Below are 71,323 nucleotides of genomic sequence, written 5' to 3' on the forward strand. Positions count from 1 at the left end.
TGTCTCTCATGAATAAATAAATGAACTCTTAAAAAAAAAAATTCAAAGTGATCCTCTAGCAGCATTTGCTTAATTGAAAGCAAGAAATCTGAACGACCGTCCATTCTCCACTAGATGGCAATCATTACGTAAACTTGAGTTAGGCTCCCACACTAGCAGCAAACAAACGGATGGAGGCAGAGTCGTCGTGTTGATTATAAGCAACTGGGGCAGCTGGGAGGGGGCCAGAGGTACAGGACACTGGTTTGGCGTGAGGCTGTTTTGACAGCATTATTCTTGCGCTCACTGGCCTGTGGCAGAGACTGTGGTCCCCAAATCTACTAGCTAGCCTGAGCTTGGTTATGTTGCAGACGCAAGCTAACAAATCCCAATGATTTGACCCATTTCATGTTGCCTGCAGACTGGGAGAGCTCTCTTCCACACGGTCTTGTTGGGATCCAGGTTGATGGACATTCCATATCTTGGAGCTGCAGCCTCTGGCACCTGTGGCCTTTGTGGTCGCTGTGGCAGGAAAGAGCTGCTGGAGAATCATGCATGGTGCTTTCGCCATGTGTCACTTCCCATAACCAACTGGCTGGGAGTAGTTGCAAGGCCTCACTAGGAGGTACAGTCGTTCTGTGCCTAGATGGGAGGACGGTCAGCTCTCCCCAGACACCATAGTGCCTACGACACCTTCCCTTCTTCCATCCTTCCCTTCTTCCAGAGCTACAGAGCTCCAGGGTGCCCCCCAGTAATGATGACATTTTCTAAATCTAAATGGCTAAGTTGGGGCGCCTGGGTGGCTCAGTCAGTTAAGCGTCTGCCTTCGGTTCGGGTCATGATCCCAGGGTCCTGGGATGGGGCCCCGTGTTGGGGGTCCCTGCTCAGTAGGGAGCCTGCTTCTCTCTCCCTCTGCCTGCCATTCCGTCTGCTTGTGCTCTCTCTCATGAATGAATGAATGAATGAATGAATGAATGAATGGATGGCTAAGTTGTCAAGCACAAAGGAATCTACCTGGAAGGAGTCTTCGTCCCTGAGCCCCTGGAGAGCCATACCAACTCTGAACCATCTACAGACCTCCCATATGTGAGAAATAAACTTGTATCTTTTTAAAGCCACTGTTATTTGGGGCTTTTTCTGTTACAGCAGCTGCATCTGTTCCCCCTGCGGTACTCCAGGGCACAGTCTGTTACAGGTGCTTTTCCCAGTAAGTAACATCCCTCTTTCCCTCCACTTTTGGAATGAACTGACACAGACCTGAGAGGTGCAGGTCAGAAGGTCTCTAGTGAGTGGAGACATGGTTCTAGATCGGTGGACAAGGGGCTTGTTAACACTTCACCCGTGAGTCGGACGATGGGCTGCCTGTTACTGGCAGGACTTGGGTTCACAGCACTGCTCTCTCCCGACGTCTGGACCAGGTAAGTCGGTCGCGTGGGGCCGTCTTGCGTGCGATGTTCAGGAGCTTCCTGGTTTCCACCACCAGATGCTCTCCGGTCATGAAAACATTTCCGATTCCAGTACAAGGTGGTGACACCGGGGAGACCCTGAACTCCTCTCCTCCATGGACACACCAGCTTTACACCTGATTATAAAGTGATTCTTCTGGAAGAAGAACCGAGGCTGTGCACAACAGAAGGTGAGAGACCCCACAGAGAACGGCAGGAGAGTCGGAGGCATGGCAATGGTCGGAATCCCCACCCCTGACCGTGAGCTTCGGGGGGGGGGGGCGGGAGGGACAGGACTGAGGGACCAAGGGCAGATGTATCTGAAACAAAACAAACAAAAGTTTTTTTATTTTTATTTTTTAAAAGATTTTATTTATGAAAAACAGAGAGAGAGAGAGAGAGAGAGAGAGGCAGAGACACAGGCAGAGGGAGAAGCAGGCTCCACGCAAGGAGCCCGATGCGGGACTCGATCTTGGGTCCCCAGGATCAGGCCCCGGGGTGAAGGCAGCACTAAACTGCTGGGCCACCCGGGCTGCCCAACAGCTGAGGTTTAAAAGAATATAAATAGGGGGATCCCTGGGTGGCTCAGCAGTCTAGCCCCTGCCTTTGGCCCAGGGCATGGTCCTGGAGTCCTGGGATCTAGTCCCACGTCGGGCTCCCTGTGTAGAGCCTGCTTCTCTGCCTCTCTCTCTCTCTCTCTCTGTGTGTGTGTCTCTCATGAATAAATAAATAAAATCTTTAAAAAAATAAAAGAATATAAATATATTCTGGAATATAAAGGATCCAGCCCCCGAACTGCACCAAACAGCCGAGTTGCTGCTGGAACTCTCTCTGGGCCGGAGGGGCTGGTGAGTGCCACAGCTCACATTCCCTCCTCCACCTTGATAGCGTGGACAGGAGCAGGGTCCAGATGCCCTCACTGGCCCGTCACCTCAGCCAGCCCCGGAGAGCCCACACCAGCCCCAGCCACTCCCCCAAGGTGGCCCCAGTGTGGTGCACACGGAGACCCCCCTGCTTAGCGTTCACCACAGCTCCAACCATCTCAAACAGGTGACACAGGCACAAAGCACCCCGGAGCTCTCCAGGCCCACAATACTTTGGCTCCAGATGACTTGCCAGGGCACCCACAGAGCAGAGCACCCAAGGTAGCCTGGCCTGTGCACACCTCAGCTTCAACCACCCAACCAGGGCACGCCTGCATAGAGCACCCTGGAGCCACCACCCCAGCACTGCCCGCCTCGGCTCCAGCTGCCCCAGGAGGATGCCCACTACACAGAGTGTCCCCAGACACCCCAGCTTGCACCCACATCTGCTCCTGCCCTCCCACCGCGGCAGCCCCAGCACGAAGCACCCCAGGACCCCAACCCACACCAGCCCCAGCTCCAGCCAGCCAGCCAAGGTCACCAGGCATAGTCCACGTGGGCGATGACCATACACAAGATCATTCCTTAGAGTCTGGGAGAAGTAGCTGTTTTGCCTAATTCACGGAAGCAAACACGGGAAGTCAAGCAAAATGGGGTGGAATATGTTCCAAACCGAAGAACAAGGCAAAACATCAGAAAAAAAAGAACTAAATGAGATGGAGATAAGCAATCTACCCAACAGAGTTCAATGCTATGGTCCTAAAGATGCCCACAGGGCTGGAGGGAGGAGTGGACGAAGTCAGCGAGAATGTCAACGAGGATAGAAAATATATATAAAGAGGAACCAATCGGGGTTGAAGATACAATGACTGAAAGGAAAACTACACTAGAGGGGCGCCTGGCTGGCTCAGTCAGTGGAGCATGGGACTCTTGATGTCGGGGTGGTGAGTTCGAGCCCCGTGTTGGGCACAGAGCTTCCTTAAAATGCACCAGAGGACGTCAACAGATTAGTGGGTGCAGAACAGATCGGTGTTCTGGAAGACCGGGTAACGGAAAGCACCGAGCAGAAGAGCAGAAAGGAAGAAGAACTTGTAAAAATGAGGATGGGTTAAGGGATGCCTTAGACAACATCAAGCCAACAAACATCCCCATCACAGGGGGCCCAGAAGAAAAGGGGCAGAGAACGTATTTGAAGGAAGAATAAATGAAAACTTCCCTAATAGGGGGGAAGAAACAGACACCCAGGTCCAGAAGATCCAGAAAGTTCCAAACAAGAAACCAAGGACTGTCCACGCCACAGTCCCCATCAGTTAAAATGTCAGAGATAAAAGGTAAACATGCTGGGCAGCCCAGGTGGCTCAGCGGTTTAGCGCCGCCTGCAGCCCAGGGCGCGATCCTGGAGACCCGGGATCGAGTCCCACGTCCGGCTCCCTGCATGGAGCCTGCTTCTCCCTCTGCCCTGGTCTCTGCCTCTCTCTCTCTGTGTCTCTCATGAATAAATAAATAAAAATAAAATCTTAAAAAAAAGGTAAACATGCTGATTCCTCACCTTGAACTATAAAATTGAAAGCTCCGCGAGTAGGCGTGCACATCTGCATTAAGCAGCGAGCCCTCCGTGGGACGTCGTGCTTTCCTAAAGTTCTGAAAGTGCTACTTGATGCTAGAACGACAGATTCTAAGTTCCTTAAGGTTGCTTCATGCAAGTGCTAACTTATCGTGTGTGTGTGTGTGTGTGTGTGTGGTTGGGAGGGGGCAGGAGCGATGGACGGGGAGGGAAGAGCGCTCAAGTTGGATGGGCCCAGTAGTCTGGGGACTGGTTAGGAAAATGAGAATTTTCTGGAGGTCATCAGGTAGGTGACAGGGAGGAGGTAGGTGACCCGTCTTATGCTTACAGGGCTTGCTGGCTGTGGTTCACTATGTAAGTCCCTCCGTGCGACGAAGCCTGTCATAGTGACAGTTTGCAAAAACTACTATAAGAAATAGACTAGGTAGGGGCGCCAGGGTGGCTCAGTCGGTTGGGCGTCTGCCTTGGCTCATGGTCACGATCTCAGGGTCCTGGGATCGAGTCCTACGACAGACTCCCTGTCTGTCTGCTTCTCCCTTTCCCTCCCTCTGCTTGTGCTCTCTCTCTCAGCTCACTCTCTCAAGTAAATAAATAAAATATTTGGGGCACCTGGGTGGCTCAGCGGTTTAGCCCCTGCCTTCAGCCCAGGGTGTGATCCTGGGGTCCTGAGATCGAGTCCTGCATCGGGCTCCCTGCAGGGAGCCTGTTTCTCCCTCTGCCCGTGTCTCTGCCTCTCTCTCTCTCTCTCTCTGTGTGTCTCTCATGAATAAATACATAAAATCTTTTTAAAAAAATAAAATCTTAAAAAAAGACTGATGAATCTCTGAACTCTACCTCTGAAATTACTAATACATTATATGTTAATTGAATTTAAATAAAATTTAAAAAATAAGGATACCCCCCCATGCCAGGGCAGTTCTCCTGAAAAGCCTTCCTTCCCTCCTTCATCTTCACCCCTCTCTCCCCCTTCTCTCCGCTTACCTCCTACCTCCTGAGCCCCCACCTCCTGAGGACCGTGGGGCCCAGGCAGACAGGCTGCCAGGTCGTCCCAGGGGGCAGGGAGGTGGTCAGGGCAGGGCACGAGGCACGGAGCCACCGCCTAACCCTCTGCCACGCAGCCTGCGTAGACAAGCCAACAGGTGGCGCCATCCAACAGCCAACTGGGACCCTGTGATGGAGGACTTGCTTTCCATGACCTAAAGTGGCTTTATTCTGATTTCCATTTTTAATTTTGGTAGATAATCAAGTAGCAGATTTCCGAGATTTTGAGACATCCACATTCCCAAGAGAAACGCTGGGTCTGGCCGAAGGTCCTCCAGCCTTTAGCAGCGCCACCACTCACCTGTGCCACCTCCAGCATCCACCTCGACACCAGCCCATACAAGCGTCCCTGGGACCAGACCCCAGGTCAAAGGGGGGGCAACGGGGCTCCTCTGTCTCACGTTTCAAGCTCCCCTCCTGAAAACAGTGCCTCACTCCACAAGGATGTTCACCTCCCGAGGCGAGGGACAGGGAGCCAGATGTGCTTAACCTTGAGCAAAAGGCAAAATTGGAACAATCGTAATTTTTTTTTTCAAGTGAAAATTCAGTTTGTTGGTCTGTGTTTTTGCAAAATCGGGGTTTGTTTTTAGGTTCTTGGGAGCTGGGTGAACGAAATCAGGTCAGTTTTCTTACTGCACAGTTTTCTAACGCCACAGAACTGCACCTAACGCCTTAGGTACCACGGTCCCTGCAGCCGGGGAGCATGCGGCGCTCGGGAAACCCGCCGCAGTCGAGGGACGGCCACCGGACCGGCCACCGCACCGCCGCAGGCACAGTGGGCACGGGCAGGAGCCGAAGGAAGGCGGAATTCTGCAAACAGACGAGGGGCCGACCATTCCAGGGCAAAGGGGAGAGCAAAGACCCGGAGATAAGTGCGGCGTGGCTTCGGGCACAGCCACCAGGCCCCTTACGTCAGCCAAGGGACAAGCCTGGGAGGCAGGGGAGGGCGGGCCGAGGCCTTCTACATTGTTCGACTGCAGCCTGAAGGGAACAGGGGACACTCGGCTTTCCACCAGGGCTAAGCGACACGAAAGCAAGCAGCAGCGTGAGCAGAGACGGCAGCGGTGCTGAGCGCGGCGGGGAGGAAGAGCCTAGAAGCCGACCAAGGACGCCTGCTTTAGCGGCTGCAAACACTAGAGACCAACACCCGAAGACGGTGCGTTTATAGAACGCGTCTCCAGCTGCCAAAGGTCCTTCGCCTACCTCATCTCATTTTACCCTCCGAACAGTTTGTAAAGCGGGACAGTTGTCACATTTCGCAGTAAGGACCTACCTGGTGGCCGGGAAGGACGAGGTCACTCTGGGCAGCGCTACCGCCCCCCGCCCCCGCCCGTTATTCCTGCTCGGGGAAGGCTTTTATTCCGTATGACGGTCACAGGCCTCTGGTCTCCAGCCTACCCCCCGCTAGCTGCCACTTCCCAGTGGACATCTGCCCAAGTCCCCCGCGAACGCGGAGCTAAGTGAACCCTAGACACTCAGCAGTATTTTTCAAGTATTTTCATTTGATTCCTTTTTTTGAAATCTTTTTTTACACGGTCTTAACGTCAAGTTGCTTCGAATCTCTCTCGGAATGAAAGGTAAGTTTAAAACATGAATCTGAATGCTGCTGACGAGAATCCCGGACGGTAGACAAGCCATGGTTACTGGTCCTACTTTACAATCCACTCACTCACTCGCTGATTTGTTTAAAGATTTATTGAGCACTTCTGATGTGCCAGGCATGGTGCAAGGCGCTGGGTGTAACAATGATTAAGACAAAGTCCCTCAAGGAGCTCACAGTCTAATGGTAAACTACGGAGTAAACTGAGGCACAGAGTGGTAAGTGACTTACCCAATGAGGTAGAGAGCTAGGTACTTGGAAATGTGGGAGTAGAGCTGGAGAGAGGGCAGGGTACAGCCCACTCATTAAAAGCAAACCCTTCTGATTGAAAAGCAAGGCTGCGTACAGAAATGTACTACAAAATCTGCTTGCAAAAAAGGTTAAAACAGTTTCCAATTGTCACCATGATTAAATCCATGTCTTGCAACGAATGAAGCCATTACCTGATAGCATTTCTACACTTGCCCCTAAGGCTTCAGGGCACGCCACCAGTCTGCTTGGACACAATAACCCTGCAGGGAGCTTGAAATCACGAAGTATCAGATTTCAATTTCAGCACTGGGAACCATATTGAAATACTTTAATTAAATCCATGAGCTTTCAATGTATAGCGTTATTTATGATACTTCTACATGTAGAAGTTTGGAAAAAAACTTTCCTCTAACCCCCACTGAGAGGATTCTAATAAGTTATAGATACCACAGAAATTAGAGAATTTGTCTGTTATTTTCCATATATACATTATTTTGGCTGTACAAGGGTGAAAAGTTTTACTTAGACATATTACATAAGTAATCTAAACATTATACAGATATATACAAAGACGTCACATTCGGATGCCTGCGTACACCCATCCAACGTACGACAGCTAACTGCAGACGTGAACCCGTGTAAGGCAATTTCTTTTGTTATAATGACACATGATCCTTGAAGAAAAGCGCAGAGTCCGCGAAGCACTCACTGTCCACCTCAGGCCTGACCGTCTGCCTCCGTGGTACTCTGTGAAGTTATTTCAGTAGGCAAGGGTCCATTTCACTGACAAAAAGCAGTGAATAATTATAAAAAGAGTCGTTTTCAAATGCTGAAACCATAATTCTCCAGTAATCGCAGTAGTGAACTACTCAAAGCCACTACTGGCCTTGATGCTGCTGACAGAAGCAGAGAATTTCATGGACGATTTATTGCTCTGAGAATCAAATGTGATGCATAATTCATCCCACACAGGAAGCTCCCCAAGAACTCGGTGCACGAATTCTCAAATGCTATCAGTTGCTTACTTCAAGCAATTCTTCACTTTGCTGTGGAGGATTTTCTTCTGAAAAATAAGAAACATGAAAGAAATTCTCCTGAGTTAAAAGCCAGACAGGTAACAGCACACATCATTCAAGTGCTTACAAACCCCCCAAGACCTCTGGTCAGGAACCGTACTGTTGTGCTAAGGGCCTGAGGCCAACGCCGTAAAGCTCACAGGGGAAACGGGGCTGAGCTGCACACCTGGAAGCCCCGGAGAGTGCACACGGTCTGCTCTGCTCCGACACTGCCAGCTGGCACCGCCATGGGGTCCACTACCACCCTAAGTGTCCAAGGAGATCAAAACGACATGGAATGTAACGATAGAGTTGTTAGAAATCGTCTAAACTGTAGTGAAGAATGACACTGTAATTCTGTAACTCCCGTTTTTATGATCAGAAAGTGTAAAAAAATCAACCACAATAAGACTGCGTATGTGTGTGTATAATCAAATACCATCAGAATCTTAAATTTTCCTAATCACAAACTTGGTATATTTACCTTTATTGGGGGGTTCTGGATGTTTGTTTTTAGATGAAGAGGTGCCTGCACCTTCCGACGATTTATTACTAGAGTGGCCCTGCTCCACCTCACATAAATAAACATCGATGGGGCCTCTGGTGCTCCTTATGTGTACTGTGATAGAGTCCTGGCAAAAGACACATTAGCATGAATGCGAGAATTCATTAATTATACTGTTTCACTTACTAAAACTACCAAAGTTTCAATTCAAGTGGTATTCTGAAAATTTAAATTGGTTTTCTATCATGTATTCGAGAGAATCATGTACTTGGCTTTAATCACTCCAGCAGACTGAGCTGCTGGCCAATTCATGCTGCCGCGACAGCCACTGGATTATCAGTCATGACTTTGGGGCCGTGATGTCATCATCTCTGTACTAAAGAGCCCGTTTTTTGATACTCAAGGAGTCGACCCCTTCTAGGAATCTGTACTTAAGAGTCCAAAATCAGTACTTGGATGACATAGAAATCTAAAACAACCCATAGTCTCAAATGGCAAGGCTGTGTTTAGATCTGATGGCTGCAAAGGTACCGAGTTCACTCAACAGGCCGTCCTCTGCGTGAAAGTCAGAGGATGGGATCCAGACAAAATAGACCTCAGTAGCTTAAATATTCAAAAAAACTGCATATAAAGGACTATTAGTTATTATTCACATCTATGGCTTTGGACCTTTAAATTTACTCAGAATTTATATATTTTTTCTGTGAGGTATCAGGAAGTAGGGTGCTTCTACTGAGAATTATGCTTTTTTTCTTTTTGGCCAAAAGATGGGAATGATCCAATTTATGCTAAATTCTTAAGGAACAGTTCCAGTTATGATTCCTTTGTTGTTCTAACCAAAAGAGTGTTCAAGTGTAACACAGTCTGTTCTCTGTCCTTCCATGCAGTGAGGCCAGGACTAGGTATGGACACCATGCTCCCTCCCGCTCCACACATCTCACTGGGATCTCACAACAGGGCTCAGAATTGCAGCTTATCAGAGGCTCACAAAACCTTGTGTCACCTTTTCTGTGGCTTCCTGGGACCACAGGTATGAGAATGAACATCTATGCCCAGGTTCTAGACTGCCAGGAATGGTACAGCGTATACAACTCAAAACATATTACTAAACAAAAGGAAGTGGTATTTTGCTCAGAACTGGCAGCCAACTGAGGACTCCTTACTCCACTGAATCAGAGCTGACAAATGTTTTCCATAAAGGGGGAGATCGTAAACATTTTTTGGCTTTGCAGGCCACACCATCCCTGTCACCACTATACAACTCTGCCATTACAGAGTGAAAGCAGCCAGAGACAACAGTCTAGACAAATGGGAATGTGGCTGTGTCCCAGGGAGATTATGTATAAAAACCTCACAAACCAGATTTGACCCGAGGCCAGTCTATCCACCCTGGCACTAGCTTCCCAGATCTCGCCCTGGATCTCTGTGGGGGCAGATGCCACTGAATGCAGTGTGCTCCTGTCTACTACTCCCACTTATGTGCTGCAGAGTGGCTGCCCCGAGGGCCCATGTTCATCAGCCTTTAAACTGGACTCTAAGTCTTGGGCATGATCCAAAAGCCCAGCAAAATTTGGCAATTACAGCCTGAAGCAGCTCACAGCACAGGGGAAAGAAAACCCCAAAGCCCATCAGTTGCTGTAGCACAGACCATTGTGCCCCAAAGTAAGGATGTGTTGAAAGATTAGTGGCTAATTATAACTTTTTAAACTTTAAAATTCTCTCAAAATGACTCCTATTAAATATGTTACTTAGGAGGCTTAAATCTGAATAAAATAATGAGGAAACATCTCCCAGAAGTCACAACTTGAGTGTGACTAAATTAAAAGCTGCCCCTTAACTGACTTATAATAATACACTGTCAAGTAACAACATGCGTGCTCACTTGGACAGTGCTCTGCGGGGATAAAAGGAGAGATGATGGAGAGTATTCTTCCACTATGAGGGAGGTGAGTCCCTGTAGCAAGCAGAGGACATCACTATGAGCACCGATGGGTCTATCAGGCTGTCAGAACTTGATGATCTGTCCCAAGAAAGGCCACATTCCTTGGTTCTGATTCCATCCTTACCAAGCAACCTTCTGATGACAATTATCTTTCAATACAAACTTCCCTGCAAGGGAAAGAGTGTGCTAAGCAGCTGGCGGCTGACAAAGAGTATTTTCATTCACACAGCAATCTTCCCTTTCATTTTTCATGTAACACTTAGCGTTCTAGTTTAGCCATTAGTCTTTCATGAGCTTGGTTACAGTTAATTCCCCCAGAGCCTTCGCTGATCCCCAGATTTTCCTTCTGGAACTCCAACCATGAGGCCAATTCTTGGTGATTCCTCCAAGGGCATCACAGCATACTCCAGTAGAACACAGGCGCTATGGTGCTTCACAGTTAGTATGTTGATAGGACAGTGATTAAGAACACTCTAAGCCAAACTATCTGGGTTTGGATTCTGATTCTGTCACTTACTGTGTAATCATGAGAAAGTTCATCTTTCTATGCTTCATTCAGACTCCTCACCTTTAAGAGGCCAATAATCATGACTATTTGCTGTGTCACTTGAAACAAGTTAAAATGTGTAAAGTGCATCCAGCAGTGTCAGGTACGCAGCTAATGTGCTCACGACTGTGATAGAGCACTGGCTCAGCAGTTGACTGAATTTTCTCTTTAAAATAACCCTTTTCGGGGATCCCTGGGTGGCTCAGCGGTTTAGTGCCGCCTTCGGCCCAGGGTGTGATCCTGGAGACCCAGGACAGAGTCCCGCATCAGGCTCCCTGCATGGAACCTGCTTCTCCCTCTGCCTGTGTCTCTGCCTCTCTCTCTCTCTGTCTCTCATGGAATAAATAAATAAAATCTTAAATAAATAAATAAAAATAAAAAATTTAAAAATAAAATAAATAAACCCTCTTAGAAATGCAGGGATACCTACTTCTCTTGGAGCTGGAACATCCAATCTGGTTTCTGCAGGAGCCTTCACCGCAATAACGATCTGTTCGTGGAAGGCCTGAATGCTATGAATATCCTGATACGTCACATATGCTAGTGTAAACATCAGTCAAGGGTCTCTAAGCAGAATGCTACTTACTGAGGAGATAATTTCTCTTATGATACATGCATAACAAGTGTAACGTTAGAATCTCTGCAGTTTTTATGGGATACAAACTCACAATTAAGGAAAGCAATTGGTAAAAAATTATTTCATGTATAATTATTTCATGAATAATTCTTAAAATTTTATTTACAATATTTACAGTATCTAAAGAAGCATTCCTTTAAACTCTAGTGTCATTTTGATGATGATAATTTCTGGAGAAAAACATTAATAACGTACAGAAAACAACTCAGGTGAAGGTGTTTACTCCCTGCTTCCACTTCCCTATTCACTGCTGGATCTTACTATGAGAATTTTTGGGGACAAAACACTGTTTTGATGACAATCTCCTAAAATGCAAGTGGAAAAAAATCTAAGAAAGAGCAGAAGCCACTAGGAGAGTATGTGCTTTGGGGCTATCATATACTTATGCGATTTCCTGTATCCCAAATATTTTCCATCTATGTGAATTTTTTTTATCTTTACTGTGTTACTTGAAATTTTACCAATTATGTGATTTACTTGGTTCCCCAACATTTTTGGTTTACTTTTTGATTGGGAAGAGGAACAGCATTTACTTTCCTTCCAGTAAACTGGACTCTGGAAACATCTGACTGATACAGAATCTAAGTAAATTTGAGGCATGGAACAGCTCGGAATCAGTGACGCCTCATTCAGGTGAGGCAAGAACGGAGCAGCAGATGGGCCGGGAGACACAGGAGAAGATTGCCACCACTGCCCCGTCTCCCCTGCTGGTCCCAGAGGCACATCCAGCTACACCAGGCTTTGTGGGCCAGAGTGGCAGCACTAGTACTGTCTCAATGACAAGTTGTTTCAGAAATAAACTCCGGTTAACAAATTAGGAAAAATGTCAATTTCACAAATGCCAACAACATATTTTACTACCTTTACAGCATTCTTTGACTAAAAAAACAAACAAGAACACACCACTATTTTCATTTTAAATGCAAACACTGATCTTGGTACATGGTCACAATGCAGCATTTAACGTGAGCAAATACCAGCAAAACAGCAATTATTTGTGTATACCTCAGGCTACACAATTTAACCTTTACTTACTTTTAAAAGTTCTAAAGCTCTAGTTTTGTGCTTTGAATATATTAATTAAATCCCCAAACTGATCCTACTATTTAAAGTAACCTGGTTTGAAAGGAGAGATTTTTTTTAAAAAAGGACAGTGTTAACAAACTGAGGGTGCTGGAGGAAAGGTGGGGGAGGAACTGGGTGATGGGCATTAAGGAGGGAACGAGACGGGGTGTGATGAACACTGGGTATTGTGTGCAACGGATGAATCACTAAATTCTACCTCTGAAACAACACAGTATATGTTAAATTGAATTTAAATAAAAAGTTAAAAAAAAAGACAGAGTTAAAGGATATCTTTCATTTTCTTTGTCGTCTGTTAATTCAAACAACTGCTGAGCACAATCCTTAATTAACTCATCCAAAGCATCTTCCATTGCTGATAAGTCAGAAAGTTCCTCCTGCAGCTTCTTCTGTTGGGGCACTGCTCCAAAATTGCTAAGATCAGATCCTCTTTAGAGGAAAGGTATTAAAAAAATAAATTAAAAAAATCACCATCAGACACATCTAGGAGAAAAGTTAGATTCCTAGAACTTCTCCAAATGTTGACATCAGGTATTTCCCAGAATGACAGACAAAACTAGGTACTTGAACATCAACCCTGACCTCCTTTTAGACAACCATTATTCCTCCTACACATAGACTGGCTTTTGTCCCCATTTCTAGTCTCTTACACAGGGATAAAACAAAAACAAAAACAAAAACAAAACCCTTATAACTAGGGAAATTAACAGTAGTAAGGAAAGCTGATGGAGTTCACTGAGCACAGACTGAGAACCAATAATACCCAGTGTAAGCCCCAGCTCTCCTACCTACAGTAGGACTTTGGTAGTTCTAATCTTTTAGTACCCTATGAAAAACAAGGAGTACTGACTAAAATTATAGTACTTTTGCTAAAATTCTGAGTATTTTCCCTCTCAAATGCATATTCTACTTGGTTCTATCTGAATATAATGTTATAGGGATCCCTGGGTGGCGCAGCGGTTTAGTGCCTGCCTTTGGCCCAGGGCGCGATCCTGGAGACCTGGGATCGAATCCCACTTCGGACTCCTGGTGCATGGAGCCTGCTTCTCCCTCTGCCTGTGTCTCTGCCTCTCTCTCTCTCTCTCACTGTGTGCCTATCATAAATAAATAAAAAATTAAAAAAAAAAAAAAAAGAATATAATGTTATATTCTTTATTCTCAGAAGATATATTTTCCTTAGTTGTTATGGTTTACCTATTACATTGGTATGATATGACCTGAGTCCACTGATACTAATTTTTCTTCTTTATGGAAAATAAAGAGGAAAAAGGCTGTGACCACTTTACCTTTTGCTTGGTAGTTTTCAAATCTGATTTTAAGTAGTGATTTAGAATGCAATCTGATATTAACCCCTAAAGTGTGGGGTGCCTGGGTGGCTTAGTCAGTCAAGTGTCTGCCTTTGGCTCAGGTTATGATCTCGGGGTCCCGGATCAAGACCCACATCAGGCTCCCTGCTCAGCGGGGAGTTTGGCTTCTCCCTTTCCCTCTCCCTCTGTGTGCTCTCCCTCTCTCTCTCAAATGAATGAATAAAATCCTAAAAAACAAAAAGTCCTAAAGTGTTATTTAATATTTTTTAGCTAATATTCAGATTAGAATTCAATCTGCATTTCTGTACTATTGGAATAAATAACTTCCTTTTATGAACCACTTTCCTCTAACAGCAAAGTGCATTACTTAGAGCCATTTCATGATCTTTTTTGTTAGATTTTTCATTTGCCTGAAATGAAATATATTTATATGTACTTATATGCTGGAACTGTTTCTTACTGATCTGAAATATTTGTCTATTTTAAGTATTAAAAGCTTTCTTGTTATGCACATGTGCATATACACATGTATATCTACATCTGTATCAAAAGGCCTTTTTTCCACGATCCTTCCTAATGAAATTGAAGTCTTTAGCAAATGCTTCTTTTTTTGAGAGAGAGAGTGTGAGTACGAGAGAGGGCAGGTGGGGAAATGGAGAGAAAGAATCTCAAGCAGGCTTCTATGCTCAGTGCAGAGCTTGATCTCTGAGATCACGAGCTGAGCCGAAATCAAGAGTTGGACACTTAAATGACTGAGCCACACAGGCACCCCCAGCAATTGCCTTTTAGATATTGTCTACGGATTTTTTTTTTTTTTTTTTTTTTTTTTTACATTTAGGGCAGTATGCGATCCTATGGATCTGAGCCCATCTGATTCATAATTACCTGGGGTAGCTGTTAAGAAGGTAGATTAGATTCCTGCCTTTGCCAAAGAACAAATGAATTACATACAACCCCTGGGGCATGAGGTCTCTAAGTGTTTATTACCTGACATTGTTTTACAACCTTAACTAGTTTCTCCTGATATCAACAATCAATTGGGGAAAAAAAAAAATCTCCTAAACAATCGGACGTCCCCTTCCTAGGATCTTGAAAATCAAAACTCTTAGAACTGATCATTATTCCATTCAACTTTTCCATAACATCAGAATTATATTTTAGGTCTATGGCTTTTATTTAGCCCTAAGTAGGAAAAAAAAAATATTTATGTACCTTGTTGGACCTTGTGAGAAATTTCTGTAGAATCCTTTTCTAACAAGAAGTCATCTCTTACTTTGTTTTGTCCTGTCAAAACACTAATATCTAGTCTGTTTCAAGTACAGTATCGTCACTTAATTAGAAGGAAGAAAAAAAAAGGCCATGAAAATTTCGAAACCAACTCACATCCATCGAATATGGTTCTTAGACTTTTTTTCAACCAGATCGATTCCATCTAAGACATTGGTGATGTCATATACTCTCCGTTTTCGCACTCCCAGTTTTGTGGCAACCTTGTTTAAGTCGAGAATACCCCCAGGAGCAGATCTGACAAGATCCATAAATTTTCGAGTTAAATAAACCAGAGATACATCAAAACGAGGTCTCTTCACTTTTAGAGCTTCTGGGAAACAAAACAGACAAATTTGTAAAATTCTCAATAGTATTGCTTTCTCAGCTCATTAAAAGAAATTTATTTCCTCAGTAAGCATAGACACCTACCAAAAATTCTATATACTGGACACATCATAGCTAATTTTTATGAAACATTTCTCACACTGGATAAAAATGTATCAGCCTGTCTCAAGTAAACAAAGGCTTTAGACTTATAGCAGTATTTGAAATGTGCAGCCAGTTCCCCTGGAGGTGGGAATTTGCAGGAGTCTGCAGCAACTTGCCGAACATAAAGTGGAGAGTATGCATTTCTCCCGACACCACTCTTAGGAATAGGATTAGAAATGGTTTTGAAAACAGAATTCTTAACTTTAAGACCAAATAAGACCAACTAAATTTCTTATTTGGTCTTCAAGTTAAGATATTCTTTATAAAGCAAAGGCAGAGAGTTGGCTTTTCTTTTTAAAATTTATACATGTCACAGTGTAACCCTGATGGAAGTTTCTCAAAGAGTTCAAATTAATTTTCTACTAAAACATTTGACATATCTTGAGGAAAAGTGGCATCTCTACTTTTAAAAAATATTCAGTACCTTATATTAACTTCACAGATAAGCAAATGAAGGGGGAAAAATCTCTTTAATTCCCTCCCTCCTCCACCTACTAAGATGATTTTGGCTTTTCATACACACCCTGCACCCTCCACACACAGACACACACAGACAGACACACACACACACACATCTGTCAATACGTACAGGTAACTTAAAAAACAAAAATAAGAACAGACTATCTTTTTAACAAACTGTTTTAACATTGTGAACATCCTGACTTGGCAACAAATGAATTTAACATTATTCTTAATGGCTGCAGAATATTTAACACTATGGAATATTTGTAAAACTTAGGCCAATACTAGAAATTCCAATTGTCTCCAACTTTGCTATTTTGTTCAATACTTCAATAAATCTCCCTGTAGCTAAATTTTTGCGTGCGTTTTCGTTTTTGTTTCCTTTAGTTAAGTTCCACAATTTGGAACCAAAGGCAAAAGGGTATTTTAAGGAATGTTTGTCCCACTAAACCTGCTATGCAGGTGGAGTTTCTATCAGCTTTATACAGTGTATGTACGAGGGTCTCCTTGGCTCAAGTCCTTGCCTGAAAGGTGTATGATTATTCATCTTTCTAAATTTGATACTAAAACACAAGTTTTTATGGTTTGGTGTGCAGAGTAAATAATTTTACAAATAACCTAGCTGCCCTTTTGGTATGGAGTATATGATTTCTCCTTTTTTCTACTTTCACAGCACACGGCAGTGAGTATGCTTTAAAAGAAATAGTCATCCTATCTTCAATTAGAAATTCCCACCATATCCCAGGGGTGCCTGGGTGGTTCAGTGGTTGAGCATCTACCTTTGGAGGTCGAGATCCCAGGGTCCTGGGATCAAGTCCCACATCAGGATCCCCACAGGAAGCCCACTTCTCCCTCTGTCTATGTCTCTGCCTCTCTCTTTGTGTTTCTCATGAATAAATAAATATGAAAGAAAGAAAGAAAGAAAGAAAGAAAGAAAGAAAGAAAGAAAGAGAAAGCAAAGAGATAGAGAGCGAGACTAGAGAAGGAGGAAGGAAGGAAGTAGAGGCGTGAATTCCGGCAGGACGACTGCCCCCCGTCGCCGACGGTCTGTTGCTTCTTGTTGGCTGGCTTTCTTCGTTCTTTCGAAGAAAGAAAGAAAAGAAATGAAATTAATTCCCATATCCAGAACCTCTACATCACATTCAGTTTAAAGCCAGTTTAAATTCCACTGGTGGCTACTCCAAGAACACAGCATGTATTTTATAATGCACATGTCTTCTCAGTGGAGACCACTCCTACACTTAAGATTAAACAGGATTAAATCAGAATTAAACTTTAATTAGAAGAAAGTCACAATTCTACAAAAATCCTTGGCAGACTACAACAGAGTAATTCTAACTTAAAAAAGCACACATCTCATCACCCTAACTGCTAACACAACAGGGTCCTATAAGCTCAGGGTTGTACATTCCCACCATGTTAGTCACCTTACAAAGAACAGATACTCACTGAAAACCTTAACTTGACAATTGCTGAAGGAATACAAACATGATTAGAAAGGTTTTCAAACTCAAGATGTTCCCTGGTCTAGTAAGGAACTCTGTCACAATGTCCTGAGGTCAGTGCCAAGAGAGGCGTCCACGCTCCCTGAGAAGAGGAAACCTGCCTGGAACGGTAATAAGGAAGTCCTCCCAAAGTGGGTGAGCACCCAGAGGACTGAGTGGAGGAGAAGAAGCTCTTCTCCCCCCTCTGATGGAGGGCAAGGGGTTTAATAAGACAGAGCAATGGTTGAGAACAGGTATATTTAGAGAACCCACAGCTGGTATACATGGGTGGGGCAGCAGCTGGATGACAAGGCTGCCCCATGGAACAAGGAATGACCTTTCTGCCCAGCCATTCTCTACTGCCTTGTTTCTCTTTTAAGGATATGAGGTAGTTTATAAGTTTAACACAGGCAAGTAAAACCAAATAAATGAGGAATCAGGGTTTTCTCTATTTGTAACAGAACCCTGAAAAAATTCTAGGTTGAGTGAGATCCCAATCCCAGTCCTGTGTTAGGAAACTCACACTGGCAGCATCGTGGGAGAGCCTAAAAGCAGACAACACACTGAGAAGGCTACCCAGACACGTCAGCTCGGGAGGGAGGGAGAGCCCAGCAAAGCAGCAGTCTAACCCAGTGGTTAAGAGGAGGGGCTCAAGTCAGAGAGCTGTGGGGCTGAATCCGGACTGAGGCAAGTTTACTCATCTATAAAAAAAAATGAATGATCATTCACTTATATTTTACTTTTTTGTATATTTTTTATTGTAGTTCAATTTGCCAACATATAGCATAACACCCAGTGATTCACTTATATTTTAAAGGGTTCTTGTGATAATCCAAAGAACTTAACACAGCTCGCAGTGTACAAGCTCAGTGTGTTACAGACATTACTGTAAGGTGGTAGTTGAGGGACAGATGAAGGACACTTTGAAGGTAAAACTAACTGATCAAACCTGGGGATCAGCTATGGGCGAGACTGTGGCAAGGCTGAGGAGAAATTAAGGGCTGATGCTAAGATCAACATGTGGGATCTATGCACAGTCTATTCATTGTGGTTAGAACCAAATTAAGGAGAATCTAGGGGTGGGGCTATGTATGGTAACAATTTCCAGAAGGATGGCAACTAGAACAACTAGAGCACTGGCACTCTGTCTCCTCTGACTCTGCACCCTGGTCCCTGGCAGGGGTGGGAGAGAACAAATGGAAGGAAGTCTGGAGGGCAAAAGACAGTTCTCCTGCCTGTTGTCAACAGCCTTTAGCTCTGCTGATGGTAATAAGTAAGTGCTCTCACAGAACTTTGAGAAATTAGCCTTAAACATAGACCATTCCATCTTAAAAACGATTTCCTGATTTCCAAAAGCAACAAAGAATAAACTGACATTTGTGCACATTTCAGCCCACAACATCAGGAGTTTTTGCTGAAAGTTAGTGAACAAATAACATATTTTACTTAAATTTTCCAACCTATGTACATTTAAAATAAATCAGTTAAAATCATATGAAATTTAAACCACAAAACCTAAAACCTATTCAAGAATCAACTTACTTCTCATGGACACATACTGTACATTATCTTCTAAATTAATCCTTATTTTTGATGGCTGGAAAAAAGAAAATACAGAAATTTACATTAGTAATTTAAAGATAATAACGCAAATGAACAATTGCAAATGAACAGCATTTCCTGGATAATATAAAGGTTCTCTTTTGGGATAATAATTTGCTTGTGAGAAAAGCAGTCCTTCCTCCATACTGTAACTACTCTAACTGTACTCACAGGAGACAGGGCTCAGAGGGTTAAGTTTCTCACAATGTAGTAGTTGACGAAAGGGGTGGGGGAGAAATATGGATGAGCAATTACTACTGAATAGACATTAATTTATCATCTGTATCAGATACTGAGGATAAAAACAAATACAGAGATGATCAGGATGCTGTCTCTGACTCTAGAAAGCTCAGGAGAGGTGGAAGATATGTCTAAACTATCAAATGCTTACCCTTGCTATTTAAGTGTAAGTGGCTCCCAAAAATGTGCTCCTAAGCTTTCACAGGCGGCCATGCATTCCCATTATATGATGGAAATACAGCAGCATTTTTTTTTGTAGCAGCATTTCTGATAATGAAAAAAAATGCATACTACATAACTAGAAACTTTGGTAGAGGTTAATATAAAACTTCTTTCAAACTCTTTAAACAACCAGGAAATGAGTAGCAACTCTACTACCAAAGTTCACCAGCTAAACAGATATTTAGAAGCTATGAAAGTTTACATAAACTGGTAGTAAAACACTTGCAATACATTTAAATATTATTATTGCAAAAAATAAAACATGTAGACAAAGCCACGTAAACAAAAATGTGTAGTAGCCTCATGCTTACAACAATGCACGATTGACAGGTGCCTCCCGACAGGCTGTCATCAGGTTCAGCTCTTGCCTAAGTGAAAAAAACCGGGCCCCAAATTGGCTGTAGTGGAACCAGGATAAGTGAATCCCACAAGGTGCTCTAAGAGAAGAATGAGCAGGAATACTACAGATGTACCCAGAGAGGGTGCATCACAGAAGGATTCATGGGGAAAGGAATCCCCAGCTCAGCCTTGAAGGACAAGCCAGATTTTGTCCGAACCTGTGGAAGCTTCAAGAAAGAGAGAAAAGACAGGATTCCTAGTGCAGGAAAAGTTACGAACAAAGGTCTAGTAATATAAATGGCATGGCATTTCTGAGAAACCACCTGTGTGGTCAGTTCAAGACTGACTTGACACTGAAGCTATACGGGCATGCTGAACCAAACAACACAGACCATGGAAGTCATGCTGAGGAGTCTGGACTTCATGTTATAACCAGTGGAGAATCACCACAGATTTCTAAACAAGAATATGACATACCCAACCTCATGGTTTAGAGATAGAAATATGGTAGCAATACAGCAAAAAGACTGGGGGTGGGGAAACCTAAAGGCAAAGTGAGCAGCTCAGAAGCCCTTTGTTTTTTCAGTGTCAACAAATCTTTGGCACAATGATTTCCATATCAATTATGACAAAATTATAGCACCTATTATCAGCCGGTTAACTTGATATGGAATAATTCTAGTGAAATAGAATTCTGCTGTAGAACTAGCTTAGCTGTCAGAATGTAAAGAAAAATGCAGACCTGCTGCAGTGGGTGAAACCAGAGTTGGGAAGGCCTGTCTTGGGGGCAAGGACTAGGCCTGACGAGCTCTCCAGAAAGGCGGTGCTGACAATGGCGACTTGCAAACACGGAACCCTCCAGTGAACCACCGAAGGGCAGTCCTGTTAAAGTCAGACACGGATGAATATGACCAACAGTCATTGCTATTTTTACATTCACTCCTCCTGCTAATATTGGATGAGACCGAGTTTATCATAGCAAGATTCTTAAATGAAAAAGGATCCATCCTCATCATAGATTTGAAACACACATAAACAAATATCCTAAATTCTCATATATTCCTTTAAAAAGTACCCAGAAAGGTTAACATGGCAGGGCTCATAGGTGCATTGCCGAAACCAGACTTCTGTTTTTGTTTTTTTTTTAAAGATTTTTTTTTAAATTTTATTTATGATAGTCACACAGAGAGAGAGAGAGGCAGAGACACAGGGAGAGGGAGAAGCAGGCTCCATGCACCGGGATCCCGATGTGGGATTCGATCCCGGGTCTCCAGGATCGCGCCCTGGGCCAAAGGCAGGCGCTAAACCACTGCGCCACCCAGGGATCCCCAGACTTCTGTTCTTAATTTAGGGTAGCAGTGCCAAGTCCTATATACAAGCACTTAATGGGGAAAAAACAAAAAAACAAAAAAACAAACAAGCACTTAATGGTATCTTAATTGGCCACCTCACTATCTGCTTGCTGCCTATTCCAGAAGGGCATCTTTTCCACTCTGTACTCCCATCTCTTTTGTCCTCTTATTGAGACTGAGGTTGGCACAGGGGTGATACCTCAATCAGGAATCACAACAGGAGCAGGACAACTTTCTTTTCTACACATTCTTTGCCATAAATGCAGCTGCACTGCAAGCTGTCTATACCGAGAGCTGTGGGAAAGCAAAGTCAAAATGGCATTTTTTTCCTTCCTTCCTTCCTTCCTGCAGGAGGAAGCAGGAAGGAATTAAGTGCAGGTTTTTCGTTGGGGTTCTTGGGTGAGTTGTCTTATGTTCGTTTTTTCTTTCTTTCTTTCTTTCTTTCTTTCTTTCTTTCTCTCTCTCTCTCTCTCTCTCTCCCTCTCTCTTTCTTTCTTTCTTTCTTCTTTCCCTCCCTCCCTCCCTTCCTTCCTTTCTTACCTTTTGAATGTGAAAACATGATCTCTTTATCTTGGAGGAATCACAATATCATGGCCCCTCTGGGGCAGACATCCCAGTATGTATAAATCCCATAGGTGATCAATACTGGAGATTTCTGAAGTGTCTATGGTAACGACATATTCATCTCTTTTATATTCTCTTTTGGTTCTTGGCTTAAGACTGGGTTTGGGACTACCAGTTACCTGACTTCTTAGATACTGGGAAATCCTGGACTTTAGTTTAACAGAGTGTGTTGATATAATTTTATTGCCCATTTTCCAAGCTACAGTGAAGATTAAAACAAAATTTCATAAATTGTAAAATCCTATGCAACCAAGAGAGACTATTATCATTTTGTGTTTTGAACCAGAACAGCACCTGGCACAATCAAGCACTTGGTAAATATTTGTTAACACGTGAAGTAGAAATAGTACCTTGTCACAGATGACTTCAACTGATAAGTAACTCAGAACTCTGAAACAATGAGTATTTAAGACCCAAGGACACAGCGTGAAGACTCTCCTGTGTACACTATGAATACAGATCACTGAGAGAATTCACGTGTCATTTTCTGTGTTCTAGTACAACATTCATCATCTCACCAGATCAGCCTGACACTTGGCAAGCCTTTCCAGATACTCTCACTTTGGTAAATGGTACTCACAAGTAGGCCAGGAACTTTTCTGGGAGTAGAAGGGACTCCTTGAATTAGCCTTAAAATCAGAATAAATGTTTCTTCATAGAAAAATTAGTGAGCTATTAAAAAAAAAAAAAAAAAGTAGGGGATCCCTGGGTGGCACAGCGGTTTGGCGCCTGCCTTTGGCCCAGGGCGCGATCCTGGAGACCCGGGATCGAGTCCCACATCAGGCTCCCGTTGCATGGAGCCTGCTTCTCCCTCTGCCTGTGTCTCTGCCTCTCTCTGTGTGACTATCATAAATAAATAAAAATTAAAAAAAAAAATTAAAAAAAAAAAAGTAAATGAGATGCCACCCCTGCACCTGGCCCCATGTTATTTAGTTCCCTCAGATGAGAGCAGCACACTGTGCCCCTGAAGGGAGGCCAACGAGGCTCTACACACCTGTATGGACCCAGAAGCAGAAACAGATGGAACAGAGAGAGTTCCCACATCCAGGGCCCTCTCAAAAGGAGACCAATGTATAAGCTCCTCTCAGGAATACCTATTTTCTTTTTATTTTGAAATAATCTCAGCCTTCATAAAAGGTTTAGAAGTAGCACTAAGAATTACTACATACCCTTCATCCAAATCCTCATGCTGTTAATGTTTTACTACATTTGCTTTATCATTTTTTTCTCTACACACAGAACTGTTTTCCTTGAATCACTTGAGGGTAAACTGCAGACCCGTAAGCAAGTCAATGTGTACCTCAAGGGTATTCTCTTATATAACCACTGGATAATTACCAAAAAGTCTGTTCAAACTTAGCAGTTTTGAAAGAAACTGTCAGTAGAAACTTGAACTTTGAGGGCACTCCACTGAAGGTTCAAAAGGAAGAGAGGATCATGCTACTAGAAAGTAGAAGAATAGAGATGTTTAAGTGAGGATAGAACACTTAGCAACCCCATCAACTGAGGTGATGCGGGAAGCTGGTACTAATGGCTCTGGTAATCATCTGAGATTTCCATACAAAGTGTTGACTGTGGCACCTGGTTCTTCCCTGCGGCCCACAGTCAAATGTGAGAAAGAGAAATTTGCGAAAGGGACTTTAAAACAAAAAAGAGTCAAGACTTAAAGGCTTTAAAAACTCCCAGCCTTGGGGTATAGGGTGGCTCAGTTGATTAAGCATCAGACTCTTGATTTCAGCTCAGGTCTTATCTCAGGGTTGTGAGATCCAGCCCCGAGTTGGGCTCTGTGCTGGGTGTGGAGCCTGCTTGAGATTCTCTTTCTCCCTCTGCCCTTCCTAAAAAAAAATTGAAAAAAAAAAATTGAAAAAAAAATTTGAAAAAAATAAAGATGATGGTGAGAGTGTGACTCCCCAACTTTCAGGTAACTCAGGTAGATCAAAGATGGTGCCTCGGAGTGCTATACATTCATCCAAATGGCCTTGATGGAGATGAAGGACAAGCCCCACAGATGCTCTAAATCTAAGCCAGGGCATCTAGGAAGCTCCAGGGAACGATACACCAGCCATTCCAACAGAAGCCCAAAGTGGAGAAGGGCTCATCCAGAAGAAAGGTGGGACGTTTCTCTCCTGAGTGAGCCACAACAGACTCACAGAAGGTCCACATAGTTTTAAGATAATTTTATCAGCAAAAATGCTGTCAGCTTGGATGAAAAAGGACACTATTTAAAATGAAAAAAGGTTACTCAACACCCAAAGTCCTACTGCCAGGAAGCAGGCTGACAAAATTACTCAACTACAAATAGCGATTTCTTCTCATGAGGAAGAAAGAAGACAGTGGAACCAAGAGCCTAGGGGGTAGAGCTGGGAACACAGAGAATCATTCCCAGGCCCTGAGATGGAACCAAGAAATGTTTAACACTTAGTGAGCTGACTTTCAGAATTGCTCTGGACCAGTTACTCCCCTGTGACTCTCATTTCTTCCTTTTAGGAACAGGAATGTTGCGAGCAGTTGCCCCGTCTGTCCCATGAGTGTGTGCTGGGTGCCAGGTGTGCGGGAAGGGCATCAGATAATGGTCTTTTTAGTTTCATGGGTCTGAAGATCTAGAGGAGCTGGACTAGGCTGTACTTAGATAAAACGCTATCTAGACGCTTAGATTCTTATTCTATCCTGTGGGTATAAAATCCGTTATTTGGAGGCTCAGATTGCCCAGGATTAGGCCTCTGGAAGCCTTTTCAAAGTGGTTCCTGTGCCAGACACTGATTTTTGACCTTTTCAGCATCTTTAGGATGGTAGTCCTCAAATTTCTCTATCTAGGACTAACCTGCACAGAGGCCACACAGATAGTGCTGCTTCTGGTGCTGGCAACCCACCACTGTGGGAGCACTGTCAATGTCTCTGTTCCTTTAAAGAAGTCTCACAGAGGTTATGCTCAGGTAATTACCCTGAGGGATGCTAAGGGAGAGCTCAGTAGTGGTCAAACCTCAAGAATGGACTGACTACCTAAGAACCTTCCCTGTAGTCCTCCAACTGGTTTCTGTGCTCCCACTGGTTCAGGCTTAATAAGCAACGAGTTTGTATCTTAGCTGAGGAATGAATGGAGAAGGCAGTGGTCGCCAAACGGATAATCAGTATGACCAGTCTCAATGCACACAGTTCCCCAGGAACCAGCAGCTCCCGACAGGTGAGTCAGCACACTGGAAACTATTTTTACTAATACTCCGAGTCCCACATCTGAAGACTGCGCAGTAATCTATAATTTGAGATCCCAAAGGACAAAGGAAAGAATAAGAGGTCAGTTTTAGGGACTAAGGTCTTAGGTATTGCCTTTAAATTGGTTAAAGATTTCTCTATACAGAGGACTCTTTGTACTGCCTATTTTGGGGAATCGTATTCCTTTAAGAGGTCTCTGAAAACACAACTTTGTCCAAGGTGTTTGCATTTCCTGCATTCATTCAAATTTTCCTCATCTTTCAATGTGCAGACTAAGTTCCACCTCTAACCAACACTACTTTCTCCCTTCTCTAAATTCCAGAAAGTCAAGCCATTTACCTGGGTGAACATTAAACATTCAGCCAGATACAAGACTCATCTTTGCGTAGCAACACACTTCATTAAATACTTCCAGGCACCAGCCAATTAAAAAACATTGAGAGAGCTGTTTAAATCACCATTTTATAAGCAGGAAAATAAATACTCCTTCAAACATGTAAGTGTACCTACTTCAGTCATCCAGTAACTACTTACCAAATCTCTTTGTGACAGGCACCAAACCACTGCAGGAGGGACAATGAAATGGCCAGAGTCACTGTGCTCAGGGACCTAAGAGCCATACACTGCAGCTAGGGTAAGTAAGCATACGGTCCTGTAGGAGCACAAAAGGAGTGCCTAATCTGCTCCTGAGTGGTCAGGGAAGGCTTCAGACAAGGGACCTAGACATCCAGACCTGACAATCAGTGGAGGTAACAAGGAAAAGTACACTTTTTAAAGAAGAATTTTTCAGAAAGGGGGGAGTATGGATATATAGGGGCCCAAAAGGATATGGAAATTTGGAAATCTAACAATTATAAGCAGTTCAAAAAAGATAAATTCAGAAACCTGATCAAGACATTTCTACACTATTAAGAAAGCACTAGGGAATGGTGATAGATTCTTTAAACCAAATGACATGGTCAGAAACACACTTTAAGGGCAGCCCTGGTGGCTCAGAGGTTTAGTGCCACCTTCCTAGAGACCCAGGATCGAGTCCCGCATCGGGCTCCCTGCATGGAACCTGCTTCTCTGCCCCTCTCTCTCTCTCTCTCTCTCTGTTTCTCATGAATGAATAAATAAAATCTTAAAAAAAAAGAAAAGAGAAGAAACACTTAAAAAAGACCATGATAGTTAGTTACTATGTGGAGAATAGTAACCAGGTTTTGCTTCTGGGCAAGAAGCAGGAAAAGATTGCAACAACTTGAAAGATATATGGTCAGAGGTGCCAAGTACTGGTGATTAACTTTAATTAGATTGGGAGGATAGAGGGTCAGTTTGGAAAAGAGAAAAGGCAAGGACAATGCCTAAGAGCCTAGCCTGGGCAATATGGTGGATGTGGAGCCGTTTGTGAAGATAAGAGATAGCAGAGCTGTTGCCTTAGGCAAGAAGATAATGAATTCAATTTTGGATAGAGTTTGAAATCTATGTAGAGATGTCAGTAGACAGCTGGAAAACTCTGAACTGGATTTACAGACCTAGGAGTTATTCTGACATGGTGACTGAAATTGCCAAAGTAGATAAGAATATCTAAATAGCAAGAGATGCGTGTGTCTTCTGATATTAAATACAAAATTAAGTGGTTTTTCCACAGTTGAGAATTCAGGGCTTTTATCAAATCCTCAAAGATGAAAACCACGAGTAAAGATGGTATCAGAAGTCCTAGAAGTGGCAAAAGATGTCTCGGGTGAAAAACGTGTAGAGAGAGAAGAAAACCCCAAATAACACCAGCACGTAAGGAATGCAGAGAGAAAGAGCAGTTTGCAGAGGAGCACAAGGAGAGGCCAGATGAGTACATGGAGCAGCAACAGTGTAAGGTACCGAAGGAGCCATTCAGAGGGGAGTTTCCAACAAAAGCAAGTGGTCAGTTGTGTAGACACTAGCGATAAGGAGTGAAACATCTGATGGAACTGACAAGGTCGTTGGCGACCTCAGTGAGAACAGTCTTAGAGCTGTGCTGAGCGCAGAGGTCCCTCATGTGAGCAAGCGGACATAGCGAACGCAAACAATTTTTTGGAAAAGCTTGGAAGGAAGGGATATAGGAGATGGCAGGGTATCTGGAATTAAGGGAAGGCTCTTTCAAGATGGGGAAATATTTAGGATGCAGCAAAGTGGTCAAGAATTTATCATCAGGGGTCATTGTGAGGTTAAACCCAGGCGTTTCCAGGTACTGTCCAACCGCCCACAAGCCACTTAACACTTCTGAGTCTGTTCTGACAAACGGAGAACAAGAAAAATAACCTCTGGGGACTTCTGTGAGGAAATTAAATGAGATTATGCTCATAAACTATTTTTGAGCACTTGAGCCACCGTGGGCACTGGGCACAGTAACTTCAGCAAATATTTGCTTATTACAGGAAGAAATGAACAGAGAAGTTGAAAATAAGGGGAGAAATGGAAAATGATGGATTCATCAATGCCTCAAGGACCAAGGAGAATATATTACGTTTAGCCTAAAACAAGAATAAGGGGTAGCCCTGGGTGGCTCAGCGGTTGAGCACCTGCCTTCAGCCCAGGGCCTGATCCTGGAGACCCGGGGTCGAGTCCCACGTCGGGCTCCCTGCATGGAGCCTGCTTCTGCCTCTGCCTGTGTCTCTCCCTCTCTGTCTCATGTATAAATAAACAAAATCTTTTAAAAAATAATAAAAATAAAACAAGAATAGGGGAAATTCACCGTAGCCGGGGAGGGAGCGCAATCGTCCTTAATTTTGCTGAATGGGATCCCTGGTGGCTCAGCCGTTTAATACCTGCCTTTGGCCCAGGGCGTGATCCTGGAGACCAGGGATCGGATCCTACATCGGGTTCCCTGCATGGAGCCTGCTTCTCCCTCTGCCTGTGTCTCTGCCTCTCTTTCTCTCTGTGTCTCTCATGAATAAATGAATAAAATCTTTAAAAAATTTTGCTGAATGGGCAGCTGCGGGGTGGGAAATGGTAGGCGGCGCAGGAGTCTAAATAGCTGGAATCAAGTAAGAGAATGGGATGAAGACAAAACCAATTAAGTTGCAGAGTGTACCTCTGCGAGGGTACCGCGGAGGGGAGAAGAAAAAACAAAACAAAACAAAAAACCCCGCCAAGTTGGGCAAATTTTCTCCAGGAGCGCTGGGCAGCCCCAGCAGGTAAAGGCCAGCAAGACTGAGGACCACACATTTGGGAGCAAGTGTTGGAGGCAGTTCACGCGAAAGGCCGACCGGCCTGGAGGAGAGCCCAGGATGGGCAGCGGGAGCGCCAGGGAGGCCCGGGAGCAGCCAGGAACCGGAACCGGAACCGGGCCCGGCGGGGGGCGGGGGGCGGGGGGCGGGGGTCCGGCCCCCCCGCCCCCCTCCCCGCCCCCGCGCCGCCCCGCCCCGCGGGCCCGGGCGCTCCGGGCACAGCCGGCCCCGGGGCTTACCAGCAGGCCCTCCACGTTGATGGGGTCGCGGCACCGACGGCGCACCGTCTCCTCCGCCGGGTCCACCAGCAGGCTGGGCAGCTTCCGCGCCGGCCGCTGCTGACTCATGCTGCCCGGCCGGCCGGCCCGCGCCTCGCACCGCGCGAGCTCTCCCGCCTTCTCCCGCTCCCGGCCGGGCGCCGCCCCCAACGCGCCGGTTCTCGGGGGCCGAGCGCGACCTGGGCCCGCAGCCCGCTCGGAGGCGCCGCTGCCTGGGCCGGCCCGCGGGCGGACGCGCCGCAGCGCCCCCGACCCCCGATCCGGGGAGCTAACACGCAGCCCGGAGGCGAGCAGGGTGACCCGCGGCTCTCAGGACGCCAGGCCCGCCATCTTCCCGCATGCGCAGTGCGCCGCCCCCACTGCGCACGCCCGCCGCGGCCGCCGCGCTCCCACGCACTAACCCCCTCGCGGCGCCCGGAGCCCGGGAAAGCCCGGACGCGAAGTCCACGGAGAGGATGGCGGAGGAGAGGAAGAGGTGGAGCCGGACCCCCAAAGAAGGGAACGGAGCCAGAGAAAAGAGGCGGCGGGGCGAAGGAACGCAGGCGCCGACACTCAACACCGCTGAGCGCGCGGCTGTGGATTTAATCTTGAGCTCCCTCCGGCCGCCCAGGGCTGATGCTTAGTGAATGCCGGTAATCAGCCCGCTGTGCAGTTGCTTACAAGCTGCTGTCTTTCTCTTCCTTTTTTTCTTTTTTCACCTGATGAATAAACTGTTACCTGTTGTGTCAGGTGTCGTGGTGGGCACAGGACATAATCACCGGAATCTGCCACAGACTCAACCTCAAAGTCCAACAGAGGAAACAGATGAATAAACAGGACATTTAAAGCTGGAGCTGGAAAGTGTGTTTTCAGATCCCCGCCTCTCTCCTTATTAAGAGGACAAGGCTTTAAGCAAGTTACTTAAAAAAAAAAAAAAATCACTGTGTGCCTCAGTTTCCTCATTCATGCAGCAGGAATAATGAGAGTGCTTATTTCTTAAGTTTGTTGTGAGAATTAATTAAATTACTTAGAAGGGTGACAGGCACGTGTTTGAAATAAAAAGGCAATGCGATGTGGTTAAGTACAGCGACTGAGCCCTGCAGTGGTTAGGCCAGGGGTTCCTACCCAGCCTGAGTAGGGCAGCAGGTTTCCCCAGAAGCAGCTCCCCCACTAGATTATAAACTCCTCCAGGGAGAGGCATTCTCTAATCTTTGTATCTCCAGCATCTAGCACGGTGCCTGCCAAATAGTAAGAGCTCAGTAAATGTTTGCTAACTAAATGACCTGAAATAGAGAATAACATAGGGGCTAAGTTGCTAGAAGATTGGATTTTGTTGCTGAATGGAGATTTTCCCAGAGTGGTTGAAATACACCCTTACCAACCAGAGTCCCCAGGAAGGCAAGCTCTGGAGACTAGAATGTTTTTCATAAAAAGGCATAATCCACTGTTTGCTATATGTTTGGCATTCTACTAAAGTTTCTGCATACATTTTTGCATGTAAATCTTATATCAAAACTGAAAGGTGGGGCACCTGGGTGCCTCAGGGGTTGAGCATCTGCCTTTGGCTCAGAGCGTGATCCTGGGGTCCTGGGAACGAGCCCCATATCCGGCTCCTCGCAGAGAGTCTGCTTCTCCCTCTGCCGATGTCTCTGCCTCTCTCTCTGTGTCTCTCATGAATAAATAGATAAAATCCTTAAAAAAAAAAAAACCTGAAAAGTGTTTTCCTGCCCAATTTATAGGTTAGGAAAATAAAGATTAGCAAGATTGCAAAAATTAACAAGGGTCCTTGGGAGGTAGTGGTAGAGACAGGCTTTGAGTCCACCGCTGCTCAGTTAATTTGGTGTGTCAATCCTTGAGAAGATTACTGGATAGTGACCAGATTTTCTCTAGCCAGTGGTGGGGTTGGGTGAGCAAAGGTGGTGTGTGGGTGAGGATGGGGGCAGCAGACACTCCAGGCTGAAGACAGCGTGAACATAGTTGTAGAGAGCCCAGAACAACAACACGGCCTTCCAGACACAATACCTGTGACTTGGCTTCAGTCTGACTTAATCATTCACATCATTTAAGGAGAAGCCTGATATAAAGGAGGTACTGAAGGGGAAGCCAGTCTACTGGGTGCTTCAGCAGCCCCCAGCCTGGGGAGACACATAACTAGAACACAGAGGCACTATTAGAATGTGTATCACATGCCATGGGAGCACAGAGGAGGAGGAGAAAAAAAGAACTGAATTTGGTGTGAATTACAGGTGCTTTTTTACACACCTCCCTGTGGGGTAGATATTTCTAGAATATTTTGCAGATTGGATACAGAAGCTGAAAGAGGGGGACGCCTGGGTAGCTTAGCAGTTGAGCATCTGTCTTTGGCTCAGGCTGTGATCCTGGAGTCCCAGGATCCAGTCCCACATCGGGCTCCCTGCATGGAGCCTGCTTCTCCTCCCTCTGCCTCTGCCTATGTCTCTGCCTCTGTGTGTGTGTGTGTGTGTGTCTCTCATGAATAAATAAATAAAATCTTAAAAAAAAAAAAAAGGAAGAAGAAGCTGAGAGAGGGCAAGTGACTTGCCCAAGGCCATGTGGGGATTCACAGGACTTTAGCCACAATATGCTTTGGCTTATCCACCATGCTCCACGGTGGGGCCCAGACAGTTCCCCGCACAGAAATTCTTTTCTCTCCCGTCTCCCATCCTGTCGTTATGTGTGCTTCCTGGGGCAAAATGGTAGACCTTTGGACTTTCACATTAATGGCTGAAATACAGGTCAAGTGTAAACGTGTGCATTAGGAATGCTGCAAGACCTTACTTGTCAAAGGATGTTTACCTTTCCTTCTATGGTAAAATTTCCTCCCCATAAGTCAGTGAGACAATGGTCATGTCCAAGAGGACTTTCTGTGATGATGGAAATGTTCTGCACTGTCCCATATGGTAGCTGCTAGCCACATGTGGTTGTTGAGCCCTTCAAATATAGCTAGTATGTCTGAGGAGCTCAATTTTAATTTAATATTTAATTTAATTCAAATATTAATTTAAATAGCCATATAAGTAGTGGCTATTGGATAGGACAGGTGAAGAAACTAAAATGTGTGAGTATCATCTAGTGCAGTGCTATTCTTTTTCTTTTTGTTGTTTGTTTGAGAGAAAGAGTATGCATGGGGTGGGAGCAGCGGTAAAGGGAGAGAGACAATCTTAAGCGGTTCCATGCTCAGTGCTGAGCCTGACATGAGGGCTTCACCTCATGACCCTGAGATAATGACCTGAGCTGAAATCAAGAGTCTACTGCTCAACCGACTGAGCCACCCGGGCACTTAGAGTGCAATGCTCTTCTAAGCGTGGTCTGTGGAACTCAGCATCGCCATCACAGGGGAGCTTATTAGGAATGCACATTTTTTTGGCCCTACCCCAGACCTACAGAATCAGAGACTCTGAGGGTTTGGGCATACTCTGCAAGGCACTGGTCTAGTCCAATCCTGTATTTTTCGGATGAAGAGACTGATCCTCAGCCCCTTTTCAAGAGCCTGATAACCCAGCTAAGTTGAAGCCCATTTAACTTTTCTAATGCAGTGTTTTAGGACTAAGGATTTAGAACAAATCCAAAGGTCACCATTGTAGCCGAATTCTTTGCTAGATATTACAACTTTCTATATATCCCTCCCACTCTTCCTTCCATCTTTCTTTTCTCCCTTGTTTCTTCTTTTTTCTTTCTTTCTCTTTTTTCTTTTCTTTCTCCCTTTCTCTCTGTCTCTCTCTCTCTCTCTCTTTTTTTTTTAAGATGGAAGAGACTTAAGTTTTTCAATGTTGATGAGGAGGATCTGGGAGGAAGGGGAGCATTGAAGCCTCAACTGGTGATGGGGACAAGCCTGAGGGCACTTGGTGGGAGGTGATGCTGTACAGAGCAGGAATGGAGGGGGGAAGCAGGTGCAAGAGGAGGGACCCCATACCTGCAGAGACAGGAGGACTGTATAATGACAGAGGCAGGCAAGCTTGGAAGGAATTTTTGGCAGGAGGTGGAGGGAGTCCACAGTCTGTGAAGCCCAGGGCCGGTGCTGGGAGTAAGGGGAGAGGGCAGATTTGCAGATTTGGGAGACGTGTGGGTGCTGAGCCATACTATGGACAGATGGGTGAGCAGGTGAGGTGGCGAGGAGGAGAGTGACTTGGGAAACAGCAAGGCCGTGGGTCACACTGGAGACCTCCGCTGCGGTCCATGGCCACCTTACAGTTTCTCTTTGTACATCCCCTCCTATACGAGGTCGAGGCAGATGGTGCCAGTGGGGACTGTCCCCCATTGGTTCCCTGGGGGTAATAGTCACAGAACCTTAGATCAGGAAGCGGGCCTGGGGATCTTTTAGTAAAACCCTCTCATTTTACAGAGGAGCAAACAGACCAGAGAGGTTAAGTGACTTGCCTAAAGATCAAACAGATGCAGAGCCGTGACTCCAGAGTGTTCCAGATGGGTACACTCTTAGGAAGGTGACACGACGTGCCAGGAGACACACTAGGCAGGAGAGGAGCGCAGGTGAGATGGCCAAGTGCTGAAAGAGGAGGAGGCGGCCTGGAAGAAGGAGCAGACAGCCCTTGGCCCCTGTGGGTCCTGCAACAACCTTAACCAGCCCTCAGTGGTGAATGACCTGACTTTTGGGACCCTCGGCCTCTAGGTCTGTAAGTCGAGGGCAAATATACCTGCCATTCTGTTGTATTATGGGTGGTGGACGGCAGGTCTCAGGGTGTGACCCATCTCGGACACTTACACGAACTTCTTAATTCCACGGGGCTCTTCCAACCCAGTCTCAAAGCCCCCTCTCCAGGGCCTGCACTGGTTCTGCAATGACATCAAGGGAACAAAGAGAGGTGCGGTTAACTCTTTGTTCTGGGGTTTTGTTCAGAATCTGACTAGCTCTGCAGCGAGCTCCCAAGAAGATGCTAGCCCCCGAAAGTCCTCATTGGCCCAGCCTCCGGGATTCAGTCCCTCCACTTAGCAACAGTATTTGCCTCCCGCTTCAGAAAGGAAACAAAAAAGTAAGCCTGCAGTCAAATCCACCCACAAGGGCAAATCCCCATGAAAGCTTGTCAAAAAGGAGCTGTGGGAAAGATGATCTATTGCCTTGCGCCTCAGTGAGCTCCAATGAGGAGCAACAAAGGGCAGGGATTTCAGCTTTTCCCTCCTCCTGACTCCTCCTGCCCCACTGCCCCCCTCGTCGTCATTGTTCCCAGGCCATTACAACTGCTTCCTAATTCATTTCCCCCTCTTTCGTCCCCGCCCCCAACCTACAAGGGACTCTACACCATCACTGTCTAATTAAACAAATGCCTTTTTTGGGGGGTGACTGTTGACCTCACATTGCCAGGGAAATCTCTCTAAGGCACAGATCTCATCTCATCCCTCCTCCACTTGAATCTGTCAGTGTACTTGCTCATATGATGCTCAAGATTAGTATTTCTCCCTGTACACTGGTCACTTGGCCTGCCTGGCTGTGTCCCCTATCGCACCTGTGGAGGGCAGGACCCGTGTCCTGGTCCCCATCACGGGCCACTCTGGCACTGCTTTCTCTGGCCACGGCCCACAGTGATCTTCGCTCCATTCCAGAACTCACTGTGGAGTCCTTTCACCTGTTGTTTTCTTATCTAGAATATTATCCCTTTGATGCTTCCTCTAGCAAACTCATCATCCTTATTATCAAAGTTATTCCCTCGGAAAGCCTTCCCTGAGCCCCCAGATGAGGTTAGCCTCCCAGTGTCCTCCCCATCTGTTGTCTGATGAGCCCTGAAACCTGGTCTGCTGTCCCTAGAACATCTCGCCATCAATAGGTACATTACATTATAAACAACCAAATAGCACTTGGAAAAAATAACATCTTTACTAGGCTCACTTTGAAATATAAAGTCGAACCCAAAATACAACACAAACTATAAGATTACGTTGCCTTGAGGGTTCTAAGCACATTCATGACAATGGATTTGTTTCAATTCAGCATTAGCAAGTTATCGGTAAGGTTAGCAACTTCTATTTTTCTTCCTGCTTGAATTTTATGTGAATGATACTTTTTTTTTTTTTAAGATTTTATTTATTAGGGATACAGAAAGAGAAACACATGCAGAGGGAGAAGCAGGCTCCATGCAGGGAGCCCGACGTGGGACTCGATCCAGGGTCTCCAGGATCACGCTCTGGGCTGGAGGCGGCGCTAAACCGCTCAGCCACCAGGGCTGCCCTGATACTAATTTTCTTAGTATTTCTTAAATATTATAGTTTTAAATTAGTTTTATTTTGGAGAAATATTGGAGAGAAATATTCTTTCTTTTGAGAAAGAATGCTATATAGTCAGGATTGGCAATTCTCATAAATTTAATTAATAAGGAATACACTTCAAGAAAACTTGCACTCAGGTCGTCATATTTTTGATAATTTGCACAAATTTAATAACCTTGCACAAATCTGCAGGGTTCCAGTTTAATTTGCTAAAGATCTTATCATGGCAAAGTCTCATTGGTAATAATTCAGATAAATTATTTGAATTTTTCTCTTGCATTTTCTGTATGTAGGGATACGTATTACAAATATCCATTTGAATTAATTGCGTGGAAAAAAGAAATACAATCAGCTAACTTGGAACCTTTTGTTGGGTAGTTACATACCATTTACATAATGAAAAAGATAAACTATACCTTGCCTACAAGAAAAGAAAATTCCTAAATATTAGAGACTAATCACATTGGTTTCATTCAAATTTATGATACCAACAATTAAATATTTTTAAATTTTTGAGAAATTTCGGTCAAGGAAAATTAAATTTAAAAATTAGTTTTGGGGGGCACTGGTGGCACAGTCGGTTGAGCATCCAACTCTTGGTTTCAGCTCAGATTGTGATCTCAGGGTCATGAGATTGAGCCCCAGGTCAGGCTCTGTGCTCAATGCAGAGTCTGCTTGAGATTCTCTCTCCCTCTCCCTCCACCCTTCCTGCTCATTCTTTCTCTCTCTAAAATAAATAAATCTTTTTTTTAAAATTATTTTTTTGAAGAGAAACACTTATCTGGCTCAGAACTCAAAAGTTATAAAAGGGGATGCCTGGGTGGCTCAGGACATGATCCTAGGGTCCTGGGATCAAGTCCCACATCGGACTCCCTGTGAGGAGCCTGTTTCTCCCTCTGCCTATGTCTCCGCCTCTCTCTCTCTCTGTGTCTCTCATGAATAAATAAATCTTTAAAAAAAAAGGGTACAAAAGAAGAATCAGTCAAAGATCTCCCTCCTATTCTGTCTTTCAGCAGCAAAATCTTGTCTCTGGAGGTTACCATAATACCAGTTTTTCCTGTATTTTTGCAGGGATGTTTTATGCACACATATTCATCTATGCTATTTCCCCTACCCTTTGCACACTAATAATCATACTATTGATTTTTTCGTTAACCTAGAAAAATATCTTATAGATTGTTCCCTAACAATGCAATAAAAGTTTTTCTCACTCTTTTTTGAAGTACACATGGTACTTCACATGGTATGGTGATACAAATGGTATCCCTCTGAGTGTATTCTCCACAAATCATCCATGTTGGTCCCCAAGGCTGGGCACTTAGATTATCTCCAATAGTTTGCTACCATGAACAATACGGACTAATCTTGTGCAGACTTCCTTTCACACAGGTGTGAGTATATCTGAAAGATGCATGGCTAAGAGTGATTTACCAGGCCAGAGATGTTTTGGTGATATTTTTTAAAAAGATTTTATTTATTTATTCATGAGAGACACACAGAGAGAGGCAGAAACATAGATAGAAGGAGAAGCAGGCTCCCTGCTGGGAGCCCGATGTGGGACTTTTTCCAAGGACCCCAGGATCGTGACCTGAGCCAAAGGCAGACACTCAACCACTGAGCCACCCAATTGCAACCAGATTTTAAAGGAAGTCTTACTCAATTCCACTTGAATTCTATACAAGCACAATTTAATTTGTTTACTAGTGTCTTAACGTTTTCTACTTAAATGTTCACCTTCCATGCAGTACCCCCATGAAATATATTGGTTGCTGCAACTTTATTTTGCTCCTCTGACTCTTCCTTTGTTTATCTATCATGCATTTGATACCAACCAAGAAGACAGTCGCAGTGGCCTTTCAAGCCGGCTTTCATCTGCTGAAGCGTAGCGCCTTGACTCTCCACCAGGTGGAGCAGTTTCACCTTAGGGAGTCCACGGAATAGGGCTTCGGAATTTGGGTGCTCAATAGGCCCGGTAGCATGGAGGTTGGAGACGGGTAGAGTCGGTGCAGTCAGATCTGAGTTTAAGTTTTCAAGTGAGTAACAGCCACATCTAGGTTTCAGATGTCCTACTGATTGAGGAAAAATTTGGTATCTCTGGTCTGAACCACCTGTAGAAACAAGTCAAATCCTACCAAATTGTGTTCCTTATCCCTGCTCCCCTCCAGATTCCTAAGGTGAGGGCCACCTGGGTGGCTCAGTGGGTTAAGCATCTGACTTCTGCTCAGGTCATGGTCTCAGGGTCCTGGGATGGAGCCCCGCATTGGGCTCCCTGCTCAGCGGGGAGCCTGCCTTTCCCTCTCCCTCTGCCCCTCCCCCTGCTTGTGCTTTCTCTGTATCTCAAATCAATAAATCTTATAAACAAACAAATAAACGAATTCCTAAGTTGAAATCCTGACAACCCCCCCCCCCCCAGTACCTTAGAATGTGATCTTGTTTGGAGACAGGGTCTTTACAGAGGTAATCAAACTTAAATAAGATCAGTAAAGTGGGTCCTAACTCAATGACTGGTGTCCTTAGGAGAAAGGAGATTTGGACAAAGATACATAATAGAGGGAAGACAGCCGTCTACAAATCAAAGGCAGTGGACTGGGAGAGATGCCCTTAGAGTCTTCAGAAGGTACCAACTCTACTGGCACCTTGACTGTGCACCTCTAGCCTCCAGAACTGTGAGCTGGTATGTTTCTGTGGTTTAAGCCACCCAGTCTGTGGTACTTTGTATGGCAACCCATACAAACCGTTGCACCTACCCATTCACATTTTGGGAGAATTTAAGCAAGCTGGGTTTAAGCATTTACTATGCTAGAGAAACATTTTCTGCACAGAAAGTGAGAGTTAACACAAATCAGGTTATAGAAATATTGTTGTAAGAGAATAGACTTTAAGTTCCCTTAAGCCATTTAGAAGCCCCCGTATATAGAAACAATTCCAAAAGCATGCTGATAACAAACGATTCTAAACTGCTTGACATACACAAATGGGGGTTTCTAGAGGCTTCTTCCAATTCCACTCTGTGGCATTTTCCTTGGGCGGTTGTGATAAATATAATTATAGGTAGAAGCTGTTCATACCAAGGCAGGAAAGGAAGAGGACTGTGTGTATATTTGTACGTGTGGTGAGATAAGCAAATATACATATATATGAAAATGTGTGAGACAATGAATGTGTATCTGGGCAAAGTTGTGTGAAAATGTGTGTATGTTAGAAAGAACAAGGTCTGAAAAGAGTTGGCTGTGCAAGAAACACTGCAAGGGGAGAAATGTTTGTGTGACAAGGCATGTGCATGTGCATGCGTCTGGGGAAGGGAGAGGAATACTTGGTGTCTGTGGAAAGAAACACAAGTGTGAGAGATGTGTATGTATGTGAGAAACAGCCATGTATTTGAAGCACATGTGCTGTATGCATTTAGGAAAGCAGATGTGGGTAAGGAACACATGTGTTAGCACATGTATAGACATGTAACAGGGAAATGCATGTGAAGGACAGAGGAATGCATGTGCGTGTGTAGGCGTGCAAGAAGTGTACGTGTGTGCTTCTTTAGGATAATGCTGGTCAGAGAAACAAATGTGCCCAGAAGCCATGTCTAATTGCCTTGCTGACCCCATGGCCTCCTCCAGAACCCTGCTTACTGAATGCGCTTGGAGATTGACAGCTTCTTTTAAGTTTCAGGGCGGCCACCGACGACTTTTGGTTTGGTCCCATTCTTGTTAACATTTTAAACTAGATTGGTTCTCCTCATTTGAGAAAATATCTTGAAATTACTTTTTCAAGTTTTGGTTCAAGTTCAATATAGACACATAAAATAAGTGGGTCAGGTTCAGTGCAGGAAAAACAAATCTACTCATTTGTATTTGTGTGCCAGTGTTTAAATCAATAAACCAGAAAGAGAGAGATGATTTATTAAGCGGCAAAACAACACACCGTTTTTTCATTGGATCTCATTTATTGTCTAGCTAATTCTTAGGTGGTAGGAGCCTATGCATTTCCAAAATTCTAGATTTTAGGAATAGGATTAAATGGTTTCTCCAAAATCATTGTATTAATTAGCTAAGGTATGGGACATCTTTCTAAGAATTTTTCCCTAGTAGTAATAGCAAATTCACTTTGATTCGTCTGGTGAGCCAAATTATATTTTTGTCTCTATTAAAAGTGACTTCCTTATTAATGTTGGATTTCAAACAAAGGAATTAATTTTTGGAATGACTTAACTATAACAAGAGATAGGCAAACTATAGCCCATGGGTGAAATCTACTCAGCTGCCTCTTTTTGTTTGTTTGGGCCCTAAAAAATTTTTTTATGGTAAATTTTGGTAAATTTTTTATTACATTTTTAAAAGGTTATAACTTAAGGTACTTAAATAAAAGACTAGCCTAGATTTTTCTCTTGGCCGGCAAAGCCTAAAACATTTACTTCTGGCCCTTTAAGAAAAAAAGTTTGCTGACCTCTGCTCTGGAAGATTTTATTTGCTTGATAAAATGTAAACTGTCAAAATGTAAGGGGGAAAAAGTAAGGGCATTTCTTACAGTGATTATTGATTTAGCAATTGCAAGGACTATCTTAAACCATAGAGCAAACATACTGGTTAATGCTAATTCCACATAGTTATTCTGTACAAGTTTTTGCTGGAGTGGTTGAAAATAGGTTATACTCTGGAAATACGAATGAAATTTCAAGAATGCCCACTGTGGTCTTGTTTATAAATCATGAAAAACTGCATTAACTCCAGTATCTATCAACAGAAGAATGCGTTATATAAATTGTGCCACAGTCATACAATGGAATACCATTTAGCAGTCAAAATGAATAAAGCAGTGGAGGGAAGATGGGTGGGGGGAAGGGGTAACTGGGTGATGGGCAGTAAGGAGGGTGTTATATGCAACTGATGAACCACTAAATTCTATCTCTGAAACTATTTTTTTTTAAAGATTTTATTTATTTATTCATGAGAGAAACAGAAAGAGAGAGAGAGAGAGAGAGAGAGAGAGAGGCAGAGACACAGGCAGAGGGAGAAGCAGGCTCCATGCAGGGAGCCCAACACAGGACTCGATCCCCGGTCTCCAGGATCCTGCCCTGGGCTGAAGGCAGCCCAGCTGCCTTAACCATTTAGCCTCAGCTAAACCGCTGAGCCACCTGGGCTGCCCTCTGAAACTAATTTTTAAAAAATGAGTAAAGTGAAAAAAAAAAAAAAAAAGAGTCAAGTGGGGCTTTGTGTATAACTAGATGGCTCTTACAAACGTAATGTAAACAATATAAAACCAACCCACTTGGCTACAGATCAAAACATAGAATATATATATAAAAAAAAACAAACCCAAAAACAAAACATAGAATATAACACACACAAGTTGTAGAACTAGTAAAAATGCTATATTCAGTTCATGAACGCATGCATGGTAGTAACCGTATGAAAACACGGATGGGATGTTTTAGAAGAGTGGGGGGCGGTTGGGGAGGGAAGACTTGGGATCAGGGAGGGCTGTCCGGGGGCTTTACCTGTGTTGTGATACGTATTTTTCACATGAACATCTAACATTTGGCATAAGATGTTAGGGTCGGCTGGTTCTTGGGCACACAGGGAGGGCTCGTGATGTCCTCTCTCTAGAGTATGTTTGAAATATTTCCTAACAGGTTGGAGAATGATGGCGCTGCCGTTGCCAGTATGGATCTGCCAGGATTGATTCAACGAACATTTTTACTGAGGTCCCACCGTGTGCTGGCATTTGCTGGGAGCTGGTCCCTCATTCTCCTTTGCTCCGTGAGGGTTACCTGTCCCCTCCAGTCCTCAGGACACTAACTCTTAGGCCCAAGACCCCACCGGTGGGGCCTGGGGGTGAGCGGCAGCGAGGGTTCGGGGAAGGTGCTCTGCCCCTGGTTCTGCACCTCACAGGTTCCTGAGATCACCGGGGCACGAGCTTTTGCTTAAAGGAAAGAAATCTCGAGCTTTACTTCTGCCCTGCGCTCCTTGCTCTGGCTACCTCTGCACCGGGCTCTGGCCAGGTCTGCAAATTCTCATTTGAGGTGGTGCTTTTAGTCCTTCCTTCATTCGCTCATTTTTCTGACCAGACTTGGGGGGGCGGGGGGGGGGGGGTGCAGGGCAAGGTTGGCCGGGTTCCACCCGCAGGAGCCTGGAGTTCCAGAATCTTCCTCTTCCTCTGCCGGCCCCAGGCAGGCCCCCTCGTGGGCCGCTCGCAGACTTGGGGACTTGGGCCGCGGGGCCCAGGGGTCCATTGGAGCAGGTCGGCTGCGCTGCGGGGGACGGACGCGGGGTGGGGGGGCGGGGTCACTGGGACACCTGGGCTCCGGCCTCAGTCTTGCCTGGCCCCCAGCGGCAAGGTGCTCTCCCCACTTCTGCCCGGATGCCCTGGCCCGCGCGGTCCGCGGCGGTTGGAGCGGCTCCAGATCTCGGTCCCGCGGGCGTGCAGGGCTGGGGCGGGGGGAGCCTTCGGGGAGAACCGAGGAGAAAGCATTTCCCGGGCGCAGGGGGCGCCCCCAGGCCGGTGCCCGGAGCTCCGGGTGGGAGCTGGGAAGGCCCTCGAGGTGGGCGCGGGGAGACGAGGGGGGGGGGGGGGGCGGGGCGCGAACCCCGCTGGGAGCGCGCGGGGCTCCCCCCGCCCGCCGCGGCCCCCGGCGCGACCCTTCCCCAGCCGGGTCCCCGGGGCGGCGGGGCCCACCGCGCGGTCGGCCCGAAGACCCGGAGAAGCGGACTGCAGGGGGCGGGGGCGGGGGCGGGGGCGGGGGCGGGGGCGGCGGGGTCAGGGGTCGCGTGCCGGGCGCGGGCCGCGCTCCGCCGATCCGGGCTTTGCCGCGCGCCCCCCGCCCGGGCCGAGCCGAGCCGAGCCGGAGCTGTGGGTGGGACGGCGGCCGCGAGGCTGGGCTGGGCTGCGCTGGGCTGGGCTGGCGCTCCGACGGCGGCGGCGGCGGCGGGCGCTCGGGAGCCGGGCCGCGGCGGCGGGAGGACAAAGGCCGGGGTGAGAGCGGCTCCGCCAGGGGGCTGCGGGGCTGCGGGGTCCGGCGCGCGGGGTCCCGGGTGCAGGGTCCGGGGTCCGGGGCGCGGGGTCCGGGGCGCGGGGTCCGGGGCGCGGGGTCCCGGGCGCGGGTGGGCGCGGGCGCTCCCCGGTCGGTGCCCGCAGCCCAGGCGCCCTAGGGTCCGGGTCCGGCCTCGAGGGCACGTGGGGCGTGGGTGCTGGTGCCGCGGGGGCGCGCGGCGAGCCCCGCAGGCGAGAGCGGCTGCAAACGGCGGTGCGCGCGGTGGTCGGTGTGCGGGTGCGGGTGCGCGCGCGTGTGTCCCGGAGCTCGGGGCGGGGTGGCAGCCGCAGGTCCCAGCACTGGGGACGCGGGAGAAATGCGGCTTTTTCCCAGAAGCGCCCTGGGACCGGCTCTGAGGGAGGTGGGGGCTCGGTAACTGGAGCCCAGTTCTGCGTCTGGGGAACAAAGGCTGGTTTCCTGAAGTCCAAGAAAGTGTGTGTGTGTGTGTGTGTGTGTGTGTGTGTGGCCGCCGGGGCGCCGGGCCGGGGTGGAGGCCAGGGCAGGATGCTGGGCCATTTTGCTGTCAACTCTCTTTTGATCCCTGGCCCTGGGACCGGCAGAAAGAGGGACTCCAAGTTGTGTCCCGAAGCTTCTCTTCACCGAACGCTTCTAGCAACGAGTATCGCTTCCGGGCTTGAAGGGGGTTTTTAGTAGGTCTTTAAAACAATGTGTGAATTTCACTTCAACAGAAACTTTTATTTCCGATGAGAGCATTTTAATTTTTGTGTTTAACACGCGGGGGTAGACCTGGGGAGAGGTGGATGTCTGGGGAGGTCCTGAGCTTTGTCTTAAACATAAATGTTGTGCTAATGTCACCTAGTTTGCAGACACTTAGTAGGGAAATGTTACTGGGAGTTTTAAAGGCCCTTAGTTTAAAGACATTTGAACCCCACCTCTCACTATTCGTTTGGAATGTCTTAAATCTCTGGGCAGATTTGAGGAATCCCTTGGAATCGATCCATTGCTTCCAGAGCATAGTTTTTGGAGGTACTTAGCAAAGTTTGTTTCTGGGGAAAAAAAAAAAAACACAATTTAAAATGTGAAACAATGACATGAAACACAGGTGAGGAGATGTCTCTGCAAGTCTTTTCATGCTGGAATCTGGTTCATTTAAAATTTGCAGTGGGAAAAAAAAATGCAGTGGGATCTGTGACAGTTTCCATTCCCTGAGCCGCGGTCGAAGGGCGCTGCTGTTCATTCTAGAACGTTTTCTTTTTTCTTTTTCTTTTTTTTTTTTTTAAAGATTTTATTTATTTATTCATGATAGTCACACAGAGAGAGAGAGACAGAGGCAGAGACACAGGCAGAGGGAGAAGCAGGCTCCATGCAGGGAGCCCGACGTGGGGTTCGATCCCGGGTCTCCAGGATCGTGCCCCCGGCCAAAGGCAGGCGCCAAACCACTGCGCCACCCAGGGATCCCTAGAACGTTTTCTTTATGGAGTAAAAAGTTAGCTCTGGTTGAAGCTGAAATTCCATCCTGACCTTACTTGTTATTGCAGATGGTTTAAACGGTTTGTTTGTGGTTTCAATGTTTTTAATTAGTGAAAAATAGCCAGTTGGACCAATACCTGTGATCTCACTTGGTGGGTACTTTGATGCTACACTTTAAATATGTGTATTTTTGTCTTAGAGTTTTTAACAGGAAACTTTGTAATCTCCTGGAGCCTGTCTAAAGGTTTCTGTGGGTAATACAAAAGTGACTGTTCTTTCATTCATTTAGTAAGCAACGTCCTGACCTCCCGTGGTATGGTAGGTATTCATTCTGATAGGACCATCATGCTTGACATTAGAAATCCCCTTTTGGAGAAAATGGTGTCCATTTTGTGGATTCAACATTTGAATTGTTTAGCAATTCTAGAGTGTTCACAGGCAGTCTCAAAGTAGAGCTAGCCGAAGTTTGAAAAATTGGAAAGAGAAGAAGACAGACCTTAGCTTAAGGAGAGAGGGCAGGTGCCCTGTGCCCCTGCCCCAAGCCCAGGCAGTCATCAGAACTGAAAGGGACTAGGATATGAAAACTAAGGATGTAATATAGGACCCTTCATGACCCAAAAGGGTAAAGGGAGCCAGCTTTTAATAATTGCACCTTTCCGTGTCACCCCATGCTTCAGGGGTCTGGTCTAGACTGGGAAAGGAAGCCTCTCATGCTTTCGTGTGGGCAACTGACCTTGAGAGCTGGCTGAGGGCAGCCTGGCCTGGTCATTCCGGAGGGCCCATGGACCTCTAATATCTTCAAAAAGATTCCAAACAGTTAATATTCGTAGCTCATACAATGCCTAATGGGCCCTCTTGGCTTTTTCGTTTAGTTTCTGGATATACAGATAAATTGTAGTACTTTAAAGCTAATTGGACTTAAAGCAGGAGGGGGAAGGCTGTGATAGAAGTAATGTATATGTGATAGAAGTAATGTGTATCTGTGACATATAATTTAAGAACATACAGAAGACTTAAAAAATGCCAGAAATCTATGATCCAGATACAATTGCTATTAATACTTTGGTATATATTTTTTGGTATTAAAACCAAAGTTTCTGTGGTTCTAAACCTTGCTCAAAATTACATATATACATATATACATTATTTATGTCACTTTGTGTCTTTTTTCATTTAAAAGTCATGAATATCACCTATCATTTCTTTTCTTTTTTTTATTTTTTAAAATTTGTATTTATTTATTCATGAGGGACACAGAGAGAGAGAGAGGCAGAGACACAGGCAGAGGGAGAAGCAGGCTCCATGCCAGGAGCCTGATGTGGGACTCGATCCCGGGTCTCCAGGATCACGCCCTGAGCTGAAGGCAGCACTAAACCGCTGAGCCACCCCGGCTGCCCCTATCATTTCTTTTTATATTGTTATCTTAAATAATTTTATGTTTTGTTGTATAAAAAATAGTAATTTTGCTATTTCTCTAGCAGATTCATGGCCTTTTCTTATTCTACTTTTTTAATTTTTTTTAATTAAAAATTTTTTTAAAAGATATTATTTATTTATTCATGAGACACACACACACACACACACACACACAGAGGCAGAGACACAGGCAGAGGGAGAAGCAGACCCCACGCAGGGAGCCTGATGTGGGACTCAATCCTGGGTCTCCAGGATCACACCCTGGGCTGAAGGCGGCACTAAAGCGCTGAGCCACCAGAGCTGCCCTCTACTTTTTTTTTTAAATGATGAATTTTTCTTTTCTTTTCTTTTCTTTTTTTTTTAAGATTTTATTTATTTATTTATTCATGAGAGACACAGAAAGAGAGAGAGAGAGAGGCGGAGACCTAGGCAGACAGAGAAGCAGGTTCTGTACGAGGAGCCCGATTTGGGACTTGATCCCCGATCCCAGGATCATGCCCTAAGCCAAAGGCAGACATTCAACCGCTGAGCCACCCAGGTGTCCCTATTATTTCTACTTTTTGATGTCTTTTCATTTTGATAAAATATCACCGATTGTTGGTAACGTACATTTCTAAAACTTGACTGCTCTTAAAAAAAGGTAAAAAAAGTAACTTCTGGGATATAAAGTGAGAATGGAGGCAGTCTTGCCTTGGTCTGCTTAATCTCTTAGCTCACCCTTAATTGTCTCTGCCATTTATTACTCTCTGTAACACAATGATATGCATTTTATTTACTCCACCAAATTATAGACTGTTTTTTTAAGATTTTTATTTATTCATGAGAGACACACAGGGAGAGGCAGAGACACAGGCAGAGGGAGAAGCAGGCTCCCTGTGAGGAGCCTGATGTGGGACTTGATCCCAGGACCTCGGGATCACGCCCTGAGCTAAAGGCAGATACCCAACCACTGACCCACCAAGGCGTCCCAATTATGGGCTTCTTGAGGACAGAAATGTGTCTCTTATTTTTTTCTCAATCCCTCTAGTACTCAGCCAAGGCTTGGCATGTCACGGATATTCAAAATATTTTGGAGGAAGGGGAGTATATTTCAGGGACTGTGTGAAAACCCCAAGCCCTCTCAGAGATGTGCAATGACCAGTCTTGATCCAAATGATTCCTGTGACCTAGTTTATTAAGAAAAACTTTGAACACCTACAGAAGTGGAAAGATAGTAGTACTTTTTTGTGATTATCATCCAGCTTCAACAATTGTCAGCATTTTGTCAGTTTTGATTTGATTCTTTTCTCTCCCCTCATCCCCATCACCATGGCAGCCCTACTGGATCTCTCTGAGGTCTGAGACATTGTACCTACCATACCCCTGTGTTTTTGACTATGTGTTTACCTCATTATCCAGTGAGAAGGTCATGTCTTCAGGGGCTCAGCAGAAGGAAGTAGATTTCCCAAGGGTCTATGTAATGGGAAGGCCAGTGATCCGACAGTTAGGGAAATGGCCTGGCTTGTTTGGCTTTGACCTTGAGAGGGTTGGTTCTCCTCTCTGGGTTCATGTTCTAGTCTGTCACCTGAGGAGCCTGACCTAGGTAATCTGTAAGCTTCCTTTGAACTTTAACTGTTCATGCTAAGGTCTGCCTTTTAGTCTAGTGTGGTAGCTCTCAAATTGTAGCCCCTGGACCAGCTATTTCAGTGTCACCAGGGAGCTTGCACAAAATGCAGATTCGCAGGCCCCTACCTAGACCTACTCAGAAATCCTGGGGGCGGAGGCCAGCAATCTTTGGTTTAAATAAACCCTCTGAGTGATTTTGATGAAGAGCCAAGCTTGAGAACCACTAATCTATGAAGTAAGCTGGGAGCCTGTGAGCCCTTTTCAAAAGACAGAAACAGAAACCTGCTGGAAATTGTGCTTTTACCTATCATCTGGCCCTGTTAAGTCAGTCCAGTGTCAGACTTCTTCCTTTTGTGCAGACCATCATTAACTGGAATAACTGCAGGATCTTTTGTTGATCAGGAAATCTGATTGGCAGTTACATGTTCTGACTCAAAAAGGCTTGGGAGAGAAATTATTAGATAAAATGTTTTTGAACAAAGGTACATGTAGGCAATTTTCATTTAAAAAAAAAACAGTTGAGGGGTGCCTGGCTGGCTCATTCTGTAGAGCACTCGACTCTTAATCTTAGGGTCATGAGTTTGAGCCCCACGGTGGGCATGGGGAGCCTACATTAAAAAAAAAATTGAAAACCACTTAATGTGACTCACCACACTTGTAATTACACAAATATTTGTTTAGGGTCTACCTCCCTGTGGTACTTGGTAAGTGCTGTGCAGGATCAAGTCTCCTCTGCTCACTGTTGTGCCCCAGCACCCAGCACAATGGCTGGTCCGTAGCGGGCACTCAGTACATATTTGATGAATGAAGGAGTTTTTGTTCATTAGGGACCTTACAGAACTCTAGATAGAGAGCCAAGCCTAAACCGACAGAAATAATTAGGGAACAATTAACGGTTCTATTCTGAGGTCTCAACTCCAAATGTAGGAGAATTTGAGCCAAAAGGTCAGTTAGTTTCATATTTGTTGAATAAAAGTATCTGTCACTTGCTTAGCTCTATCTTAGTCTCTGGGGGAGAAGTATAAAGGGCAATACAAGAGAGTGAAACAAGGAGCTCATGCATATGAGACCATTTCATTGATTCATAACTACTTTTCATTCCACTGCTTTCAGACACTAAAGCTAGCCGAATACTAATTATTATTATTATAACCGCCACTCCTTGGGCATCTACCATGTAAAAGTATTACATGCGAATTGGGTAGATATCTGTTTAAATCTGTAACATCTTCATCTGTAAGAATTTAAACCAGGCTTAGAAAGTTGTTTCCAAAATTTAAAAATCTGTAGACCCAATGGTCTGTAAAGTTAACACATGTTTGAGCAACAAAATCCCATCATTTATCTAATATACACATATTCGTACGTACTATGTGCCAAGTACTAGTCTAAGTGCTAAGGGCTAGTAAACATTTTACACATCGGTAAACTGAGGCCCAGAGATTTACCTGCTAGGCAGGACCACGTGGGACTGTCATTTTTGTGGGTCAAAATGATAGAGTATTGGCAGTTTCATATGGTTTAACCTGCACTTTTATTGTACCACGTAATTATTTTTCACGAATTTAAAAGAAATTGTCCTAAGGAAATGTTTGTATTTCTTCTGACAAAAATATTACCCAAAAGGATACTTAAAAAATTGGGGTCCTGGGACGCCTGGATGGCTCAGTGGTTGAGTGTCTGCCTTCGGCTCAGGTCGTGATCCTGGGGTCCCAGGATCGAGTCCTGCATCAGGCTCCCCGTGGGGAGCCTGCTTCTCCCTCTGCCTGTGTCTCTGCCTCTCTTTGTGTCTCTCATGAATAAATAAATAAAAATCTAAAAAAAAAAATTGGGGTCATGCACTTTTCTGAGCACTTCACTATACAGTTCATTCAGATTTCACAACAGCCTGACGAGGTAGATGCCAATGCCATCATCCTCCTTTTACAGTGGGGGAGACTGAGGCACAGAGCAGTTAAGTAGCTTGTTGGAGGCCACATACCCAGGAAGTGGCAGAAACAGAATTTGGACACGAGCAGTCCGGGCCCCGAGTCTGAGCTCTCAGGCTCATATTCATTAGTCTCTCGAGTCCCAGTTAGCAGAAGGGATGTTTCCTCCAGTAAGCAGGGATCTGGGCTGTAGTGGCATTTGGGCGAACCGGGCAGGAAGGACACGGGCATCTGCAGCACCTCTGTGAGTCTGTGCTGGGTCGCTCTGCACCTTTTGCTGGTACAGTCTCAGCAGCCCTGTGATGTACACAACACTGGCCCTGTTTTCCAAGTGAGGCAAGCTAGACTCCCGAGAGGTTAGGAAATTATAGCGCCAGAAAGCGATGCAGCTAGATTTCACGCCTCCCTGGGTCTGGGTCTGGGTCTGGGGAGAGATTGATCTCAGAAGAGATCTGCAGAGATTGATCTCAGAGATTGATCTCAGAAGGTTTCCTCCCAGAAACTCTCCACGTCCCACTCGCACTGTTGACACGAGGCACCGGCCACCGTGCACTGCTCTCCATTCACAGTGCTGCAAACGCCTCTCGGATTGGGGCTGGGGTCACCAGTGGGGCCGCCTTTCAATGATTTGGTCACCATGGAAGGGAACAAAAATGCCTTGTTGGGATTTTAACCCCCTCAGCTTATATTTATCTGAGGTCATTGGCATGGGTGAAAAGGAGCAGGTTCACACTTGGCCCTTGGATGCTCCATTCCAATCCCCATTTAGACTGTGTAAAGCTTGCAGATTCCCAGGGGGACTTTGCACGCGGAGACAAAGGCAAGGAATAACACCGCATCTTCTCCGGCCCTGGGTCTGCACTTGAATATCTGATTCACAAAGCCAGGAGTCTGGACAAAGCACTCTCTGCTGCTCAGTGGCCAGAGTGCTATGGCAAGTTTCTAGCAAAAAGAATATTTTTTTAAAAATGCTGATTGTTATTGTTTATTTTTAGTTAACATTTTTATTTTGAGATAATTATAGATTCCCATGTAGTCGCAGGGATGACACAGAGCTCCCATGTACCCTCCACCTGGTTTCTCCCGATGGTAACATCTTGCAAAACCACGGTACACATGGTTTCACAGCACTGATACGATCAAGATAGGGATTGTTCTCTGCAAGGAGCCCTTATGTGGCTCTTTCAGGGGCACAGCTGCCTCTTTCTCACTCCTGTCCTCCCATCCCTGAGTCCTGGCAATCTCAGATGTGTTCTCCACTTCTATAATTTGGCCAATTCACAAGTGTCTTATAAATGGGATTGTACAGTATGTGATCTCTTGAGATTGGCTCCCTCCCCATCCCCACTTAGTATAATTCCCTGGAGATTGACTTCAGTTTTGAGTTCACTCCTTTTTATTGTTGAGTTGTTGAGTTACATTCCAAGCTATGGATGTACAGTAGTTTAACTATTAACCTCTTAAAAGATATCCGAATTGTTTCCGGCTTTTAGCTGTCATGAACAAAGCTAGTATGAACATTTGTACATAGGTTTTTGTGTAAACATAAATTTTAATCTCTGTGGGATAAACATCCAAGAGTGTAATTGCTGGATCTTAGGGTAGTTGAACTTAGCAAAAAACTATAAAACGCTGCTTCAGAGTGGCTGTACCACTTTATATTCCCACCACTAATGTATGAAGATCCAGTTTCTCGGCATAGTCAACATTGGGTGTTATCACCATTTTGTATTTTTGCCATTCTGTCGGGTGTATAGTGACACTTTATTTTAATTTGGATTTTTCCTGTTGGCCAGTGATGCTGAAGATCTTTTCATGGCATATTCGCCATGTGTCTTTCTTCTGTGGTAAAATGTGTCTTTGTATTTTAACTGTTGAGTTTTGAGAGTTTAAAAAAATAATCCCAGGTATTAGTACTATGTTGGCTATGTGGTTTGAAAATATTTTCTTCCATTCTGTAGTTTGTCTTTTCATCTTCTTAATGGAGTCTTTTGCAGAGCAAAACTTTTACATTTCGATGAAGTCCAGTGTATCAATATATCATTTTAAGGATCATACTTCTGGTGTCAAATCTAAACACTCTTTGTCTTGCCCTAGGTCATGAAGATGTTCAATTCTGTTTTTTTTTCTTAAAGTTTTATATTTTATGTTTTACATATAAGTCTGTGATTCATTTTGACTTGTATAAGGTGTAAAGGTTTAGGTCAAAGTTCATTTCTTTGCCAGTAGATATCTAATTGTTCCAGCACCGTTTGTTGAAAAGGCTCTCTGTCCTTCATTGAATTGCTTTTGCATTGATTTCTTTTAAGGTTTTAAGAATTGGTTCTTTTTATTACCAAGTCAAATATATTGGGCCATAGAGTTTGCACAATAAATTTGGGATGCTCATATAGATAATTTCAGGCTTTAAGAGCTTCATAAGGATAGTTCAGCTTAGGAACACTGTAGGTCAGGACCTGCTGGCAGTTAGGTGGGAATGTGAGTCATGGCACAAGGAATCTGGGTGGGCGGTTGGGAGGCTGATGTCCTGGGGAATTTTGCTGCTGCTGTGCAGCTGGGCAGCCTTCCTCTCCAGGGAGGGGTGACGACACTGGGTGTCCTGGGTCAATCTGGGGCACGGTGACCTTCAGGGTGGAGTTGACCTTGTGGTAGGCATGGGCATGACCGGGTTAGGCTCCCACTTTGTCTCCTCTGTCAGCTGCAGCCTGCCTGATTGCTGATTTCAGCTGTCAGCTCCTGTGAGGTCTCTCCTCCCCCCACCCTCACCTCTTCTAATGGCTTCCAACAGCTGGCTGTTTAAAAATCAGTGTATAGAACACGCAGAACTCAAGTGCAGTTTTGGAAGTGTGAGTTTACATTTTAAAAATTATTGTTATTATTTTAGGATGTGTTCTGTTACTCTCTCTTGCTCAATCTGAAATAGATAAATAAATTAAAACAACAACAACAACAACAGGGCACCTGGGTGGCTCAGTTGATTGAGCGTCTGACTCTTGGTTTTGGCTCAGGTTGTGATCTCATGGGTTGTCGGATCGGCCCCACGTTGGGCTCTGTGCTCAGCAAGGAGTCTGCTTGAGATTCTCTCCCTTTGCCCTTCCTGCTTGTGCACACTCTTTCTCACCCTAAAATAGATAAACAAATCTTTAAAAAAATAAAATGTTTTCTGTTACACAAATGCATTCATTGGAAAAAAGGTCGGTAGCACGGTTCAGTAGAGTTTATTTGTAATCCCCATCCCCTAGGATAATCCTCGTAAATGCAAAATTATTAATTTTGGAAGGAGGATTATTGTTGCTCTTTTTTTTTTTTTTTTTTTTTTTTCAAAAACTCCATTCTCCAGCTGGGCAGTGAAGACACAAAACTGATTTGGAAAAAAAAAAAAAAAAGAAATTGTTTTCCCAGTAGCTGGTTGTGGAGAGTTTTGACATTGCCGACCACATCGCCCATGAGGCCTGTGCATGGTACAGTGGCCGGCCTGGGGACACGTACCAGAAGGGGGGAGCAGGTGGTCCACTGCAGCCAGGACTGTGAGAATGATCTTTTGTTTCCACTGTTCGGCTGTCTGGGATGATGGCCGAGGACATCAAAGACATGTCTAAACACTGTTATCAGGCTCTGTCCTTTGCCCCGAGTGTGTAAGGGGTCTCCCCACAGGGAACCCTGGAGAGCAGAGCTTCCATCATGCTATTAATTCTAGACAAGGACTGATCAATAATATTTGCATTCACCGTTTATCTCAGTCTCTCTGTTTTGTCCTGAGGAAAATTTATTTACTTTGTTGATGAAAAGACTAGAAAACATTTTCTCCACATTTCAAATGTTAGAAGTGTTAACTGCAGAAATCTTACAAAACACCGACAAATACAAAGCAAAAACTATAATTCCTCCACCTAGAAATAAGTTCTTGTTTTTTTAAATGTACATGAATAATAGACATTTTTATCAAAAAATGATGTCATGCTCTACATGTGATTTTCCTGTTGCTGGGAAAGTTGAAGCACATCATTACTGTAAATATGCTACTATGTGAATTTTATTATCTGTGTTCTGTTATAATCCCTTTTTACATAATTGTTTTGCATTGTAGAATTGTTACTTTAAAAAGTTAAAATGGTATGATTGTCTTTTCTGATTAGTAAAGAATTTTTTTTAAGATTTTATTGATTTATTTGAGAGAGAGAGCACAAGCAGGGGGAGCAGCAGAAGGAGAGAGAGAAGCACGTTCCCTGTTGAGCAAGGAATCCGAGGTGGGGCTCAATCCCAGGATCCCGGGATCATGACCTGAGCCCAAGGCAGCTGCCTAATCAACTGAGCCACCCAGGAACCCCTGATTAGTAACGAATTCTTTTTTAATTTTTATTTATTTATTTATTTATTTATTTATTTATTTATTTATCTATTTATTTATTTATTTATTTATGAATTCTTATTATGGGTTAAAATTATCTGCTTTTCTAACAGGAACATTTCAAAAGCATCATTCAAGTAACATATTGTTACTTTATCAGTGAAAACAGTTTGGGCTGCTGGGAAAGGGGAACTGCTGAGATTTACTGAGTTTTGTCCAGCAGCCCAAGGGTACCTGATACCTGACCTCTTCACGGCAGGGAATGGATACTGGTGGGATCCCTGCCCCTCACCGGGCACCCTTCTGGGAGAAAGGCTGAGTACCTGGGACGTCACATAGGTCCCTGGCACATTTTCTTAAGCCACCTTGTGGCTAAGAAACAAAGAAGAGAGAAGGTAGGGAGAGTACTGGCGAGCTACTGGTTGATTTCAGTGTCAGCCTGAGATGGGAGAAAATGAAACAGGTTGTGAGATGCTATTTCATTCCCTCCGCTGAGCGTGATGGGACTTGGCTGTCGTGGGGGGGGCTCAGGGTGGAGGTCCCAGAGTCTGAGATCCACAGTGAAAAACTCTGCCTTTGTGCCGTCCACACAGTGTTACGGTCCCATGTTACCTGTGCCCCCAGTTCCTGGGGGGCAGGAGCCAGGGCTCCCTCCTCTGGGCATCCACTGGACCCCTGCAGGGTACTGTGGCCTCCTGGACCAGGCCAGTGAACTTGTTCAATCTTTCATGAAGGGGCACTCTTTAATCCAGGGGTGTTCCCTGTTGACTTTGCATGTATTCATTTATGTCCTGGGCTCTTTTGAGTAAATTGCCTCCGCAGTGGTGGAGAGGCCTGGGACAGCCAAGGGGCAAAAGGATGTGCCTGAGAGGGGGCCATCTTGTTTCTGTGGGTAGATTCTTCCCATGATGGGATGTGAAGGATTTTAGACCTTTCGTGTTTATCATGTTTATCCCTATGTTACTGTGATCCGCTTCATTACAGAGGGAAGGTGTTTTTAGATTCTCTTTTGTCTTATTAGATAATTTTGAGATGTGTCCAACCATAAACACATGTGAAGTGCCTACTTCCTGCCAGGTCCTCAGTACATTTTATTCTCAGGAATCATACTCTCATACTCTCTTTTTATTTCTGTTTGGGCTGAACTGATTTTAAGTTTGTAGAGTTTGGATTTCCTTTTAAGTTAATGGAACCAGGATGATGTGGAGCTTCCCTCCGTTCACTTATGTGCTCCTTTAATTGGTTGCCTGAATAAAGGCAATCATTGCAAATATGAAGATGGTTACTGACCACAAACCTTGCACCAGGCATTTCATCTGTATCTCCACCTACATTATTATCTTATCCATAGAACTTCACATAGTGAAGCACGTGGGAGGTTGAATGAGAGCATAATTATTATAACAAGCCCATGAGGTCAGTTTTATGGTCTTCATTTCAGTAGTTGAGGAACAGAGGCTGAGAAAGCCTCATGGACAAGACCAAGCTTTGGGGAGGTCGCGTGGTCAGTGTTTGGAGCAAAGCCTGTCTGGTGTCATGCCTGTGTGGGTGCCTCGGGGCTGTCCCACTTCCAGTGGGGGGCAAGGTTCATTGCCAGTGCTGGACAAGACGGAGGAGCTGCAGCAGTGTCGACTGGTGAAAAGAAAAGCTTTTTAGAGGGGGAGTTGTGTGAGCTCAGAGATGCTATCCTGCCTGCCTCAGTCCATGCATAGGGGTCAGAGATGGCCTCCCCGGCCCAGATACCACAATGGTTTTAAGGTTTCTGGAAGGTGTCATTTACTTGTTCTCTGGTTTCCTCAGAAATTCTGGTGGCCAATTGTGTGTGTGTGTGTGTGTGTGTGTGTGTGTGTGTAAACAATTTAAAAAAGGCATAGTGGTGTTTGAGGGGACTTTGGGAGAAAGAGCTGAAAACCACTGGTAGCTTATCCCCAGTAATTCCTCATGTGGCAGAAACAATCAGAGAGTCATCAGCAAACCAGAAAATATTAGTCAGTTTAGCAGCCGCTACTACTTATTATCTTAAAATTCTCTTCAAATCTGGATGTCTTTTGGGACACCTGGGTGGCTCAGTCGATTAAGCATCTTCCTTCAGCTCAGGTCCATGTCCCGGGGTCTTGGGATGGAGCCCCAGTGTTGGGCTCCCAGCTCAGCGGGGAGCCTGCTTCTCCCTCTGCCCCTCACCCCACTTGTGCTCTCTCTCTCTCTCTCTCATTTTCTCTTTCAAATAGATAAATAAAATCTTCAAAAAATCTTGGTATATTTTAATGGAATGATATTTCCTTTCCAACTTGTAATTTTGACGCAATATTATTTTTGCGATAATTAATCAAAAGCAATTCCAAGTCTCTATCATATTTAGAGAAAGGTACGCATACATCAAGATCATGATCACTAATAGACAAAGCACCAGAATATTGACTTTGTCCTTGAGGAAATCTGATAATAACAGATCGGTAGATTATAACAAATGACAAAAGTATTTGCACTTACTCCTAAACAGATATTGGAAGAACAGCAATAGTAAGGTGTGCTGTAATAAATACTTAATTAGGGAAAATGGTTATGTGTGATTGGCAAACCTGCAGGGGTGGTATAGGGGTGCAGGGGGACAGGGAAATTTACTTATAGTTCTACAGTGAAAAAGTGACAGGCTGGCATGAAAGGTGTTGCTTTTTATTTTTATTTATTTTTACTTTTTATTGGAGTATAAGTGACACACAGTGTACATTAGCTTCAGGTTGTACAACGTAGCGATTCAGCATCTCTACCTAATGCTGTGCTCGCCACAAGCGTGGCTACCACGTGTCACCAGGCAGTGTTATGACATACCGTTGACTCTGTTCCCTACCCTGGACCTTTCCTCCCCATGACTTGTGCATTCCACAGCTAGAAGCCTGTGTCTCCTGCTTCCCTTCCCTCATTTTGCTCCCTCGGCCTCCCAGCAACTTTGTCAGTTGGTTCTCAGTATTTAAAAGTCTGATTCTGCTTCTTGTTTGTTCATTTATGCATTCATTTGTTCTGGTTTTTAGATTCCATATAGAAGTGAAATCATATGGTATTTGTCTGACTTATCTGACTTATTTTTACTTAGCATACTAACTTTGAGGTCCATCCATGTTGTTGCAAATGGCAAGATCTCATCCGTTTTTCAGCAAAGCTGTCGTGTTTGCTTATTGCTGCAACCAGTATTTGTTTAGCACCTGTAGTGGGTCAGCCACCAGGGCCGGACTGGTGAGCCAAATACACATGGTCTCCCATGCACATGGGAGTTCAGTTGAGTTGGGGACAGACTTCATCAAACAGCCCCCGAATGGACAAGGAGGAATGTACTCGGATGGGAATAAAGTTCCAGAAAACAAAAAACCCGATGGAGACTGAGATGGGATTTGAAGATAGTTGGCAGTAACTGTGAGGCAGTGGGGGAGGGCAGTTTGTCCTGACCCAGGAAACTGTGAGCATCTGAAGGCATAGCCTGTGTGGCACGTGTCTGCAGGAGGGCAGATGCCAGGAAGGCGGAGGTGTGTGGCCAGGTGGGGGCCTGCCCAGGCAGACTCTTCAGGGTTTGTTAAAGAGGAGAGACTTTCAAAGCAGTGGGAAGCTGCTGTGGGGGCTTCAGAGGGTGGGGTGGGAGTGGGGTGCAGTGGTCAGATTAGTGGCCTCCCCCAACCTGGTGGCCTTCCCAAGCTGCCTCTGAAAACCGAATGCTCTCTGTATAGCTCCCTTTACAGGCCTTAGAATTACCAGGCAGATGGAGCTGAAGGGGTTGGCGGGCCCAGCCTCTGCTTTTCGAAGCTGGCTGGCAGGTGGCCTTCCTGGGTCCCTCCAGTCGAGATTTAGCCACTTGGATTCTGAGGTTTCTCTGGCCATAGCCATGACTGCTATTTCCTTTGTGCCTTTCCTCTCATGCCAGACTCATAGGACTGCAAGAATTTGAGGCATCAAGGACCTTCAATGGGGTGACCTTCCTTCTCTTGCTTATCCACACGCTCCCTGTTTGAAAGGCTGGCCGAGTCCTAGTCGGCTAAGAAACCTTCCCTGTGTTTGCAGGTGTTCTCTGATCTCTTCTCTCTCCTCTGTTTGAAGCTTACTGTTCACACTACAGGACTGGGGCAAAGTTTCTTGGGGGAAACACTGACATAGGCAAGCCCTGCGTCCTCGAGGGCCGGGAAGGAAGGGTCTGCTGTGCACTCCCCAACTCTGCACACTTGTGCTCCAGAGTACCTGGCAGGCACCTGATAGGTTACATACACATCTGGAGAGATGCCAATGGCTGCTTCTACCATTTGCTTTCCTGAGCTCAAGGGCTCTTGACTCCAGCTTCTTTGATGAGTCAAGGAACCAAATCAGAGGGTCGGACATTGATGCTGAAACTAAATTCAGACTTACTTTCTCTCTCTCTTTTTAAAAGATCTTATTTATTTGAGAGAGAGAGAAAGAGAGTGTGTGTGCAAGTGAGAGTGCAAGCACGAGCAGGGGGAGGGGCAGGAGGAGAGAGAATCCTTCAAGCAGACTCCCTGCTGAGCATGGAGCCTCACATGGGGCTTGATCCCACCACCCTGAGATCCTGACCAGAGCTGAAACAAAGAGTTGGAAGCTTAACCCACTGAGCCACCCAGGTCCCCCCTAAACTCAGACTTTCCAACTCTCCATCAACAAGAGAGAGCGACTTTTTCCTCCCCTCTTCCCTCCTCCTGTTGTGTGTGGGATGGGGTTTAGGGGACGTGGGCGGGCAGGAACATCTGTGCAGTAACTGAGCAAGGGTGGATTAGGATTCCCTTCCATGAGCAGAGGCACATCACTCAGGTCCTGAATCCTGCTCCCAGATGAGTTACAGGGGCTTGATCTTTGGGAATGCATGTCTTCTCAAGACTGTCAAGTGGGTGCATAATTAGAAGATGTATGCCTGTGTCCTCACCTTTGGGGTCACTTGATAGATTAAATTCATTTAATCCTGAAAAGGTCAAGTAGGAGAGGCGCCTGTGCTCACACATGACAGCCCTGCTGTCTCCACGAGCCTGGGTTGACTATGGTGCATTTAAAAGTAAATAGGAAATTTCCCTTGTCGATATGAACATGTGCGATGTATATCATATGCATGTAAGAATATTTTCTGAAAATGGAGCATGAATGTGTGTGTTTTGGATTTTCTGACATATGTGATTCTTTAGCTTGGCACGGGTGGGAATCTGGGGTTAGGTGGGATTCAGTTACCAACTTCTGGGTTTCTTTGGGTGGGAATTTCATCACCTGGAAGATGAAGGATGAGACTAGACTAGGAGATTGGAGTCTCATTGAGCAATACCATTCTCTATGTCCTAGCAGTAGTGTTTCCCGCCACAATGCATCACCTAGTGCATTCCTCTCCCCGTGTTGCCTGAGTGTAGACGGTGGGACTTCCCATTGTTGAGAAGCGTGGCTTGGCAAGGGGGTGTGGGGCACACAGAAGCAGGAAGTTAATACACAGCCAAGCAGAGCAGAGGGGGAAATGGCCACACTGTGCATAGAAGCTTTCTTAGGGCATTGGGCCTGTGCAGGTGGCCTAGGCTAAGGCCAGGAAAGGGAGCCGCTCAAACCCATGAATCAAAGCTTCTCTTCTCATGATTGATCTCCTTGGCAGTCCTTTCTGCTCACCATCCCCTGATCAGTGGTGTTTTGTTAATTGGATGATGGGAAACCCACCGTGACAAATGGAGAACTTTAGGGGTCTAGCTGGTGTATTTATTATTTTCTCAAGACCAGATGACTTTGCAGGTGGTTAGGAATTGGGGGTGGTGTTCTCCAAAGGAGATATGGTCCGCCACTCTCCTTCTTTCATTTATCAAAAGTTTGTTGTGCTTCAGTGTTGGGAGATATGCCGGGGAGGAAAAAAAGAATAAGGTCTGGGGTTGCAGTTTGGTTGGTAGAAGTCCTGTAAAGGTATTATGGAAGTGCAGGAGTGCGAAGGAGCCCTTTTGACTGGAAACATCATGGAGAACTTCATGGAGGAAGGTCATCTCAGTTAACACTTTAAAGGGGTGTAGAATTAGGACCTGTGCAGAGTGAAGGACGTTCCCTCTGGAATGGAAAGAGCTGTACGAGCACAGATTTGGGCATCAAAAAAAATTTTTTTCTAAAATTGCATATTAACTGAGTTATCTCCAGTTGAGCTTTATAGTGTGAATAATGATGGAGTCCTCTGAGGTCTCATTTTTTTTTTTTTTCCATCCAAATGAGGTGGCTAGACTCGGTGATTGTGAAGGTGTCACCTCAGGGCAGTTGTTGGGGCTCAGATGAGCAAGTTGAGATAGTGCAGGTTGAACAAGGATGAGACCAGCCCCGTGCAGCCACTGCTGCACCCCTGCCAGCCTCTGGGCATTTGGTTCTTGGTGGGTGCCAGACATACTGCTGAGCACTTTCTTTTGGTTCCTCCTACTTCTAGCAAAAGACTCAACAATAGGACTTCAGAAAAAAAAAAAAAGGCCTGGGGAGGTTACATAACTAACTGGCTTGGGAGTACAGAGTGTATGTGGCAGATTTGAACCCAGGGTCCCTGCCTCTTCAGCCATCCCATAGGCATGGAATCATCCCTGATACTCCAGACACTCTGCAGCCGAATGTGCTGGCTTATAACTCTGTGGTTTCCAGAACTTTCAGGATCAGAGATTTGCTCACAGTAGCTGACCTCTTAAATACAAAGCATGTGTGTCACCTTATGTGTTTCCTGTGGATTAAATATGCTGAGCAGGTAATAAGACAAGCTTTGACATTTCCTCACGATGGGTCTATAGTACTAGCAATGACAAAATAATGAGAATCCTAATAGCAACAAAAGTGGCTCTGCAGGGACTGGCTACTCAGGTCTAGCCACAGATCAGGTGCATTATATTTGATATCAAGAAACAATAAAAGTGGGCATGTATTGTTTTACTTTTTATTTTGTTTCTCTTTCAAAGAACTTGTCCAGAACTTGCTGTTCTGGGAAATGGGCATGATTATTACTGATCCAGAAGTCCCCTGGCATGGAGCTCCCACCCGGACAGGCACAGCCTCCTGCTTCTCTGAGTCCCTCCTCCCCTTTGCGGGTCTGGTGGCCACACCAGGCTTGTCTTTCTGCCCCTGCTGTAGGCTGGGGTCCCAATCCCACAGAATTTGTGAACTGTTGCTGCTGTCACCTTGCTGGACTTGAAGTGGGTGAGAAAAAGGCTGTTTTGTGCTTTCCTGAATTATTCCAAGTGAGGATTCTGGTCTTTCCCTAATTTTTCCCTTTAAGTCATCTAAACCTGGGTTGTGTTGCTTTACAGTAACGTATTGAAGAAATGATCCTGGAAGGGAATTATAGCCTGGAAAGCGCAAAACCACATAGTAGATATGGCTGTTTTCAGGGGCTCCTAGACAGCTTCTAGTTCACCTTGGTGGTAGAGGTCTGATTTCATCTTTGAGAGAGAGAATACAAGCCGCTTCTCCAGGCCTATCTCCACCGTGGCCCCGATCCCATGTGCCAGGCTGTTCTCCTTGTCCATTTTCCATCCCTAGATCTTCTTTCTCCAGAGATCCTTAGCTGTTAGAATTTCTAATTCTTTCAAGAAAAAAAAAATCATTAGTCCTTATAACCAGGGTTGGCCTTGCCCTATGGCCAACTGTCCCCACCCCATGCGTCTGGGACTTAGGAGTATGACACTGAAATATTTCCCAGAGTTCATTTTCCAGCAAATAGCTGCACCCTACAGACTCTTCAGCAGAACGGGCCTTCCGAGTGTGGCCTCCCCGCTGTCCTTCACGTAATCTGGGGAAGGTTGGTTTCCCATCTTTCCTGACATCTCTGGATCTCCACTCCTACTTTTTTTTTTTTTTTTTTCCACTCCTACTTTTATGTGGGTAGCCATCCGAACAAGAACACACATAATCCTTCCAGGAACGTACAGTCATTTTCCAGGACAGTGTAGTCTAAACCTATATTTAGAAGGAAAGAAAACAAAACAAAATAAAACAAAACATTCTTCTGAAGCCAATATAAACCATAGAGATTTGGATTCAACCGTGTTGAAGATGCTTTTTCTAGGTCCACATTATATCCAGCCATTGCTAGGGCAGAGTCCCACTTACCACCACCTGCCCAGAGCACCCTTTCAGGTGTCCTCTGGAGCACAGACCACTTGAAACGTGAGTCTAGGCTCTTCCCTTAGCACTGATTGGCCAGAAATTACCATTTCCCCCCCTAAGTCCCAAAATTCCAGGGCCAAATCTTCCCCCTATTTCAGTCTTTTATTGTGGAAAATTTTAAATATGCACAAAAGAAAGATTATAATGAGCCCCTAAGATATGCATTTCCCGTCTTAAGAAATTAGCAACACGTAGAGATTGTGTTTTACCTATCCTACCTCCCCACAGACAGTTTTCTTTTCTCTGCTGGATTATTTTATTTTATTTATTTAGAAAGATTTCATTTTCTCTTTTTATAATCTTTTTTTATTAAAGATTTTATTCATTTATTCATGAGAGACACACAGAGAGGCAGAGACATAGGCAGAGGGAGAAGCAGGCTCCATGCAGGGAGCCTGGTGTGGGACTTGATCCCAGTACCCCAGGATCACGACCTGAGCCAAATGCTCAACCACTGGGCCACCCAGGTGTCCCAAAGGATTCTGTTTTTAAAGAAGCCTCTATTACACCTAAATAAAAACTTAACAGAACTTCCTCATAATCCAAACTTTCCAGTTAGTATTCAGTTTCCCCTTATGTATCATTAATATGTTTTTGCAGTTGGTTTGCTCGTTGGGATCAGGATCCAAACAAGGTCCATATGTTGCATTTTATTGATAAACCTCTTAGGGGTCTTTTGATAGATAGCAGTACTTCTTTCTTTTTTTTTTTCCCCCTTCTTGCCATTATTTTTTGAGAATACCAGGTGGTTGGTCTCTTGCAATTCCCTACTTTTTGGATTTTACTGATTGCGTCAGGGGGCTGTTGTTTAATATGTACCTTTTCCCTTGTATATTCAGTAAACTGATGTCTTGATTTAGAGGCTTGAGATCACATTGAGGTTTAGTATTTGGCCAGAGATGTCCAAGTGATGAATTGTACCTTATATTGCATCATAGCAGGAGGCACATCGTGTCTGGTTGTCCGCTCTGTGATGTTAGGATAGGCCAGTGGGTTCAGGGATCGTGAGCCTGATCTGTCCATTTAAAAATTTCCCATCAAATGTTTTAATGGGTTGTAGCCACAACTGTCACTGCCAAGATCCTGATTTCATCAGGGGCCTTAAAACGATGACACCTTAATTCATAATTCCTTCTTTTTGTATTTGCTGGAATTCTTCTGGAGGACTTTACCTCATCACTCTTCGGCTACTCTAAAATACAGTTTACGTGGGAGAGGCAGGAGAAGCGCTTGGCTGTTTATCCAACGGGTTTCAGGATAATGGGTTGGTACCCTAGCATCCTCCAAAGCTGACCGATGCGTATTGGTGTTGTATTTTTATGAATGTGGGGATGGTTAACACAGAGTGCTAGATTCAGTGAAGTAATTATTGTTGTTGGCTCTCCTGTTGCCCACCTCTGGCCGTGGGAGCCCTTCCAGTCGGCTCCTGTAGGCCGGGCTTGGTGAAGTCCGGGCTCAGGGTGTGGGGTTCACCTCCTCTCATAGTGTCTTTGACAACAAAGCTTCTCCCTGTGAATGGCCTTGGGGAGCCAGACTTTGATGAAGTGGCAGGAGAAGGTCACTCTCTGTCCACTTTCCATCAAACATTTTTCCAGAGGTTGTAGCCTTTTTGGTGTGACCCCCCCCATCCCTATCTGAGCTGAAGCTCTGAGAAGTCAAGTTTTCCCCAAGGTGCCCCAGCCAGCAAAGGCAGAATGGGGCATCCAACATAGGCACATTGGCCTTACATCCCTGAAAATCTGTGAGGGAGTGGGAACAGAGCAGGGGATGGCATTCCAGGTGGAGGAATGGGAATTCAGGGCATCTTGTTTCCTATAAATAAAGACTACTGCACTCGACAAATACTGAGTGAATACTTACTATGTGCTATGCTGTAAGTATTTAATAATGCACTAAAAAGATATGACTCCTGCAAGTTTTTATTTTTTTTAGATTTTTATTTATTTTTTTAAAGATTAAAAAAAACTTATTTGACACAGAGGGTGTGTAAGGGAGCATGTGCAGGGGGGAGGGGGAGAGGACGAGGGAGAAGCAAACTCCTTGCTGAGCAGGGAGCCTGGCTCTGTGCTCAGTCACAGGACCTCTGATCATGACCTGAGCCCATGATCCCAAAGCTGAAGCTTAATTGACTGAGCCACCCAGCACCGTCCCCCTCTCCACCTCCCCCACCCCACAAGATTTTTCTTGAAAACATTTGGGCAAGGGGAGATTTGCATGTTTCCTAAGGCTTGAGAAAAAAAAAATCATCTTGAGCTTGTAGGGCTGAGGATTTAGGAGCACTCTCTGTTTGGTGGAAGGCACAGTGAGGTTGCCTGAACTGGGATGGAGCAAGGCGATCGGTCCCCTGAGCCTCTTTCCCCACCTGACTGAAGGTCTCAGACCTCTTAAGAGGCCATGGAAAGGCTCGTTTAAAAAACATGCAGGTGCTCAATGACCCAGCGCTGGATCTGAAGAGTCCTCTCAATTAAGAATGAAAGAAATGACTCTTCCCAGCAACTCAAGAGACACTTTATGCAGACTAGCTAGTTTTATGTTTTACTTAAGTGAATACGTTTTAAGATTTATAGACAAAGATAATCAGGTCAAAGTGACCCTCCTTCTGTGGCTGGAGCAGCTTGGGTAAAGGAACCCAGGGAATGGTGATGTGGGAAGGTGGTTATAGATTCTTTCATCACCCCGTCTGCCTGGGAAGGGAGAATTTGATAAAGTCAAAAGTTCTCTGTTCTTGGGCTGAAAAGAAAAGTTTAAAAACAGTAGGCTTAATTGAATCTGGTTGTTTTCCTGCTTATTTTTCATAAATGGGACCATGAGTAAGCAGGACAGATTTGCAGATTAATCAATTATATTCTCTTTGCTTTTGCAAGGAAGGACACTTTTTCATCTGTTCTGGGTTGGGGAGGGGTCTATTGGGGGTCTGCAGCTCATCTCCCCAGCAGAGAGAGGTGGGCGTCTTTAACTTAGCCCCAATGTGGGAAGAGTGAGGCTCTAAGTCATCCCTGAGGGATTTCAGAACTGAAGGATGGGTTTCTTAGGAAGGAAGTTTTAAGGATCTTGGCCATTGGAATTAATTTGTCTGGGAACGACATTCAAGATCTCTGCCATCATTTCACTCCCTGAGTCTCTAGCACAGTCCTGGGCTCCTAAGGAACCTCTTAGTCACCCTTGAAGGCCTATTTCCTGAAGGAAGTCTTCCTTGATCTTCTTAGCCTATAGAATTTTCTCTCTTTTCTAAGCTTCTCTAGCCTTGGGTTGGAATTTTATTCTGACTCTTCAGAAACTTAAATTGACATGAACATCCTATTTCTTGATCAGTCTAATTAATTGAGAATTCTTGGTCTTGCTTTCAAAAAGCAAGAACATCCATCCCTTACCCTCTCCTCACCCCCACACATCCATCCATCCATCCATCCATCCATCCCCTCACCTACCTACCCACATATCTCATCTATTTGTCCATCTGCTCATCACTCAATCCTGTGTTCAGTGTTCTCTGAATAATATACCATGTGCCTGGCATTATGGCCAGTGCTGAGGTAACAGAGGTTGAGTCAGATGCAGACCATACTCTCAAAAAAAAAAAAAAAAAAAAAAAAGGCTCAGCGTCTAGATCTGATAAGAGGAAATGTGGTAGGTAGCAAAACAGTGATTGAATGCAGACATCATTACCCCCATGCCTGGGACTCTCCAAGAAGATATTAGGTTGTTTCTTTATCTTAAATGATGTCCGTGTGAACAAGGCAACTTCTCTCTGTCCCATTTCCCTTGTGTCTTGGCCTCTGCGAGGTTTTTGCAGGCACCATCTGGCTCCCCCCTCTGCGGGAAGCCCTTTGAGACTTGAGGCTCTCCGTAGGCGCCTGCGTGTGGAGGGAGGGCAGGGGGCACTGACCTGGTGGCTTCAAGGTGGTCACTTCACCAACCCCTCCTGTGTCTCCCCGAGAGGAATGCTGCCTAAGAGGACGGAGCAGATGTTCTCTGGGCAGAGTGATCATTCATCAGCCCCTCCTCTGGGAACAGGAGGTGACAGCACATTTATCTGAGAGCAGAGGCCAAATCCGCTGACATTATTCTTGATTCAGCCTCCTAGCGTTTCTGTGAAACACTCCAGACTCCTGGGGGCACCGGACATTCATTCACTTTCTCCAGCCTTTGTGATTGAGGGGCCCTCACGACGTGCTCAGGGGGCCGGATTGAGCCATGCAGGACAGCCCGTGGGGCACGCTTTGGAACACCGTCCCCGAGAAACCTCATTAGAGCTCAGCGGTCCATTATTTTCAACCTGTCTTGGCAAATCTGTCATCTGGGCACTCAACGTGGAAAAGTGGAGATGGCCCATCTTGCCGGACATAATGGATTTCACATGAATGACAGCAACCAGTGCTGTCTGTCCCTCACACCTGATTTTGGGCTTGGCGGGGGTAGGGGGGGTCCCAGTGCCAGCTGGGGGGCTCCCCAGATGCATCTCATCCGGGATACACTCACATCTTCTCTCTCCTGCAGCTTCTCCCAGAGGCTTAGATTGATTCCATCCCTTAAACATGAGCATCCTTCATTGTCTCCACGGCCAGGTGACTTCCAGGTGCACCGCACATCCTGTGCGGGTGTGTTTGGAGAGGGGAGGACGTCCCTTCTCTCCTTTCACTCTCCGTAACTGCTCACTCTCCTTGGCTGCTCTTCCCTGGATGGCTAGACCCTGCTCCTGGCTCACATTCCTACCACTGCTGCCTCCCATGCCTTCCAGAATGCAGCTCAGCTTGTGCCATGGGCGGGGGGGGGGGGGGGGGGGGGGGGGGCTTCAGACCCTGCTGTGCTTTCCTGTGGGGCTCAGGGGCTGATGAGGCCAGTCATTCTCTTTATACCCTCGTTCCAGCTGCAGTAGGTGGAGAAGTTGGATGGAGACCAGAGTCTCACCTCGGATCTGCTGGGGATGTGTGGTGAAGGTGTGAGGGCCAAATGGCCTACTTAATACTCCCAGGCCCCCCAACTTCAGGCTAGATCTTTCAGGGGGGTTCCCATCCAAGGGAAGTTTCACATTGATGTTATGTAGGAAGCTGCCTCGTGTAAGGAGGGGAAAGGGACACAGTCACCAGGGCTCATAGGCTTTTTCTGGGTTGGTTCTGCATATTAGATGAAAGAGCAGTGGCTGCTGTCACCTGTGCCGAGTGGTGAGGGCCAGGAGGCTGGGAGCACTACTCTGGGAAGCCCTTCCACCTCGATCTCTAGGAACAAAGCACAGAGTTTTTCCTGACATGGCCTGCTAAGACCAAGCTTCTTAGCCATCTGGCCCTGCTTATTTTTCCAGCTTCCTGTCATGCTGATGTGTCAGAAAGTTCTTTGGTGTGTGCAGTGGCCCAGGGTTACCCAGATGAGCCAGGCTATGGATGTACGGCAGGGGCTCGTGTCTTGCACGTTTGCCTTCCTGTGACCCCTGTCTGTCCCCCGTCCCAAGGTGAGGCTGGATTCTCACTCAGCCCAAAGGTGCTGCTCCTGCCTCGCCTTGCCTCCTGCTGGCTCTCCTCCATAACCTGGGAAACAGCTCTTTCAGGCCACCTGCACGACCTCCCCTCTCCCAGCCGAGTTGGGTGCCTTTCCCTAGGGTCACTCACTATGGTGCTGTATTTAGCGTGTCTTCCATTAGGCTGAGGGTCTTCAAGCTGGGTGCTATGCCTGGTACAGTGCTTGGCACGTAGAAGGCCCCCTCTCCCCTGCAAATTTGTTGAATAGATGAATGGATCACATATCTGGTAGGTTTCAGATTTAAAATGAGAAATGGGCTTGATTGGAAGGGGGATTGAGGTTAGTGATTAGGAATGAGTTCTTAGGTATGAAGCGTATGAGCCAGACAGCGAAGAAGGCCTCCCAAGGATGCAGTCACGGATTCCACGTTAGGAGCCACATGGGGCTGGATGGGTGGGGCTATGAGCATTCTGGAGTTCAGCCCTCCAAACTTCTCTCTTATTGCTGTCCCTTCTCTATAAATTTCAATAGTCTGTTCTTCCTTTTTCAGCGTGGAGGTATTCACTGTCTGGTCTCGTCCCCCACAATGTGCCGATCTTGTCTCCTTGGGATGTCATGAGTATGTGGTGGCTACCCCCAGTACCACGACTGAGGACCTTCCCCTGCTGCCCTGACAGGTGTTCATGCCAGTCCCCATGATACTGAAACATCGGCCACCCCAGTCCCTGGGGGCCCCCACACCTTTACAGAGCCATCAGATGGCAGCTGGTGGGTGCCCCCCGCTCCACATGGCTGTATCGAGGGGATGAATTTTGAACAGTGTTTGCTGAGCGCTGTTAGGTGCCGAGCTGTTGGTCAGTCACCAAATGTGGAAATGGCCGAGATGGGGCACCTGGGTGGCTCAATGGTTTAGCGCCTGCCTTGGGCCCAGGGTGTGATCCTGGGGTCCTGGGATCGAGTCCTGCATCGGGCTCCCTGCAGGGAACCTGCTTCTCCCTCTGCCTGTGTCTCTGCCTCTGTGTGTGTGTGTGTGTGTGTGTGTCTCTCTCTCTCTCTCTTTTTTAAAAGGTTTTATTTATTTATTCATGAGAGACACAGGCAGAGGGAGAAGCAGGTTCCCTGCAGGGAGCCCGATGCAGGACTCGATCCCAGGACCCCAGGATCACACCCTGGGCCCAAGGCAGGCGCTAAACCATTGAGCCACCCAGGGATCCCCTCTCTCTGTGTCTCTCATGAATAAATAAATAGAGTCTTTTTTAAGAAAAAGAAAAAAAAAGAAAGAAATGGCTGAGGACTTATGTGTTCTCTTTATCCTCCAGCCTTTGCTGGTTAGCTGGCAAGTCAGCTGCAGGTGCTCAGTGGAGATGCCCGTGAGTGCAGTAACAGATCAGGTATTTTAATTTTGCCTCATTTAATCAAGAACTAGAGACTCCCTGAAGTCAATTCAAGTGAAGGATTTTGCTGTATGAGGCATGAAGGTGCACTTGGGACAGCAGTTGTCGCCGGCTGGCTGCACCCAGCCTGAGACTGAGTGTGTCTGGGCTGAAGGCTGTTCTGGGTCCTTGGTGTAGGAGCTTGTGGGACTTTGTCCTGGGCTCTGCCACCAGCGTGACCCGCAGCGAGCTGTGTGCCTACTTCTTCCTCTGTTCCTCCCGTCTGCATCTCCTGGTTCAAAGTTCCAGCAGAGGGGTTTGACCTGGTTTCTCGTTTTGAGTCATCCCATGCAAATCCCTTCTTCCCACTGTGCAGGGAGTGCACAGTCTCTTGTTTGAAAGGGGGCACCCTGTAACAAAGGGCAGGGAGGGAATCCCTTCCCCCCTTTCTGGAGGGAGCTTGGAAAGGTCCTCTTGGTTAAGATAAGGTTTAAGTCACTGCTATTGACTGAATGTTGGTGTGCCCCCCCCCGAAATGCATATTTTGAAACCTACCCCCCTATGTGGTAGTAAGTGGGACCTGGGTTCCTTGGGAGGTACGAAGGGCATGAGGGCAGAGCCCTGTGAGTGGGGTCCATGCCCTTGTAAAGGAGACCCCACGGTGCTCCCTCATCCCTTCTGCCCGACGGTGAGAAGGTGGCCGTCTGCAAACTGGAAGAGGGTCCCCTCCAGAACCCGGCCACGCCAGCACCTTGATCTCAGGCTTGCAGCCTCCAGAACTGAGAGAAATACATTTGGTGTGTACAAACCATATATGGTATGTGGTTAAAGGGGACCACACTATGGTATTTTGTTAAAGGGGTCTGAATGGACTAAGATGATCATTGAATTAGTTTCTTTGGGCTACATAACAGGGTACCATAAACTGAGTAGCACACATTCTCCCCCAGTTCTGGAGCCTCAGAGTCCGAGGTCAAGGTGGCAGCAGGGCCAGGCTCCCTCTAAAGTACCAGGGGAGAATCTGTTCTAGGCCCTTCTCCTGACTTCCAGTGGTTCCTTGGCTCACAACAGCGTTGCTCCAGTCTTTATGTGGTGTTCCCCCTTTGTGCGTGTCTGTGTTTAAATCCCCCCCTTTTATTTTATTTTAAGATTTATTTATTCATGACACATACACACACATAGAGGCAGAGACATAGGCAGAGGAAGAAGCAGTCTCTTTGCAGGAACCTGATGCAGAACTTGCTTCCTCGTCCTGGGATCATGACCTGAGCCGAAGGCAGCCGCCCAACTGCTGAACCACCCAGGCATCCCATAATCCCCCTGTTTAATAAGCACACCAGTCATGTTGGATTAAGAGCCCAATCTACTCGAGTATGAGCTCATTTTAACTTATTGCATCAGCAGTGACTGTATTTCCAAATAATTTGGCCTTCTGAGCTGCTGGGTATCACAGGGCAACATGTACTTTGGAACAGTAAGGAGTCCCTATGACGTTGTAAGGAATTATAGCATATTAGCTAGTTAATTTGAAAGTCCATCCTTCAAGAAATTATCCTAGTAACAAAAATCTATGTATTAACAATTGTTTTCGGTATAACCATGACCAACTTTGTTCAGTGGGTAACTTTTCCAACACTTCCCTGTTATGTTTGCAAGCATTTTCCCATTTCTTGCTCTGGAAGTCCACAAAAGGTCATGGCTCCCTGAAAATGCGTATAAAATACCTGTCATAGCATTTTATTGGAAGCTGCAGGGCTTTTAGAAAATGTGCTATTTGAAAGTCACGTGCCTTGACATTCCCGTTTTGTGAATTGTTTCCACAAACTGACGGTGCCACAAGTGTGCCAAAGTAGAGCCAATCAAGCCCGTGCTGTCCTGTGCGATCAGTCTGTTCTTTACCTGTAGAAAAGGTGACAGTGACAACCACCTCACTCAGTTATTGAAAACAAAGTAAAGTGCTTGGTATTTCTGCACCCAGTAGAAATGGGCTTCCTGCCCCGGAGGCATTGTTCAAAGGGACTTGCCCACCTGTCTACCTGTCTATCTTGCTTTACTTATCAGTCTGACTCTCGGGCAGGCTTATGATCTTCCTGTTTTTTGTTTGTGTTTTTAAAAGATTTTATTTATTTTTTATTTATTTATGATAGTCACACAGAGAGAGAGAGAGGCAGAGACACAGGCAGAGGGAGAAGCAGGCTCCATGCACCGGGAGCCCGACGTGGGATTTGATCCCGGGTCTCCAGGATCGCGCCCTGGGCCAAAGGCAGGCACTAAACCGCTGCGCCACCCAGGGATCCCAAAAGATTTTATTTATTTATTCATGGGAGACACAGAGGAGAGAGGTAGAGACAGAAGGGAGGAACAAAGGGAGAAGCAGGCTCCCTGCAGGAGCCCCATGCAGGACTCGATCCCAGGACCTGGGGATCACGCTCTGAGCCAAAGGCAGATGCTCAACCACTGAGCCACCCAGGCGTCCCATGATCTTCCTGTTTTAAAGTGTTAATGTGATTCTTGTTTCTGTTACATTTAGTGACTGGTAGTGAAACATTTAGGAATTATTAGAAGGTGCTGGTAACTTCGCCAGACCCAGAGAGTTTTCCTAGGAGAGGTGGTTGTTTCTTTCCCTTTGCTTGTGGGCATTTTACTAGAGAAGGTGATTTAGTGCCATTTCTTCAAAGGCAAAGGGAAAAAGAGAACCAGCGACTCTAACAAAATGGTCTTTGCATATTTAATTACTAGCAATACCTAGCTCTCTTTCATCTCCTGCAATCTGGGGTGGACAACCTGTTTGGGGACACAGGGGGCTCCTTTCCAGATAGGTGTCTTATGTCAAGGTCATGAGGAGCATGAGAATCCTTTCTGGTGGGAATTTATCATCTCAGAATCACTAAAAGCTGAAAGCGAACACATTAAAACATTTTAGGGGAAAGTTATGCTCACTTAAAGGTAACTTTGGACTGTCCAGGTAATGTGACTGTTTTTTCTTTTCAGTAGGAAAGGTCACTGTTCCTTCTCTCTGGGGCTTTTCATCTGTGTCTCAGACTCTGGGTTTTAGAATTCCAGGGTTCCTCGTAGAAGATGAGGTCCTGTCTGTGCTTTTGGGATGCGCTGCTGCAGTTAGGGAGCATGGGGGTGATAATTAGTACCGATCTTTTAGCCAGTCCTGGCCTTAGGCAGGTGCTTAGCCAAGGCCAAAACCAGTGAAAGCAACTTACTTTGGACTCTGTTGACATTTTGGTGGCAATCTGAGTAGCACTTGGGCAACTCATCCAGCTCTAGTAGGTGAATAGAGTGAAACGAGAGAAAGTGTAAGCATAAGATATAAACAGGTGACTTTTTATATAAAAGATACCCTCACAAGTCTTACCTTATTGGAAGATCTTGTTCAGAAAGCTTTGACAGAAAAACATTATTTGTTTTCCCTTTTAATTAGACCAGTAGTTGAATACAGTTTGAGATAGCCTAGGTGGATACAGTTACCTATATTGTTTTGTAGTGAGAGCTATTTTGGTGTTACCATCCGTTGCCTTGTTAATGGAAGGCACTGGACATGGGCACTGACCATGTTTGAAGGTCTTTATTAAGTTTCTGTGAAGTTGGGGAGTCTGAGCAGCTGTGGCTGATTGTCCTGTGTTTTCCCTGTTTTGGCCTTTCACATTTTTTTAACCTTTTTTTTTTTTTTTAAGATTTATTTATTTATGAGAGAGAGAGAGAGAGAGCGCAAGTGAGCACGTGAGCGTAGTGGGGAGGGCACAAGGAGAGAGAGAGAGAGAGAGAGAGAGAGAGAGAGAGAGAGAAACTACAGCAGACTCCTCA

The 71,323-nt window shown here is 45.6% G+C and overlaps 1 protein-coding gene and 1 long non-coding RNA gene across 6 annotated transcripts; one reads left to right on the forward strand and one right to left on the reverse strand.

Annotated features, from left to right (window-relative positions):
• Positions 1–6,572: 6,572 nt before the first annotated feature.
• E2F6 (E2F transcription factor 6) lies at positions 6,573–28,899 on the reverse strand. 5 transcript variants are annotated; one of them, XM_038560787.1, is made up of 7 exons: positions 28,538–28,899; positions 19,067–19,121; positions 15,204–15,420; positions 12,787–12,942; positions 11,224–11,338; positions 8,284–8,431; positions 6,573–7,807 (listed from the first exon to the last, which is right to left on the reverse strand). In XM_038560787.1, the coding sequence occupies exons 1-7, from the start codon at positions 28,643–28,645 to the stop codon at positions 7,758–7,760; spliced, it is 849 nt and encodes a 282-aa protein (XP_038416715.1). In that variant the 5' UTR covers positions 28,646–28,899; the 3' UTR covers positions 6,573–7,757. The 5 variants fall into 5 exon arrangements, 4 of the variants coding, with proteins under 4 accessions (XP_038416715.1, XP_038416716.1, XP_038416717.1 ...); XM_038560788.1 differs by lacking the exon at positions 28,538–28,899 and adding an exon at positions 20,670–20,809; XM_038560789.1 differs by lacking the exon at positions 28,538–28,899 and adding an exon at positions 19,518–19,599.
• Positions 28,898–29,493, forward strand: LOC119877149. Its single transcript, XR_005372103.1, has 2 exons — positions 28,898–29,208; positions 29,306–29,493. It is a non-coding gene; the product is annotated as an uncharacterized LOC119877149 (long non-coding RNA).
• Positions 29,494–71,323: the final 41,830 nt, after the last annotated feature.

Source organism: Canis lupus, chromosome 17, assembly GCF_011100685.1.
Source record: "Canis lupus familiaris isolate Mischka breed German Shepherd chromosome 17, alternate assembly UU_Cfam_GSD_1.0, whole genome shotgun sequence".
Classification (NCBI taxonomy): Eukaryota; Metazoa; Chordata; class Mammalia; order Carnivora; family Canidae; genus Canis; species Canis lupus.

Bases quoted from the DNA above. Each gene is read 5' to 3' on its own strand.
- E2F6 (XM_038560787.1), bottom strand. From the start codon at position 28,645: ATGAGTCAGCAGCGGCCGGCGCGGAAGCTGCCCAGCCTGCTGGTGGAC. The intron at 11,339-12,786 runs ATATCCTTTAAC...ACTGATGTTTAC, and splicing joins GACGACAAAGAAAATGAAAG to ACTAGCATATGTGACGTATC. The intron at 8,432-11,223 runs GTAGGTATCCCT...GTCTTTTGCCAG, and splicing joins ATGTTCCAGCTCCAAGAGAA to GACTCTATCACAGTACACAT.